The sequence below is a fragment of the Polypterus senegalus genome, chromosome 1 (genome assembly GCF_016835505.1).
Source record: "Polypterus senegalus isolate Bchr_013 chromosome 1, ASM1683550v1, whole genome shotgun sequence".
Lineage (NCBI taxonomy): Eukaryota > Metazoa > Chordata > Cladistia > Polypteriformes > Polypteridae > Polypterus > Polypterus senegalus.
This window is the reverse complement of record NC_053154.1, coordinates 75,664,138-75,736,226: the sequence shown is the minus strand read 5'-3', so window position 1 is coordinate 75,736,226 and position 72,089 is coordinate 75,664,138. Positions and strand designations below refer to the sequence as shown.

The 72,089-nt window shown below is 37.8% G+C and overlaps 1 protein-coding gene and 1 long non-coding RNA gene across 2 annotated transcripts; both read left to right on the top strand.

Annotated features, from left to right (window-relative positions):
• Window positions 1-28,613: 28,613 nt before the first annotated feature.
• Window positions 28,614-69,332, top strand: hapln2 (hyaluronan and proteoglycan link protein 2). The gene is made up of 6 exons (XM_039751036.1): window positions 28,614-28,649; window positions 39,034-39,147; window positions 59,455-59,811; window positions 64,961-65,077; window positions 65,160-65,345; window positions 68,142-69,332. The coding sequence occupies exons 2-6, from the start codon at window positions 39,039-39,041 to the stop codon at window positions 68,423-68,425; spliced, it is 1,053 nt and encodes a 350-aa protein (XP_039606970.1). The 5' UTR covers window positions 28,614-28,649; window positions 39,034-39,038; the 3' UTR covers window positions 68,426-69,332.
• On the top strand, window positions 29,212-33,851 carry LOC120527533. The gene is made up of 2 exons (XR_005633355.1): window positions 29,212-29,627; window positions 33,712-33,851. It is a non-coding gene; the product is annotated as an uncharacterized LOC120527533 (long non-coding RNA).
• Window positions 69,333-72,089: the final 2,757 nt, after the last annotated feature.

The following is a 72,089-nucleotide window of genomic DNA, read 5'->3' as shown; positions in this document are numbered from 1 at the left end:
TATGTAACAATGGCATCAATCTTCATAGTTATGTATTTTCATCTCAAACAATAAATCTACTTCATGTACCAATAAGTTCATTATTATATTTACTTAAGACTGATTCCTGTAATTTATTGTATTTTTAATCTTGTGACTTTGAAATACGTTCTTGTTTGCTGTGTAAAGTGCCTCTTAATGGTGTACTCTGCAAAGGGAACTACTGTATATGACCTGTCACACACTATCTGAGGAGTTTTTTATTGTCTTATTTTCCTTCTGCACAGAAATAAGTTATCAGCCTTAGGTTTCTGTGGACATTGGAAGGTGCTTTGGTTTTGCCCTTTTTCTAGAATAGCATAATCAGGAATTAAATCCTGTGTGAAAGTATCAGGTTAGGGATAGTTTTAGGTATACATTTACTGTCCCGTGGATACATTTGTTTACGGCAAGAAGGGACAAAAATGAAACAAGAAATGAGACCATCATTATAATAAGTACACACACATGGAATTTCTACAGTAAGAATATTGAACTGTAATCAGAACACAGTAATAAGTCAGAATTCAGCAGGGTCTCTACAACCAACAGAATTATAAAGTTATAATTATATGTTACAATTATATGTTTTTAATACAACTCACCCAGAAAGTAATGCTGCAAACTAATCATTTTATTATTAATTTCATCAATATGCTTTACATAGCATGTTGTATTCAAGGCTCAAGTTTCCAAACCAACATATAAAAGCAAATGATAACTGATTTATTAAAAGACTCATAAAAAGTGCTGTTATAATTTAGCCTATTTTAAACAACTGACAACTGAAAGGAAAAGCTTTTTCAGCCACTTCTTACAAACTTGCTCTGTATTGCGATCAAAGGTCACCCAGTCATCCACAATTGCTCCTAGATACAGTATTTATATTTATTCACTGTGGTCTCATATGTTAATATTTTAGAAGAGGAAGGGGGGCGGGGAATATCTAAAATTTACAGTCCAGGAACAAAGAAACATTGAACAAATTCATCACCAACAGGTCCATGACTGTTCTACTTTTTGCGTAAAAGACTCACCGACATATGCAGATATTAAGATATGCCTGTCCTTGTGTGAATTCATTTGTATACAGAATAAACAGAACAGGAGACAGACCGTATGCTGGTGATCCTGTAGATGAAATAAACTTATCAGGAAAACAGCTGGCCCTCCCTGCATTCTGTTATTTTAATAAGTCCAGCCAACAAAGTTAGAGCCCAAACATAATTTACCAATCAGCTTCCCAATTAATATATAAGGTTGAATTGTATTAAGAGCAGATGAAAAGTCAATAAACAGCAATAGTTAACCTATCATGCAGCAGATTCAGAAGAATAGCCCCACTTTAATGCCTCATTGCTTTTTAACCCTGCATTTTGTTTCCCTGGTTGCAGATTTCATGATGTGAGTAGTTAGGACCACTAATATGAAGTCACTCAAGGTTTTTGGATGTGCGCTTTTGGATACTGATATAACATTGGCTTCTGACACAGCTGAGCACCTGTTGTAAATCCAGAGATATCTGAAATATGCCTCACAGTGGAACACAACACAGTGTTGTACTGCACAGGCCTGAAGCAGGCATCCACTTATTCTGAAAGTTTGTTTAATGACCTTTTTGACATCATTTTAATGACAAAACAGCTGACTCTAACCTGAGTCTAGTCTTTTATTGAATAACTAGCAGAATACCCGCGCTTCGCAGCGGAGAAGTAGTGTGTTAAAGAAGGTACGAAAAAGAAAAGGAAAAATTTTTAAAATAACGTAACATAATTGTTAATGTAATTGTTTTGTCACTGTTATGAGTGTCGCTGTGATATATATATATAGCAAAATACCCGCGCTTCGCAGCGATGTCATGTGTTAAAGAAGTTATGAAAAAGAAAAGGAAACATTTTAAATATAATGTAACATGATTGCCAAAGTAATTGTTTTGTGTATTTGGTGGCAGCGTCACAAAGTTATTTTCGTCTAGCTGCATCAGAAAATGTACCACGACGTCTGACATGCCTCCTTTTTACTGTTTTCTCACAGCATGGATTGCTGCTGTCATATATATATACACACACACACACACACACACATACATACATACATACATACATACATACATATATATATATATATATATATATACACATACATATCTTCATATCTACATATCTATATACATATCTACATATACACATATATATATACATACCTATCTACATCATATATACACACACATACATACATACACACACACAAATTATATATATGTATGTATGTATGTATGAGTGTGTGTGTGTGTATATATATATATATATATATATAATGTAGATAGGGGTGTGTGTGTGTATATATATATATATATATACACATACATACATATATATACACATACATATACTTGTGTGTATGTTTGTATGTGTCTATATGTGTGTGTATAGCTTTGGTCACTGAGTGCAAGGGAAAAATAATAAAATATAGTCTATAAGTTATTAAACAGTAAAACATTAACGTTTTAAGAAGTACAGGTACATTGAGCACTACTGGAGTGGTTTCAGGTAAACTACATTTTAAAGACTGTGTAACACAACAGGTAAGTAACTAACAGCAGCTAAAATGTATATGGATCATCTCTCGGTAGTAGATCCCTTTTGAAAGGCGCTACACGACGGCTGTGGTATAGAAATTACATTTTCTATGTGAACATTCAAATTTGTGCCTCTGGTAATGTGCCTTACCGCATTTAAAGAAAATTAGTTTTGTGTCCTCTGCAGTGTTAAGAGAGAAAGGCTTTGGTTTGGCATAAAAGGAAAAAAGGTGTAAAGAAAGGAAAGTTGCCTTTTTCTTTTATATAGTATAGAGAGATGTGTTCGCTGACGCTATGATCGCCTTTTGGGACAGTCGCGGTGGGTCTTGTGTAGACTGGTGAGACGTCCCCGCCATTAATCGGCTGTGATGGCACTGTCAGTCCTGCACTCGTGTGCGTGAATTCATAATCCGAGTTTAGGACCTCATAATCGTATACGTGCAAAAGAAAGTGTGAATCGCCTTAATATTATTTTGCCGTGGTGTAGAAAAGGGGTCCTGTGTTTGCACTTGTCTGGGCTATAGCGCAGGGGGAGGATGAAAAAAATTAAAAGTGCTCACTTTGACTTAAAGCAGAAGCGCAGTCAGCGTCTCAAAGGCCGGCACAGCTATGCGCGCGCCCGCCCGCTGCTCGACTTTCGCTGGGCAGGAGACCACAGTTTTGCAGACACGCTCATGATATCAAAAGTCTCAGCTCTTTGGAGGTCATTCATATATTATATATATAGCAAAATACCCGCCTCACAGCGAGAAGTAGTGTGTTAAAGAAGTAATGAAAAAGAAAAGGAAACATTTTAATAATAACGTAACATGATTGACATTGTCATGAGTGTTGCTGTCATATATATGCCTGCCTAAATAAGTCACCTCGCTTTGCTCTTACTTTATTTACCGTTCATTTAATCATGGCTAATGGCGGAAAAATTATAAAATGGAAGGAGGATGGCTTTACCAAAACAATTATTGATGGTGAATCGATTATTCATAAAGCTTGAATTGGTGATCTGTTTTTCTGTGTTAACCTCATATTTTTCATACTTCTTCTCAAACTAAGGTGGTGCGAGGGTAAAATGAATCGGGATGCACTGATCAATGTAATCGGTGTACCAGGAAATCATGCATTGACAAAAGCTCCCCTTTGCTTGTAATGCAAAGTGTGATTAAATGCATTATTTTTAACGCGTTATGGAGCACATGCATCGAAGCTTCTCAGCTGTGCTTGTGCTAAGAAAAGGAAAGATTTTAAAAATAACGTAACACGATTGTCAATGTAACCTTTTGTAAGTAGTGCCTGGAGGATTCAGTGTGGAGAAACTCTAGAGACAGCGTGTGTATTAACTTGTGGATTTTTCTGTGAGTATTTGGTGGCAGTCTGACGAGTTGCTTCGGAAGACGGCATTAGCTGCAGAGCTCAGCTCAGAGTGAAATGGGATGAATGGGGGGGAGATGATGACGTGACTCCCCACCCGCCTTTAACTGTCAATCCCCACAAACACAGTCTCGGAATTTGCATAAGCACACCCCTTCACCTACAATTTTAACTTAGTTACAAAGTGATCAAAACTCTCGTTTATATCCTGCGTCCTCTCATTAAACTTGTATCCCGCATTACCTGTGGGCATGTGAAACGCCAGCGGTAGCCTGTCTATGAACTTAATTTAAAGTTTAGGTTTACACCTTGCTTTCTTTCCGAGGTAGCAGCACTCATGAATATGGTAGTATATGTCACTCGCTCGCTTCTTATTGTTTCGCTGCCTTCTCAATTATAAAATGCATGTTTTCTTAAGCGCTTTTTGGAGGTCTTACTGGTTTTCTTTGCACTGCGTTGACAGTCAGTTCACGTGATTACGTGGGAGGCGTGATGATGTCACACGAAACCCCCCCACGTCATTGCAGCTCAACTCCATTACAGTTAATGGAGAAAAATACCTTCCAGTTATGACCATTAGGCATAGAATTTCGAAATGAAACCTGCCCAACTTTTGTAAGTAAGCTGTAAGGAATGAGCCTGCCAAATTTCAGCCTTCTACCTACACGGGAAGTTGGAGAATTAGTGATGAGTCAGTGAGTGAGTGAGTGAGTGAGTGAGTGAGTGAGTGAGTGAGTGAGGGCTTTGCCTTTTATTAGTATAGATTTCTGAAGCAAAATCTTGTGTATTGTGGCCACCAGGGGGTGCACCAGCTCCCCAAACACCCAACACAACAGACACAAGGCACAGGTCCAACACAACACTCATTTTTATTTAGATGTGGGAAACGCTTACCTTTCGCTTCCCACCTGCACAGCACAGCATAAGCACAAGCACAGTCAGTAAAGCAGCACTCAGGATTGTGAGTGCGAAAGATACAGGAGTGACACACAGAACTAAGGTGGGATCATTATTGTTGTTTGGAGTTACATTAAAATTAACACAAATCAAAAAGATGAATTAATGTAACATTATGTCTCTTTTTAAGGATGCAGTTTTCTCCTTTAGTGTCTTAAAATCAGTCTTGGGATAATTTTCAATGTTGTAGTTTTTTTTTTTTTCTTTCATTTCATTTTTTAAGTAAGGTGCAGGTAACAGGGGGCAACATTGGGTACAATCTGGCCTTATGTGTTTATCAGAAAGTTTCCTTTTTAATAAAGTAGTAATAATCTGAAGTAGTAATCTGCACCAGATCACAGAACATTATGATACTTTCAAACAGGTATTCCGAACACACTGTATCAGAAATCTTTAACATGGTAGAATGAAAGCCATCAGAAAATACAATTATATGTCTCAATAACAGCACAAAGTAATTTTTAATTAAGAAATTTGTTGAAGTAAGAAACACTGCAGGAATCCAGTTTGATGCCCCATTTTTTTAAGCTATGCAGTGACCTCAACTGGTCAATATTGGAACTTCAACTAGTTTTGCTTTTAATTAAACAGTTTCCTGGTGTGACAGCTTTCAAATGTATTTTTCATGAAAATTTAAACCAACCAGTTGACTTTCACTTAAAATGAGTCTGAAAACAATGTGCTTTTGTTAGAAGATATTAACTAAATACTTGCTGTCTAATTCAGTGTGCCTGTGTATACAACATATGCCAAGAACTTCTTTTAGAAAGCTGAGTTGTTGTGATTGTGAATGTTCAGATTTCCATTGTTCATTAAACCCATCAAGTTGATACCTTAGTAAAAGAGAAGCTGTTAAAATCAAGTGTTTTTTTTTATTTTCTTCGGATTGAAGCTAGAAAAATCATTTTGGTGTCTCTTTGGGGGTTTTAACATCCAGGAAATCTACATCTGAAAGCAGAATTTTAATTAAAACTTCCATTTAAAAGTTAATAATTTTTTACTTTCTTTCCCAACTCCATTTTATACTGACTATGGCCACCACCATTTTGTGATTTTTATATCTGTGGTGCTGCGGTATCACCCATTGCATGGCTGCACTCGGGTCCTAATCTGGATCCTGAGTTGGTTTGTATCAGTGCGTGCTACTAACCTCATGTCCTCCTCTCATGTATCACTCTTTTCCATGGGGATTTTCCCATGATTCAGCTGGGTTGCCCTGTTTGTGAAGTCATCAGTGAGTCCGTGTAAAATGTAACAGTTTTAAGTAACTGAGAGTGGACTGAAACTGGCAAATTCATTCTGTGTACTCTTGTACTCGCTGGTTATTTGAAACAAATCTCTGTTTTTTGACTTTATTTTATTTATTTATTTATTTTGTTTTACGATTTGGCTTTGATGTTTTAACTCTTGCTTTGTCCTTGACTGATTTCTTTCTACGGTTACTCACTCTTTATTTTGATCTCACAGCCCTTTTCTTAGTCAGTACTGCAGCCACAGCTTCAAAAAGACCACATCCAATAAATCCTAGTTGAGATAGGGGAACTATAAAAAAAAATGAAAAACAAAAAAGTCCCTCTTACTTCTACTTGTGGGTTCCTTTACCTGGAGCAAGCAAGCCAATGTGGAAAGAAATAATTAACTTTTTATTATGATGGAATATGAAAACATCTAGCCAGTCCACCCTAAAATATCAGAGTCTATAACAGACATCATCACAGTCACCAACATTTTCATCTGCTGATTTGATGGCCATGGTTTGTTCTTTCAGGTCTTCATGAGTGAAGCTTCTTGTAATTAAATGTGTTCCAAGGATCAATGTTTCAGCCTCTGGATAGAATATACCAATTCCTGTCATACCATGACTCACTAATACAAATGAGAAGTGTTAAAGTCAAACATGTGCAAGCCAAGTTTCATTTTCCTATACAACTCAAGAAGGATTTCTAGCAACTCTACTAATTCCTCTGGTTTATGACTTTCCAAAAGAGCTCTGATTCCAGAAGTTTGTCCAACATTTCTTTAATTTGTCAGTTTCTTTCCCTTTCCTTTCCCAGCAGGCTCTTGTTGAGTATTCCGTCTCAGGGTTCCAAAATACTTACCCTGCATGGAGGAACTTCTGTACCACTTTCATAGTACTGCCGCTGCACTGTAGATGCATAAACTTGTTTAATATTTTTTGCAATTAATGACTTTCTCACGGCCACTGATCAACAGTGTCTGTAGCTGGTAGCTATCCTACTGCCTGTGCCAATTGTGACTAGTGAGGAAAATTGGAGGACAGGCTAGGTTTTGGTATAAATCCAGTTGAGCTAGATAGGTTTATTCAAAGTTTTTGCATGAAGATGTATAGGTCACAATGAAATATTTCAGTTATCTTTTAACAATTGTCCATGACCAGCAGCCATATCATCAGCACTTCAGAATGGGTAATCTACCTAAAGCTAAGTATGTTTGGGCCCCGCCAGTATTCGAATGGGAGACTTTTCTGGAAAAGCTCAGGTTGCTGAAGGATGAAGTATTGGTGTTATATTCAGAGATTACCTGTAGTCATTCCTTTAAACTTACCCTGTTGTCTGTGTGTGGATCCCAATAGCCCAGTCCCACCCTTTGGATGAGATGTAAAACTGAGCTCCTGATTATTTGTAGTCATAAAACATCCATGGGGTATCGTTAAAAAAAAGTAGGGTGTTTCATGATGTCTTGGCTATATAGCCCACCTAATGGCTAATATGTAGTGAGTATACTGGTGCAAGAATTGCTGTCATCCCATCTGTCCAGGTAGATGCTACACATTGGTGAGGGTTGAGGTGGATCCACACTCTCTATGTAAAGCTATTGATCAGTGAAAAAGATGCTATATTAATGTAATTAATTATGATGAAGATTACTATTATTGTTATTATTATTATTATTATGGTTTGATCTTTAGTTTGGCTCCCCTCTTGGAATACTTGGAATAATACGTGGTGTCACCTCTTGGCCAGAGCTTTTCTGACTTTTATGTCCACTTGCCCAAAAATCCCTCCATAATGCTGGCCTCCTTTTATAACCATATTTGAGCAGTAACTGGAACAGTTGGTCCTTTAAGAGTGGCATAGCCCTTCGTAGTATGTCTACTGATCTTAGCTTTAGGATGCTTTGTAAGGAACTAACCAAACATACTCTGAGGTATTTAGAGCTCTTAATTCAGTGATCTTCCCTGTAATTTTGGAGGTTGTTGTAGTAGATGGCAGAAAGAACTGTGACTATAGTTATCATAATTTGTATTATAAACAGAATAATGGAATTAAATAGTAAAGACAAATGACAAAATCAACCCTAAAGGGCAATTGTGCTCAGCAATAGTCTGCATTCGGTTTGGGCAAGAGAGACTTTGTTCTATATACAACAAAACAATATGATCTACCATTTCACCGCCTCATCCGCAAATTATAAAAAGTGGAAAATAATCATTGGAACATCAGTCTAAATCTTAGAAAAGCTGAAAATACATGATAAGGTCACATTTTACATTTTATACATAAATAACCTGCACACACATCCACTCATCAATGTACTTTTTGAGCCTGCTTATTTCATTTAGGTTTGCAGGTGGCCCAATTGTGTAATACGGGAATCAGATAGAGTGCAATTTCGTTGTAAGGAGTATTAAGCCCTTTGCGATATGGAAGTACACCAGACCACAACAGAAGAACACACTTGCACCTGAGGAGAATGTGCAAACTACAAGCAGACAGTGGCTAGGCCAGGAGTCAAACTTGAGCCCCTGCAACTGTGAGCTTGGTTAGGAATAAAGCTAAATGTCTTTTTCCTTGTCAACGGTTTTTCTGTACTAAAGTACAAATCTGATCTATTCTATTTATTCTCTGAGCACTGTCATCTAAATAACACCGTTTAAGTCATTTAATTAATGGAACACTTTCAGCTACATTACATTAGTAAACAGTTCACAGCACCTTTATTATGAGTGTTCTCTTAAATCTGGCAAATAGGACATTACACCACAAAAATATATAAATTCATTCTTCAATGCAGAAATTTTGTAACAGTTATCTGTGACCATTGTCAAACTGTAATGCCTACCTTGGATTAATTTGTTAAAATTCAATTTCATGCAAAGAAGTCTTTCTGGTAATATTCACAATGAAAAGCTGTTTTTAGGACAGACACCTCCATTTGAATACTAATGCGAACCCACATGGGATGTAAAAAAGAAGGGCATTGATGCCGTTGGACAATGGAGAAGGGATAAGGCAGAGGCCGTGCAGTCTGTTTTTGTTACATTTTCCCAGTTTTTTATATGACAAGATTCCATTGCAACAACAATGTCATTGTTAAGCGAGTAAAAAGGAAATAAAACAAATGCTATCTTTCAGTTTACATGTTTTAATGGAAATATTATTAAAACAGTTCAGCTAGTTCACTCAAATTGGGGTATTGTTAGTTTACTTGTGATAAGTCTAGATTGTTTAAGCCAATATAGATAAGACTGCTATAGAAAATGAGATAAGGAGTCTAAGCTATCTTTAAATATTTTAGAAAATGGAATAGGAAATATTAACTTAATTTTATGAAAAACGATTACAAAGTAAATGAGAATATGAGAAACTGAATGAATCAGAACATTTCTGAGATATGTGCTCATCAATGGTAATAATTTATGTTACAGTATGCAGGTATCCATATAATCTATCATGACATCCTCAGACTTGGTTGATTGTTCATGTGAAGCGTTCAGCAGTGTGCAAACTGTTGGCCAGGGGGCTACCAAATTACAAAATAGAGCTTGATCAAACAGTATTTTGAAATGGACGAGAACCTGTTCAGTATTACCTGACAAATTGTTTCTTGGCACAATTTCCTGTACAATTCTTATTTTCATCTTCTTATGACACTGGTATTTGGTTTGTATTTAACAAAGCGGCCAACTGATGACCTGTAAGTTGTTTGTTTCTCAAATTACACACTCTGATGATCTTATCCTCTTATGTAGTTGTGCATCTGAGCTTTCCCCTTAATTTCTCTCTTGTCCTGGTTAAATTCAGTTTGCCCATCTTTTCTCAACACAGTAATAGACACCTTTGTATGAAATCTTCAGTTTCTTTGCAATCTCTTGCATGGAACAGCCATTTGTTCGCCAAAAAAAAAACCAAAAAACAATAGACTGATATGTTTCTTGAGAAATCTCTTTCATTCTGGACATTTTGAACCCAGGATTGAACATTAAGAATGCCAAAACCTTGCAACTCAAATAAAGATATTATTTGCCATTTTGATTACTGGTTTCTGATATTTTAACACAATAGCAAGGTTTTTTTTTTAATAATCTATTAGCATTTAAACATGATTAATTAAGGCTGAGCTAAGAGAGTTTACCATTAGGACAGTGTAGGATTGGCTCCTGAAGATGAGGACTTTACAGTCATACTGTATGTGAATAATACATTATAAAATATTCATTTCAAGCAGAAATAGTTGTTAGCAGCTCTAGTAATGTAATTTAATTGTACCTTGATAAAAAATCAGTTTCCATGAAATATATATTGAAAATTTCTGGATGACTCGAAACATTTTCAATGCTAATGTATATCTTTGCAGTTATACAGAATATCTTTTCATGGATGATAAGCATGTCAAGTTAACCCACTTTTGTGTATTATTTAAATATGCACACATCACACTGTTTAGAACAAAAAGAATATGAATATATGAAAAATAGAATAGGAAATAAGAACACACTTGCTATTAATAATGTATGGCACAATGTAATTTGATTGAATGAATGAATAATTTGTAATAAAGTTGAGATGAAACAACTAAACAATGCTAAGGATCAAAAAACTCTGAATTAGGGGAATATAAGGAATTGTGTTTTTTAATTGTGAAACAGGCTTAAGTGGTTTGGAAAATGAATAGACAGTGAATTAAAATACGCAAATAAGAAAGGAATTGAATGCAAGCTAACAACTAGTGCAGAGCGAACCCCAAAGAGTTTGCTTCAAGTCATTGTGGCTACAAATGTGATCTGAGATGCGAAGGAGCACTGCTTACAATTTTGTCACAGTGCCTTAAACAACAAAAAATGCAGAGGGATTGAATAATGTAAATAAAATACAACAAATGGCTAAAAACTCGCAATAAATAAAATAAATTAAATCATTGTATTAACAGAGTTCTAACCTTAGGGCACACTTTGGCAGCATGGGGTAGGCTCATTTCATTTTTTGAAGTCACAGCTCAGGAATTAATCTTTGCAGATGCTTCACACTGTTTTCTTTCATCAAGAAGAAGTAAATGTCTAGTACATAGTAATAAATATCTCAATATTATTATTATTTCACATGTTTTCATTTTGATTTGAGGAGAGAGAGAGGAAAGCCCCTTTAAGGCTTGTTTTGAGAAGATATCTGGGCACATGGCTAATTATGCATGCAAATTAGCCATGTGGGGCTCTAGCAAATGGCTCACAGGGATAAGTGTGATATATCCTGTGGCCTTACCCATTATGGTGAGCTAATGTGCCTCTCAAATAAAAAAAATAGCATTTTTTTTTAAAAATTGTGCGGGATGGAAATCCAACTAAAGACATCAAGCTTGATTACAACTAGAGACATCATGCTTGATTAAAGCACATCTGCGATGATCTTACACTATGCTAGTGTGATGTCAAGCCTATGGTGTCATACTGCTCTCACAAAGCATCATGGGGAGCTGGGAAAACTGTTCACTTAAGCTGGCCACACAGCGATTTTGTAAGAAAGTATTTGTCAAACAAGGTCGCCAGCAAAACAGCATATTTGCTGTGAAATTCTTTATGGCGAATTTCACTGATTAAAACCACTAATGACGAAGAGTTAAAGATTCATCTATATCACAATACTAAAAAGAGAAAATGTTATATGCTGTAATGAAAAATAATGAAACTAAATTGAAGTAACACATATTGCAGACCTACCACACATTAGATATTAAGGGAATTAGTACAATTAGAATTCATCTTTTTCCTGCTCTCTACTCTTGATTGATTTTCCATCACACATATTACTATAGACCATTTTGTATTAAAAGAAAATATTACATAAAACAAAACTATAAAAACTGAAGTGAGTCTTTAAAAAGTGTGTGCACAAAAATACGTGTTTGGCAGCAGGTTTCTGTTCTGTATGATGATATGAGCTGTAAACAATCAGTAACTGAAATGTCACTGCAAACTCATTGAGGTGCTATCTGGCCAGTGCAGGTTAAGGACAGAGAAACATAACCTTCAGAAAAAAAAAAAATGGAAACAAAACAGGAAATAGGCTTAGTCTTATTCTTTCAGGATTCTGGGTTTCAAGAAAGAATGTAGCCTATTATAAGTTATAATGTCCAGAGAAGTACTTCTTTGCTTTAGTGTTTCTTTGTGCTAAATGGCCGTGAGAGTGTGCTTGAAATGAATATACTGTCATTATATAATAACTGTTGAGACCATAGATGTACAGGCAGAGATTTACAGAAAAGAAGTCAGACATAGCCATGGTCAGAGCATTAGAGGTCAAGAGATTGTTTGTGTAGTTTGAAGAGATATTATGAAATTCAAAGTTGTTAATCAAACCAGAGTCAACCGGAACAGTCTAAATCAAAATATTGGAAAAGTTTTTTTGTTTAGCCGTTTGTTTATTTTACAACAAAGTTGGAACACTGTGTAATGTGCATGGATATATTTTATAACATGCCTACTTTGGTAACTGAGGTTACAAAGCAAAAGCATCATGTGTCGAGCAACCACGTAATACCAGAGCAACCAAAACACACAAACTGAAGTGCCACTGAATATGAAAAACTCAAAATATAATAGTCCATTTAATCAAATTCACAAAATGGTACTGATAAAAATAATAAATAAAGTATAAAACAAAAACAGAATGTTATTTGTACAATCCTGAGAGGACCCCTTTGATAAGACATGAGTACTAAATACACCCATCAAATCTGGATGAGTGTCTAAACTGAAACATATCTAGGGGCATTTTCATCCTTCACCAGAACCTCACTTGCTATAATAGAATCAATTATTTTTTGTATTCAATAATATGGTTCTCTATCAATCATCAAAGGAGGGACGACAGTAATTGGAGAACATTAGGTGTTTTAATAAATTAATTTTAAATGGGAAACGGTGAAAAAAGAGGTGTCTACTTATAGTTAACTGTCCCAATTTATTTAACAACCTTAAAAGGACGACTATACTTAGAGAACCAATTTACAAGGCGGAGTCCTTAAGCAAAAGTCTTTCAAGGAGAGCAACATTTTCTGACCAACCTGGTATCTGGGAGTACTCTTATATTTGTGATCAGTAAATTTCAATAAGGCTTCAGTCTTCATTGGGTTCTTCTGTACTCATTTCACATTTTCTTAAAGTTATTTTAAAGATCTGAGACATTGGATACTGTAAATATTGATGATGAATCATACAATGACACCAGGTCAAATTGTTATAGCTCTTGGTTTGTGAATATTTCTTGAATATCCTGCTGTAGCTTTACAATGAAACTAAAACTCACCAGTATTACACCTACAATACCTTTACAATTCCTGATTTTCTCTTTCTTTTTGAAAATTTGTCTATTGAGGTAGCCAAATGTTAAAATAACTTTTATTCCTGATTTATAACAAAAGCTTAGCCTAAGACAGGAAACACAATAGAGGACTACACTTAGATGCTATAGATTTTACGTAGTCGTGTAATTAGAATATTTCTGTAATGAATTCTACTTTTTGGTCAAATGCAAAATTGAAAACCTCATACAGCCAAAACTTTTATAAAATGTCTGTACTAGACTGCACAACTCATAATACATAGGTAGAGTCGATACTTGATCTTTGCATCAAAATCTGATGCCCTAAAAATAAAATGGAGGACTAATGAAACTCACATTTATAAAACCTAACAAATAAGACAGTTCTCCTAAACCAAAACAGAACCTCAAAAACATGGACAAAACTTACCTTCATATACAGTGAAATAATGAGAATATCATGATGTATTTTGGGACATGTTGAAAAATACAGTATGGTTACCAAACCACTACAAATCTGGAGGAGCATTGGTGAGGTCATATGGCATGCCTAAATACATAGAATGCTCAAATAAGTCATCCTCTCCATTGATGTCTCTGATTGAGTTTTAGAAAAATACATTCTTCTGGCCTATTCTTCTCTTTTCCATTTAGAAAATCCTGTACCTAATTTAAGTTTGTTTCCTTCATATCATCTCTAACAATATCAGAGGTTAAAGTGTAACTGCGCCCACTGTAGCCATGAGAAGAATCTTGAAATGGATCATTCATATAATAATGGACGTGTTGCCCTGTTTTAAATTCAGCCACCTACTGGTTATTTCTGCCTTTCTTTGAGGAGCATCAATTATGGAAAAGAACTCTTTAATAGTTCCTTTTTAAGTTTTTACAAAAAAAGATAACTGATATCAAATACAGGAGTCACCTGTTCTATGGGTATCACTACCAAAAGTAAGATAACAAATGCTATTTTATGTCTGTTGGTTGAAACTTAGCTAGTTTGCAATTCAAAAATAAATTTACTTTGATTAAGGAACCCTCTACAACTCCTTGGGTCCCCTGTTAAATATATCAGGTACAGAATCTGAAGCTTTTTAACCACTATAATAAATGTAGGAGCAGCAGACTAGCATCTCCTCTATCTCTATATTCACTATTGAACAGTGGTGGTTAATTATGAGAAATGCACATGGAGGTTGATGGCTTTGTTTATGACAGGTGCTATGATAGAATTAAGCCTCTTAATCTCATAGTCACTCAGTTTTCCCCAGTCAAAAACTACTCTATATACTCGAGTATGTCAGGTCTTGAAACCCGAAAAATCGATCTTAAAATCAGACCCCAACTTATATGCTCGTTCAAAAATGTTACACTTAATTATTATTTTTTTTTACTTCTTTTTGCTTCCTCCAATCTCACACCAGTTTCTCAGACATATCAAATTTTGTTGCAGCAGCGCAGTTACCAATTTCTTTCGTCACTTCAATGACTTTTAATCTAAAACCATCTTCATATTTTCTTCTGATCGAATGCTCCATCGTAGATAAGGGATGCTCTTATGATTAAGGGTGTGAGGGTGTGAGATACAAAAAACACTAAACAATGCAAACGTCGCTTCAGAATAGTTAGAATATTACCATGAGGTCACGTAGGCACAATACATAGAAAAAAATGCAGTGTGCCCGGTGGTTACTCTCTCAGATGGGCGTAAGCATATCATAATCAATAGTGTGATTTTCCACATTCAACTTATATGACCAACATTATAAAATACCAGAAATTATACGGTAAAATCAAGCCCCGACTTATCCATGGGAGAACTTAAACACGAGTACATACGGTATGTTGAGACTGCCAGGAGCTTTCCATAGAAATTCAGATGGATTGAATTGCAAAGATTTTTGGGGTGTTATTGAAGGAAATTTAGACATAGCCAAAATTAAAATGATAAATGTAATTGGATCATTCATCAAGCTTCAATAAAGTTCCCTAAATTCAAAATTCCTAATCAAACCAAAGTCATAAGCTGAAAATTCTAAAACAAAAGAGTGCTCACTAGGTTGTCACTTTATTATACAACAAAGGTTGGACATGGTTTAATGTGTTCAGCCACCTTTTCTAATATGGCTGCCATGATGTCGCAAGTCAAATAGCACATGCATCACATTGCCTAGCAACCATGCTGCTTCATAACAAACACATGATATGATGGCACCCATGAAAACTAAAAACACAAAATTGCAGTTCCCATTAAAACATTTTTGAAAAATGGCACTGAAATGACATTGACAAAATAAAAATAATAAGCTAAAAATAAAATTACATTATTTGCACAACCCTGTCGACAACCTAATGGATGAGATACAATGCCAATCTCTTTATTGACTAACCAGCCAAGCTAAATGGCCTGAACTTTAATTTGACATTTCTCTATGAAACTTCTTTTGCTACCTTCTATCCATTTTTATCTGTCTTTCATCTATTCTGGTTAAAAATCACAGTGCTGGAACCTGTCTGAGCACTATCAAGGACAAGTGGAAGTTCCAACTAAAACAACTGGGACTTTAAGGCGTAGTGTGTAGGTTGTAAAAAACTGCCTCATACATAGGAAGCAAAGGGTTAAGGTGACGGGAACATTTTCAGAATTAGCTGATTATAAGAATGGTGTACCTATGTCACATTTAAAAGATTTTATGTGTTTGTGTTTGAGTTGTTTAGTGGTTTTGTAAGAGAAAAATTCATTGTGAAGGCTTATTGTCCATGATGATTTGTTTTGTTTACTTTTATTTTTATATTTCATTGCATTCGTTGTTTATGCAGTGCTCCCTGTTGGCTAGGATTGGCTCCAGCCAGACCCCCGTGACCCTGTGTTAAGATATAGCAGGTTGGATAATGGATAGATGGATGGATGGATGAATAATACTGCACCATGTGACTGTGATCATGGCTTTCGTAACATTGCTGGAATCGGGCTATAAATACAGCAGCATTTCAATTGCAAATTATCACTCGGTTGGATAAAGACAACAACTTCTTAGCATAAAGGATCCTTTATGAGAAAGACCTATTTGTCACAGTGGATTCATTGCTATCTACAACATGACAGTATACAGAAACCATTAAGAAGGCTAGCAGGACGATAGGTTACTTATCATGAGGTGTGGCGTGCAAGTCAAAGGAGGTTACTTAAAGAATGTAACGCACTAGCGAGGCCTCACAAGGAGCACTGTGTAGCAACCTTAGAGGAAGGTGGCCAAAAAAAGTGGCTAGTCTAGGACAGAGAGGTATGAGCTAATGAAGGAACAGAACCTTTTCAGTTTAAGCAAATAGAGTTTAAGAGGTAACATGATCAAAGTGTTTAGAACTATGAAGCGGATTACTACAGCGGATACCAGCTGCTACTGTAAAATAAATTCTACATCAAGAACACAGTGACATGGCACCATATTTTCTAAGCGTAGAATGGCCAGACCTCAACACAGTCCATTGCAGAACTATCTTAGGCTGACATCTAAGGTATGTATGCTGTATTGTAAAATCATAATATGAGAATTGCAAGAAAGGCTAAAAGTCAAAGACAAAGAAGGCATTTTAAGTCAACAGAATATTCACAGTCATACACTGATTATTTTATAATGTGCATTTTTTATTTAAAAAATGGTTAACTAAGGGATAATTAACCTCTTCAGAATGCATAGAGAAGAGCATCTGAACTGCACAAGTCATAGGATCTTTAATGTTTAAAGCCTTGACAAGTAAGAAGTAAGTTAAAGAATTAAAATCGATGCCTTATAAACACAGAGAGATTTATTTCTCTCCATGCCTGCAGTATTTTAAAGATGACTGTTTTTAATAGCAGTGTTTGAAGTGAAAAAAGTTCCGTTTTTTGCTCACAACTCCTCTTTAACCCCAATCACCTCTTCTTTTTTATTTTCTTTTATTTTGAAACCTTGAACAAAATCTGCAAAAATCATGTAGGGTGATACAGAATGTAATCAGATTTGTACAGTATAAAATGCATTTTTCAGGTTTTCTTTCATGGGAAAATGTTAAGGCTTTTTTGTGCTTTTGATTCTTTATAAATATTTGTCTTCTTTCTTAGTGAAGGCTGCTGACCAGCTATGTATGTCCATTCACTCCTTTTCATTTCACAGCTTATGTCCTTGGCTCATAAATGGGCAAGCAAATTCGGCACCTTATATCTTATAGTATGCAGCATCCCAGTTCATCATTATGAACTAGTAGCCAGCCATAGCCTAATTTAGAAATAGTCAGACTGCTCCTATGTCATCTTCGTTGAGGTTTTCTAAATTTTCTGTGCCCATACCATAATAAATGGAGAGAGTCCATGATAAGGAGTGTCTAGGGTTTGTGGCAATACTGTTACTTAGCTCTGCTTCTTTCATTCTTTTTAATTTTTTCCATATGCAGAAGCTCACAATACAGTGCTAAATGTGTATTGAACAGTTCTGTAATGCAAACATTTAACCTTTGCCATATTTTAATTGACCCCTCTGAACTTGTCAGGCTATCCAGCTTCTGAAATCTGCCAATCTGTGAATTAACATGGTGTGTAAAGGCTCATTTGTTTGGATTTGACATACAAGAAAAAGGAGTTGCAAATCTTAAAACTGAAAGATGCTTGGTATTTCTGACCATTCCCACTCACTTCACACACTGGTTAATACACATATTTTGTTTTTCCAGGCTTGAGAGGAATTAAAAAATACCAAGTATGAATAACGGAGGAAGACATTGGGTGTTTACTCTGAGGTCAACTCACACATCTGAGCCATCACTTGACATTAGATGTCCTTAACTGCAGAAAAAATAAGCAGTAATTTAATTTATTATAGTCAGCTTTCTTTTTGCGCTGTTATTAGTAACACTTTAACTGTTTCCAACAACAATGGTATCACACAGTACTATACTAATGGGTATCTATAACTCCTTCTTCTTCTTCCTTTTTTTCATCTTTTCCCACTTTGATAAGGGGTCGATGTGCCTGATCAACTTTCTCCACACAGCTTGATCCTGCGCTTCCTCCTCACTCAAGTCCCTTTCATTCAAATCTTCTTTTACTTATCAATCAACCTCTGCTTTGGACTGCAAGCTTTCTCTTCCCCTGTACTTCCATTCCCATCACTCTTTTGCCCACATATTAATTTACTCTCTTCATCACATGTCCATACCACTCCAACCTATTTTCCTGTACTTTCTTAGATATCTCTCCTACTTTTGTTGTACCTCTGATTGTCTCATTTCTTATTCTGTCCTTTTTTGTAACACCACACACCATTCTCAACTTTCTCATTTCTGCCACGTCTGACTTCTTCCTCTGTTTTTCCTTTACTGCCCATGTCTCAAAACCTCACCTTTAACCTTTGCCTTAATTCTTCGATCACATAATACTCCTGATCCCTTCTTCCAATTGTTCTATCCACGCTACCCTCTATGGGTTATCTCTGCATCTAGTTTTCCATCTTGGGCTACCATTAGTCCTAGATATCTAAATATATTCACTCTTTTCAATAGCTCTTGTTGCAACCTAACTTCTGAATCCTGATCTTCATTAAACCTCAAATATTCTGTCTTCTTCTTCCTATTTACCTTCAGTCCTCTATCTTCCACAGCCCTTGTCTATTCTTCCGACTTCCTGTCCGCTTCCTTTTATCTGGTGCTACATAACCATAACCAGATCAAAGATGTAAGAACTTAGAGAAGATCCCTGGTGCAGACCCACTCTAACTGGAATTTTGTCTGTTACCCCAAACAGCTTTTAACCAGGGTCCTCATTCCCTCATGCATATCCTCCCATACTTCTCTGGAACTCCTGTCTCTCTTTCTCTCTCTCTCTCTCTCTCTCATGCACCTCCAAACCTCTTAACATGGAACTGTATCATATGCCTTCTCAAAATCAATAAACACCATATGCAAACCTTTCTGTTTTTCTCAATGCTTCACTATGAGCTGTCTCAATACAAAGACTGCATCAGTTTTTTTCTTCTCCTTGGCATAAAACCAAACTGCTTCTCCCTTATGGTGATCTCTTCCCTAAGCCTTGTCTCTACAACCCTTTCCCAAATATTCATTGTGTGTGTGACATCAGCTTTATTCTTCTATAGTTTCTTCAACCAGAATATCACCATTTTCCTTATAAATGGATACAATCACACAAACAGGAAGTTTTTCTTTACAGAAAGAACCATAGACAAATGGAATAAGCAACCAAGTAGTGTGGTAGACATTAGGTGAGTAGTGAGTGTGTAGTGAATGTGGATGTGTGCATGGGTGTGCCCTATGTTGGAATGGCATTTTATCCCGATTTAGTTCCCAATTTTCAGTTGTGCTGGGTCTGGTTGCAGCTCCTTGCCATCTTGCTTTTTAGTTCATGGTATACTAGCAGTAATGATGTAGGTTCTTGATTCCCACTGTCCAATTTATTTAGTTTTAGGAGGTGATAGTGTCTTCCTGTCAAATGGCTAGTGGGCGTTGGCTCAAAAAAGGATAAGGGTCTTTCACCAGGACAGGATAAGTTGCATTTTAGCCTTTGCTGCAAATTAGTGCACCTTTTTATTTCAGTGATTTTAATTTCACAGGGCATTCTGACCTAGCTTCGGGAGCAGTATATTATTTACTCACAGGTGGTGCAGTGGTAGTGCTGCTGCTTTGCAGTAAGGAGACTGTGGAGGATTGTGGGTTCACTTCCCGGTTCCTCCCTGTGTGGATAGTGCTTTGAGTACTGAGAAAAGCGCTATATAAATGTAATGAATTATTTACAACCTTAGCAAAAATATTTATCCATGATTTCTGATTATGTTAGATTATCAAAAAATAACAATATATGCTAAGGTGTTGCATCGTTGCTCCATGCATGCAGCAGCAGAAACATATCCGGGACAGGCAGGGCAAATGAGGATGTACACAACAAGGGGTAGGTGTAAAATTGTCATAATGCTTTTATTACAAAAAAACAGAAAAAATCAAAACACTTTCCCCAAGTGCAGTTCCCAAATGTCTTCAATAAATAAATACATAAAAATGTGAAACCCATGAGTTTAAAATCCAGCTTTAAAACAAGGAACATAAAATAATACAGTCATTGGGTCCTTAATGTTCAGACAGATTAGCCCTGCACAACTCCATTTCAGTCTCCCAGGCTCACCCTTTGCTCACTCTGACACTAAAGACTTTAACAGTCACAATCTTCATCACCCAATCCTTCATCTTATTTTCCCACGTGGCTGTCGATAGCGAATGTCGTAAACTCCTGCATGGAATAAAATGGTTCCAACAGTCTTGTCCTAGTGCTTCTCGAAGACTGTCAGTGCTCTTCTTGTCGTGTCTTGAGCTCATGCACCGGGAAAACAAGAAACAAAGATTTCTGTTTAGGGCATGCAACGTAGAGGTTGTGTACAATTGAATCCCTGATAACAGCTACATCACCAAGGGGCAATTGAAGGGAGTCAAAGTGGTTGTGGATTTGCCTGAGCCAACGTTGGTGATCTGGCCTTTAGGACCCGCATGCAATGTTGAAACAGCCAGGTTCCATTATCATTGTCATACTGGGAAGGAGCGGGGGAAAAACTCACTTGGCATAGTGAGCAGGCAGTGCGAGGTTGATGTTGCCAGGTGGAGATGAGTTGCATTGATCTCAGCTGCTGAGGAGGCCTCTTTATGCAGGCAAGCTTTCAGATCCCATAATTTATATTTATATGCCATAATATACAGTATCCTACTTAGCTTTAACAAGGCATGTTGCTTTTTTGCTGCTTTTACTCTGTTTCTTACAACAAAAATGAGCTGTGTATATGTGCTCAGAAAGAATTGATTAAGTCCGAATGGGAAAAGAAGACACATTGGACCAATGTGGGTAAAGGGGCAGGGGGCTGGTGCCATGGTAGGCAGCCCTTTTATGCACATTTCTGCATGGCTGTTTGCTATAGGTTTCCATTACCCTTTGATCGAGGTGGTTGCTCTGTTTTCCTTTGAGAACACAACTGACCTCTATGATCACAAATGTGCATTTCAATGAGATCAATTCTTAACTGTCTGAAAGCAAAATATTAAAGACAAACTGGATCCATTTGTTTTAATATACATTTGAAAAAAAGCTGTCATTCTTTTTAGCATTGCACACATAGTGAAGGTTCTGTGACATATTTTGCAGAAATTACATGCACTTAGTGACCATAAAAATGGCACTTTAAAACAAATCTCTTGGAGTACATAGCCAATGAAAGAGAAAATATGACTGTACTGCTCAAGCCAAAGGTCTGATAGTAAGGTCCTGAAGGGCCACAGTGGCTGCGGGTTAGAATTACTTCATTATAAGTCAAATACTGCTGCTGAAATAATTATTGATCACGTCACATTTTTTTATGCTTTGTTTTAGTTAACTTACTTGTTAAAATTTTAAACTCTTAATAATTTATTTTATTCTTAAACAACTGCATATTTTGTTATTAACCTACCAATCAACAATGAGATCCAAATGACAAAGAAACCTGTAATTCACCGTTTAACTTGGCCCTGTTTACCTGTGTGTATTGATCATGTATCTGGTTTAATAAAATCTTTGTAAACAACAGAGACAGAAAAATTGAAAGCCTGTGAATTACTTATCTGCTCTGAGCCACAAATCTTTTTGCTGATATCAATGGAATGGAAAACATGTCAAATATAAGAATAACCTGACATGGCAGAATGAAAGCCATAAAATTAAATACATTCTTTTACAGCAAGAATTGGTTTCTACCTAAGCAACTGGACTGGAATGGCAACTTGCAGACAGTGTGGACCTCCAAGACCAAACTTGAGTTTCCTTGGCCCAAACAGTAAAGGATCAATATAACCATTTCCGTGACAGACGTTAGAGGTTAGAAGCACACACTGATTACAATACATTGCTGCACCCACCACATGACAAACCAACTCAGGATCCCAGATTAGGACCTGAGTGCAGTCATGCGACGGGTGACACCTCAGCACCACATTAGTTCAGATGGAATGGTACCAATGTGAGGTTTTTTATGGTGGCTGGAATGCCAATTCTGCCACCAACCCCCAGGTTTTCCCTGCAGATTGGAGGGCCTACATGCAGAACTGGATGCAGATTAATGTCATACCCAGGACAGAGCAATTGCAGGTTAAGGACCTTGCTCAAGGGCCCAACGAAGTAGAGTCACTTTTGGCATTTACGGGATTCCTTCCGATTGCCAGTGCAAATTCCTAGCCTTAAAGCCACCACTCCATCAGTGACAGAAGGTGGAAATTTATTGTCATACATTGTTAAAATAGTTAATATTTATATACTGCTCAAAAAATTAAAAGAACACTTTTTAATCAGGGTATAGCATCAAGTCAATGAACCTTCTGGGATATTGATCTGCTCAGTTAAGTAGCAGAGGGGGTTGTTAATCAGTTTCAGCTGCTTTAGTGTTAATGAAATTAACAACAGGTGCACTAGAGGGGCAACAATGAGATGACCCCCAAAACAGGAATGGTTTAACAGGTGGAGGCCACTGACATTTTTCCCTCCTCATCTTTTCTGACTGTTTTTTCACTAGTTTTGCATTTGGCTATAGTCAGTGTCACTACTGGTACCATGAGGCGATACCTGGACCCTACAGAGGTTGCACAGGTAGTACAACTTCTCCAGGATCGCACATCAATACCTGCCATTACCAGAGGGTTTGCTGTATCTCCCAGCACAGTCACAAGGGCATGGAGGAGATTCCAGGAGACAGGCAGTTACTCTAGGAGAGCTGGACAGGGCCGTAGAAGGTCCTTAACTCATCAGTAGGGCTGTTATCTGTTCCTTTTGCAAGGAGGAACAGGATGAGCACTGCCAGTGCCCTACAAAATGACCTCCAGCAGGCCACTGGTGTGAATGCCTCTGACCAAACAATCATAAACAGACTTCATGAGGGTGGCCTGAGGACCCAATGTCTTCTAGTAGGCCCTGTGCTTACTGCCCAGCTCCATGGAGCTTGATTGGCATTTCCCATAGAATATCAGAATTGGCAGGTCCACCACTATTGCCCTGTGCTTTTCACAGATGAGAGCAGGTTTACCCTGAGCACATGTGACAGACGTGAAAGGGTCTGGTGAATCCATGGAGAACGTTATGCTGCCTTCAAAATCGTTCAGCATGACCAGTTTGGTGGTGGTCAGTGATGGTCTGGATAGGCATATCCATGGAGAGACGGACAGACCTCTACAGACTAGACAATGACACCTTGATTGCCATTACGTATCGAGATGAAATCCTTGGACCCATTGTCAGACCCTATACTGGTGCAGTGGGTCCTGGGTTCCTCCTGGTGCATGACAATGCCCGGCCTCATGTGGTGAGAGTATGCAGGCAGTTTCTGGAAGATGAAGGAATTGATACCATTGATTGGCCCCCACGCTCACCAAACCTAAATCCAATAGAACACCTCTGGTACATTATGTTTCAGTCCATCTGATGACGCCAGGTTGCACCTCAGACTGTTCAGGAGCTCAGTGATGGCCTGGTCCAGATCTGGGTGGAGATCCCCTGGGACACCATCTGTTGTCTCATTAGGACCATGCCCTGACGTTGTCAGACATGCATGCAAAGACGTGGGGGCCATACAAACTACTGAGTACAATTTTGAGTTGCTATAATGAAATTGTTTCAAAATGGACTAACCTGCTGCATAATTTTTTCACTTTCATTTTCGGGGTGTCTTTGAATTCAGCCCTCTGTACACTGATAATTATCATTTTCATCAAACGATGTGGCATCCTTTCATTCCTAACACAATATCCTGTCCATAGCAGTATAGATATCCAGCATAATTTTTTTCCCATTGAGATCTGATGTGTTTTCAAAGTGTTCCTTTAATTTTTTTGAGCAGTTTATTATTAACTGTATCTTCAAATAATTTTAATTTAATTTATATAGTTTTATATATTGATACAAATCATCTTCTCTTTATAATAGACAGAGAGGCCTAAATCATAATCTGATCTTTCTATTTCCAAATCAAAAAAGCAAAACAACAGACTAAGATCATAATAGAGAATAAAAAGTGACAGTGTAACAAAATAAAACCAAAACCTATCCTGAAATACCTATTATTTTGTGAAAAGCTATAGTAAGTCAAAACACTTCTGCTTAGAATTGTAGTTAAATAACCACAGTTTGCAGAATGGCAACTGTCAACCTAAAATGATGCCACTTTTGAGCTTGGTCTGTGAACACAACTTATTTAGAAAGAATCTATGGAAATGTCTCAGTAATGGCCGTGTGTTGCAAGTCAATCACAAGCAGTTTCCAAGAAAAAATCCTCTGGGCATTATTTGTTCCAATGAAATGGTTAAAGCCTCAGATTCAGTTTGAATAAAGAAACCCAATACACTTCACAGTCAGACATGTAATAGCCATGAAAAAAAGATCACAAGATATCATCAATTACAACAGTAAAGTGAAATGAAGCATACATAGTCAAAGAGCTTGTGTGTCTGTTACTTTGAAAGGTTCTATGGAACTATGGCCAGCTCTTGTGCAAACATTAAATTCTTAGAAGATACTTAAACCTTTTACCCAATGCAGAATCTCAGTCATACCTACTGGTGCTAACTTCATGTTGATTGTACTCATAGTATGTCCACATTAACTACAGTGTCTCCGGTTAACACATTCACAGCTACGAGTGCATAAACATGAAATGTAACCAATTGTACCTCTCAAATGTTGTAGGTTGCCTTTGATAAAAATGTAACCAAATAATAAGTAATAATAACCATTTAATGAATGAAAATCTCAGAAGAATTTCAGATTAATAGGCCAAATATTTATCTTAATAGATTTTTACATTATTTTAATATTATGAGGGGCACTAAAATGCTTTCAACCCATTAGTGCATAGCAGGCTGCAAATACTAATTCCAGGTCTTCATCCAGGAAAATTTCATTAGATTGCCCTTAATCTTCTTATATAATATGCTACCGTGGCTGTCCGTTTGTATGGCCATGATTTTAAATCATCTGTAGCTCGCAAACCATTTGACCTATTGACCTGAAATTTGATACACATATACTACGTGACCTCTACTCTACGCTTTTGGGGTGATTATTTTTATTACTCTTTTTATTTTTATTTCATTTTATTGTAGAATCAACTCTCGGCAGCAGCCAGCAGGACGGCCATGCGGCACATGCGTATGGGCGCTGTTCTCATCCCTACCACCTTGGCCATTACTTACCCTACCTCTCCATATCTCAAATCATTCTTGAGGCAGATTGAACACTTGCAACACAATAACTGACTTACCATATTTACGCGTGTAGCACGCACACATTTTTTCCCGAAAATTAGCATTAGAAAATCAGATGCGTGTCATACATGAGGAAATGTAATTCTGTAATGTTTACTTCTTCTGCTTGGGCTCACTCTCTCTCTCGCTCGCTCTTGTTTTTGAATCTGTTTGGTGTCGTCATTCAGCATGGTAGTAGCAAGCGTTTACGCTCCTTCAAGGCAGGAGAGAAACTAAAAGTGATTTTGAAAGCAGAGAAGATAGGAAATCATGCAGCAGGTTGCAAATACGGTGTTCCAGAGTCATGTGTTCGAGATTGGTGACGGAAGAAAGAAAAACTTTTGTCATGCAACAAAAACAGAAGGTCATTTCGCGGAAAACGTGCCCTAAACGCTTCCTATACAATCACAATGTGCTTCATACACAGGGCAAAACGATTTTCGGATTTTCTTTGTAAAATTAGGGTGCGTGTCTTACACGTGGGCACGTGGTACACAAGTAAAAATGGTAATCAGTTTTAACGCGAAAAGATGCTGACGGAAGAAGAGAAGAAGTGGGCCGCTAGAGTGGAGAAAACAAGATCTGCTCACGAATCTGCTCACGTACATCAACCTTTGAGCGAACGAATGCTAAACATACAGAGAAAGAGTATGAAAACTATAAGTCAAGTGTATTCCCTGCACGTTATCGTGCAGTACGCTGTTACTGGTATAAAGTAACACTAGATATACAGTATGAGTCTTCTCTTGGGTACAATAGACTTAGACTAATTCTTGACTATTGTATCACTGACTGATTTGGATGGACCATCAGAGTTAACATTCTTCCCATCTAGTCGTTTCAAAATAACTTAAACAATTTTTTAAAAATCTATCTTGTTTGTCTAGGATTTCATTGTTTTGCATTTTTCAGGAAGGACAATTTTTTTATGGTTGATAAAAGGCTGACTGCCAGGGATGAGCTGGCTCGTGGCCCTTCCTGTCTCCAGACTGGCATCATGTACCTTATGGCAGTCACTTAATGGAATAACTGGGGGCATATAAAGTGCAGTCAAGGTCAGTGGCTTCTCTAATGCTTTTATAATACTAGGGGGCTTCCCCCCTGCTCACTTTGCTGGCCAACCCCCCGGCCTGAGCTACATTCCAGCCACTTTGTGTCTCTGCCACTCGTGCATGTGGATTTCATATTCACCAAACAATAAATCTTTTAATTGTCAAAGATAGGCCTCTTCATTGGGAAGGAACACTACTTTTCCTTGATGGCAACACAAATTAGACGATTTATAAGTCTCCGACTTAAACTTTGAAGCCCAACAATATCTACATACTTCTGTCATATCACCTATGTCCATATATTCGATCTCTTTTCACTGTTCTGTTATTTCACAGAGTAATAATTTCCGTTTGTTTGCACTAATGTGATCTTTACTATCATTTTTTTGAGATTTTTGAATTTTACTACTTTCATAATCTTTAACCGGGTGGCACAGTGGGTATCGCTGCTGCCTCGCAGTTAGGAGACCCAGTTGGGAGACCCGGGTTCACTTCCCTGGTCCTCCCTGCGTGGAGTTTGTATGTTCTCCCTGTGTCTGTGTGGGTTTCCTCCAATTTCCTCCCACAGTTCAAGGACATGCAGGTTAGGTGCATTGGCGATTCTACATTGTCCCTAGTGTGTTGGTATATGTGTGTGCGTGCCCTGTGGTGGGCTGGCACCCTGTCCAGGGTTTGTTTCCTGTCTTGCGCCCTGTGTTGGCTGGGATTGGCTCCAGCAGACCCCTGTGACCCTGTAGTTAGGATATAGTGGGTTGGATTATGAATGGATAATCTTTAACCTGCTCTGCATGTGTATTGCGCCAACTTTTTTGAACCTCTTTATGATGTTCTACTTTGTCTTCTACTCTTTGTCTTTTATTTCCGGCCCCGGGTGTGGTTAAATCTTTTGGCTCAAAGTCTTGTCTCGCGGGACGTGAAATTATCTCTCTGAAAAAGTCTTGTCTCATCCCAGGATTTTTTTTATATAATAGAGAGATGGCCCACTGCCTACTCCTCCCCTAGGTTTGTTTGAGTTTAGTGCACTTTGATCTTTTGCCTGTTTTATAAATGTTGCCTTTTGTCTTCTTCTTTTAAAAATATTATCATTTTCTGGGTATTACATCCTGCCTAGATTTCAGATTACATTGTTGTGGTAATATGTCTGCATGTCCACCCCTGCTTTTCTCTCCCACGTATGCTGTGCGTAGCACTATGTTGCACAGCATCCTGACAGCCACTCTTGTTTGTGGCAGACCTGGTGTCTGAGGGCCATGCTGTACCTGACACCATCCTCAGGTAAGCACCAGCTCAAAGCTCCTGAGAGAATGGGCTTAACCAGTCATGTGTGGGATGTCAGTCTGCTACAGAGCACATTGACACATACACACATAGTCTAAACTACACTTGGCTTTTTTAGTTCCCTTATTTGACACTTAGTCAGTAGGACATAACCTAACAACTCTCCTTTCCAGGTAGGCTGGGCGTGCAGTGGGTGTCAAAAAGAAGGGGGTCAATACAATACAATACACAGGACAAATCACAAGTAATCCTCAATATAATATAATAGTAAAATAAAAATATTACAAATACAGAGCAGAATTTAACAGTAGATGATATCACATAATATGATTTGGATTTGTTTAGAGTCCTGGAGACCTCAGCCATCAAGCTGCCTCCCCCTATTGGCCTTTCCGCTGCTGGGCCAGCCAATCTGATGAAAGGACCCATCTGCTCGACGATTCCTGCAATCCTCAATCAAAAATAACTTTATGTTAGGCAGGCAAAACAACTTGGCAGGTGGGCCGTGGCAGCAAGTGCCACATTTGAGTGCCGAGAAGAGAAACAGAATAGGTAAGTGTTAGTAACAAATTATAACTATTATGTTACTTATGTTTTAGTGCTAATGACTAACAACAGAGATGCAGTCTGTACAGTTAATCAGCAGCTCTAGTCAGGATAATGAGTACAATGAGCACAATGAACTAAAGCAAAGGTTAAAAAAATGTAGTTGTAAAACAAGTAAGATCATTGCCAGACTACATAATGTGAGCATTACTTCTAATGATATTTTTATTTTGAGACAAAATAATAAATAAATTGTCAAATCAGCACAAAATATTATTTTTCTCACATATCCATTTACATTTACATTTACATTTCATGTAAACAAGACTTTTCAATGGCCAGATGTAACTAACGGGGCATGTACTATCTTAAACAGCTCTTCAGCATCATTCTCTGTGTATTTGGTCAATAAGAGTTTGTTCATTACACTAGGAGATTCTCAAATTATATTATTATCACATCAGGCACATAGTGAATAAAGCTCTTCTGTTTAGGCGTACTGAGCTGGTGTGCTAAATGGGAATCCTTCAAGCTGTGACCAAGTTTATACTCAGTCCAGCAGGTGCGACACCCTGGTGAATTGCTTCCTTCCTCTGTTGGCTTTGTGATGCTAGGCTTTTTGATTGTTTTTTTTTTTTTTGTATCCCTCCATACTGAGCTGTAGCCGAGTGGCATCAACAGCTAAACAATGGGGACTTGTGATTTTCTAATTAACATCTGGAAAATGGCAAAGAAAAAGCTGTTTACGATTTCGGAGGCCAGCACACTGCAGGGACAAACAGGCAGATTAGATAGCTTTGGCGAGCAGAACACACAGAGCGCCACAGAGAGAAACAGAGGGAACAGGAGATAAAAAGGAGCAAAAAAGAGAGAAAAGGATTGAGAACATCCGTCATGGTCATAAGGAGACTTTAATTAACTGCTTAATTTACACAATTATTCCTGCTGCAGATTACAGTGACTTACGTATCCTTACTTTTTAAGGTAAGAATTTATATTATTAAAACATTTCATCACCTAGAATATGTCCTTGATTTTATTTCTAAGCTTTTATTGTACTTTTTAAAAATGTATTTGTTTCATAAACAATGCATTGTATAGTAAAATACTGTCATCTTAAATAAGTGAATTTATTTGCTTCTTCAGGTGACATGCTGCAGAATTCTAGTTCCATTATAAAACTGTCCATTTCAGAGTTGAACATCAGTTATCAAACCTACATAAGTTTACAGTTATTTATGGCTTTTTTGCTTTAAATTATAAAATTATTGAAACAAAATTATTAAATACTGATCTTCATTATCATTACAATTAAATATTGAAATTTAAACCTCAGTATTAAAGACAGTTAATAGTAGCCTTCTGAGATGGGCTCAGCGTCAGATAGGAATTTATTAGCTTTAATGTTTTTGACATCATATCTCTCTCTCCTAACTCTGTGCTTAAAGAACCCCATAGGTTTTCATAATGTATGCCTCTTACTATGTTTATTTTATGCTCTGTTCTGTTTCATGTTGGCTTAATCAACTTTATAGCCTGCAAGTAAATAAATAGGTAGTAAATTTTAGTAAAATACAGTATGTTGAGATATTCTGGAAGAAACCAATTCATCCAAATCAACTGCAAGCATGTCCCCCTACCATATTGAAAGACCCTATCAAAATCAAAATTATCTCTGGAGTATTGCATTTAATAATAATAATAATAATAATTAATGCTTTTTATATAGTGTCTTTCCCCTTCTCAAGGCTCTTCATAGAGTCTCATGAAGAAACAGCAGGTATATGTAACATTTGGTACTGATGTTTCCTGAATAGACCATTAAAACAGATACGGTAGATAAAGGATATACAACGGCATTAAATAGAATAAAAGACAATAAACCAAAGTAAATTATGAAATTCAATTCTTAAAGAGAGTCTAGCAAATAACATAATTTGTAATATAACACACACACACACAAATTATACTGAGCATCTGGACAGAGAGGAAGACTGAAAGAGGAGGCAGAATGTCAGGTTGTAAGTTAAATGCCTTCCCAAACAGATGAGTTATAAGTTGTTTTTTAAAAAGAATGAATTGCATCAGCTGATTTAATTAATTTAAGGAGATCATTCCAAGGCCCTGTCACCTATAGAGTGCAGGTTAGTAGGGCATTTATGAAAAACTAAATAGAATTGATGAAATAAAATATTATCTCCACTTTTGTTACTCACTAGGAAATTTAATCGTTTATAAGTGTGTCTTGCAGAAGCCTTTATCTTTTGAATTTTGCCAAGCAGTCAACCATGTTGTCTTGTATATGTGGAAGAAAATAAGCCACGCTTTTTTAAATTAACAAAAAGGCTGTCTTTAATAGCATTAATACTGATCCAGAACTTCACCATTAAAGTTCTGAATACCAGTTAAAGAAGTCTCCAGTTTTTTATGGCTTGGAAATCTTCCTCCTACTCTTGCCATTCCATCAATCAATGTCAGCCTGCTTAGATCATAGCGACAAGAGTTAGGTCATGTCTGGTGACCCACAGGTAGCAAACATTTATCAGTTTTATTGCTTACAGAGATCATTAATTCTCTTATCAGTAATTACCTGACCCTTGAACTTCAAAATATAGTGTTTAACTATAAAGATACAGATTTAGTTACAACTTAAAGAAAATAACTAGTATAAAACCATTTAATATACACGAAACCCAGTTCATTAGTTATTGTTAAACAACATGTATTTTCCTAGTGATAGATTTAAAGTTTACAGAGCAGAATACAAACCCTAAATAGATATATACAATTTAAGCATTTATTCTTCGACATATATAACATTATTGTTAAGTCTGTTGTCATGTGTACACAATACAATCAGAATCTTACTTGCATGTCTCCATCAAACTAGTGACAGCATTATAATACAAAAAACAAGCTATGAATACAGCACCATACATTAAAGGAAAACTTTGGACGTAATACGCATGAAATGCATGTCAGATATGCTCATGCATTTCTTGGTATGAGCGGCTGTTCAGTAAGTTTCCAACTGAAAATTATTTAATTGACAACAACTTTGATGATGTAAAATGCATTCATTACTTTTCTTTTGCCAGCGGGCATACCACATGCACTTCAGAACAGGTCATCCACCTGAAGCTGAGCATTTTTGGGCCCGGCCGGTATTGGATGGGAGACCAACCAGGAAAAGCTTGAGTTGCTTCTGGAAGTGGTGTTGCCGAGGCCAGTAGGGGGTGCTTAAACTTTGGTCTGAATGTGGATCCCAATGCCCCAGTGCAGTGATGGGGACACTGTGCTGTAAAAATGGTTGTGCCCATCGGATGACACATTAAAATAAGGTCCTGTGGTCATCCCTGGGCATCCTTCAAAAAGAGTAGGATGTATTCCGATGTCCTGGGTAAATTGCCAACCATTCCTTGGTTCTGGTCACCTAATTATCCTTTGTCTCTAATTGGCTAAGTATCTCTTACCCCTTCACCACCTAATAGCTAATGTGTGCTGAGCATACTAACACAAAATGGCTGCCGTTGCAGGTGGTGGATCGAGGGTCATCCAGGTGGATGCTGTACGTTAGTGGTGGTTGAAGTGGCTCCCACCTCACTATGAAAAGCACTTTGAGAAGTGAGAACAAATACTATATAAATGTAAATAATTATTATTATTATTGTTATTATTGAGCCATTTGATCCATTACAGGGTCTCACTTCTAGACAGGACGCCTGTCTTTCTTATGACACAATGACACTCAGCACTGAAACAGTTTAGAGACAAAACTTATTCTTGTATAAAGATTTCTGCAGCTTAGGCAGAATCACCAGAAAAAAAAAACACCATCTTCACCCTAACAGGTGATACCAGTCACAATGGCGGCATACATTATTTCTTTACAGCCATTATGCATTACATTACACTGAGTAGACTGTGTATATATTCTTGCACTATGTCTGTGTGCTCCTCATGTTTTATATCGCCACTGCAGTAAGTTAATTTTGCCTTAAAGATCAGAAACTTCCTGTGATTTGGCACAATTTTTAAATAAATAATCAGGTCCCGGAGTGCAGGCTCTGAATGGGAGAGGGTGTGTGCGCATGCCGGCACCACTCCAGGGTTGATTGGGGTGCTTGGCTGATTGCACATTCATGTGCAAATGTGAGCAAGTCAGTCAGGTGCCTCATTCACACCTCTGAGTAGACAGAGGACAAAACCTGCATCCAATCAGACAATATAAAAGGAGCCTGTATGATAGAAAGAGAGGAAAAAAAGAGAGAATGGAGATTACAAAAGGTGTTAGAGGCAGGACTGGTGAGGAGCTGATGTGGTAAAGAGCGGTGGCAGGTGGTCTGGAGTATGCCCCAAAGAAGCAAGCGGTAGGCCAGTGCTTAAGTGTGGGGTTTGTCACAGAGTCCTACAGGTGCCAACAGACTGGCAGTAACACCCCGAACCCAGGATAAGTGGATGACTGCACAAATTGGTGGGTGTCTCTTCATGCTGCAAGGTCCAGATGGGATACGCTGAGGATATGCCAGATTTTAGAGAGGGACAGTGGAGCTCATATTTATGTTAATGGACTGACAGGTTCCTTAATCTTGTTTTGTAGAATATATTTAAGGAATATTTTAACTTCCACTTGCCACTTTGCTTTTATGGATTATTTATATATTAATGTGCACTGCACTATTTGCACTTTGGATTTTGTTTTAATAAAAGCACTTGGCCGTTTTGCACCAACCCTTTGCTAACCATGTGTGTCCTCATTTGTCCGGCTCTCCTTGGTTCATGACTATCGATGGCGTCGTGTTCAAGAGGCTTCCGGAAGCAATCAGGATGTATGAATTGGCCCCATACCATCACAGTTATATCTGTTTAAGGAGAATGTGCAAGCTTCATATAATCTGAGATCAGTGAAGTATCTGAACTTACAATCCCTAAAGCTGTGAGGCAGAGTATCCACCATGCTTCCATGAACTGTAGGCAATTTTGTGGTGGATTCATTTTCTCATGGCTCTAAGGAACTCGGTACACTCCATCTCTTCACTGATTCTTTACATCCACTTTTCCATTACAGGGTTGCAGGAAGTTGGGAGTTCAGGAATAGGTGCAAAACTGCATTGAACCCAGCATATTACAAGGTTCACTCATCCACATCTGTGCTGCCTCACATTGGACCAGTTGTCACCTGTCAGAAATATTCTGTCATATGTAATGTATGTATTTTTAATGCAAAAGGTGTCAGGAATGCACCCATACTTTTTTTGTCTGTTCATTGTTTGGAATGCATTATTCATTTTTATTAACATTTGTTTTTACTTTTATTGTTATTCTGAAGAGGTAAAATTATTGCTATTTTTTGCATTTTTTTGTGTCGAACCATTTTCTGTATTTCTTAACATAGCCATTTTCTTTGTCACTACGATGCTGTGTGGTTGCCAGGTACATAATGTACATGTCATGCGTCACATCATATTACCATAGCCATGATACATAAAACTTCTAGTACAAAAAAATAAATGAATAAACCAACAACTTAGGAAAAACTTCTGTTTATGAGTACGTAGCTTTGTCCCAAAAATTTGGTGAACAATCAAATAACTGAGGTGTTACACCTGAATCTCATGTCAAAGTCAATACTTTTGTTTTGACTTTTAAAAAAGTCCACTTTTGATCTCTTTCATTCAAAATCTAAATCTTCCCAGTAAGATACACAAACATCCCATTGGAACTTTATGGATTAATTGGATTGCTAAAACTAACCAGTGATATTGGTGGGAATTGAACTTGTGTTTCTAGAACCGTAAAGCAATGGAGCTAACCATTCTATTGCCATGCCTTGCTGGATTAAAATAAAGGTAGTGTTGATAAAAAGTGTAGCAATTTACAGTTAATTAATTAACCTTTCAAGCTCTAAAGACCCATTTGATGTAGGTTTATCATTAAGCTTAAAAAATTAATAATTCACAGAACAATTGTAGGACATTTTTTCGCCCTCTATCAGTTCACAAGATGATAAGAATGACAACAATTTTATTAAATGAAATGGAACAATCTGTGCTACAGTCTTCATGTAACTATAGGACAGTCACAAATATGACTCAGTAAGAGGTTATTCATAACCAAATGTGCAGAAGGGCCCCCTTTGATGTTTGCTGAGGAATAGTATAAAGTATTAAATATGTATAACTTAAATGGTTGAGTGCATGTTCATGAGTCAGACTCTACTTGCAATTCATAAAAAAGCATTGGAAAAATAAATGAGCAACTAGACATTTAGACTTGCAAATTAGATCAATGTTTAAAAGGTGATTCTGCTATTATTTATTTATTTATTTATTTATTTATTTATGTTATTCACAGTTTCTAAGTTCATATTTTTAATTTAGGAGAAAACATATTTTTTTATCGTTTTCTTATAAAGTTTAATCTACCAGATTGTTTGAAACACCCATTAGGCAGCCACGGGGTGAACAAATGTAGATGCTTTTAGTCTGTTGCTGTATCTGTTGTTCATAAAAGATAAAAACCTCAATATCTGGGCAGTGCGTATTGGAGACTGAAAAAGAAGTCAGCTGATGTACACATTGAACTGATACCAAATAAATCTATAAGAGTTTTATGTAGAGGTGGTGCATTGCTACAAATACTTGGAGTCTACATCAATGACAGAATGGACTGGTCTCAGAACAGATGATCTATATAAGAAAGGGCAGAGCAGACTTTTTTTCTTTCAGGGACTGTGTTCGTGAGCATGGGAAAGGTGCTATATAAATAAAATGTATTATTATTATTATTATTCTTTTAATGTGGGAAGTGACATTCTTCACATCTTCCTCAACTCCATGATGGCCAGTGCAAATTTTTGTGATGTGGTGTGCTGAGCTAGTAATATCACTTCAAGGGAGGCCAACCAAATCAGCAAGCTAATTAAAAAGGCGGGCTCAGTTTTAGGACACACTCTGGACCGCCCGGAGGTCGTAGCAAAGGATAGAATTAATACAAAACTGTGTGCCATTATGAACAATGCTGTACATTATCTCTTTGACACATTAACACTGAGGACTTTCAGCCAACGAATTATTACAGCAAAAGGGTATCAAGAAACGGCATAACTAGCTTGTTGGAGGTCCCTGTGCAGCGCCCTGAGGTGGGCCACTCCTGTCTAGCATATCTGTTAGTAATTTATTCACAACTGGATCCTAGGGGCCGGCTGGGCAGTGGCACCTGTGACCGCATCACCAGCAGATCACACACTGGTAACAAACAAAGCAGCTCTTTAAAATTTGTAATAACTTTTTAAATTGCTTTTTTACAGAAACTTTAAGTTAAATAAAATAAATTGTGGGAATTGAATGTGGGAGGTGTGGGTAATAGTATTAGTACATAAATATATGTAAAATGTGGACCCGCTTACTTTTCCAAGACAACTTTGTGAAAGAAGATGATTAAAATGTAATGTAAGCTAGAAAGTAGAAACTGTTCTGTGCTAAAAAAATGAAGCAATTTCAATTTGTAACAAATTAAAACGACAGCACTGGCTGACAGGATACTACTACACAATCGACCAGTTTTACAAGTTCTCATAGTAGTGACACTAATGAACAGTAAGCCATACTAAGGTACACAATAAAACAGATTACAGATATGTTAAACTGTTAAAGCTTACAAAAATTGAACTGACTGGCAAGTCACAAATCATATTACTTATAATATCACTAGTACCTTAAAATACTCATTTGCATGCATTCTGTTGGGCAAAAGTCCCAACAATGTTTAACACGTCAAGTTGTCTGATACGCTCGTTTTCAATTGAGATTACAGCCAAGCAAATAAGTCTGTCTTGCGACATGGTGCTTCTGAGGTAATTTTTGATATGTTTTAACTTGGAGAACGATCATTCACACGCAGCAACAGTCACTGGTAAAGTCAGCAGTAACATATAAGCTGAGCAAACATCACTGAAAGTAGACGACAGTATACAGTGATCTATCAGCAACAGTTAAGATACTTCAAAAACAGTCAACTTGGTTGACAGGATGGATTGAAAACATGCACGAAATGACAACAATTGAGTGTAAATGCCAGTGAAATGTCAGTGCTATAGTACTCACCGAGAAGATCGGCAGCAGCAGGCAATTCATTGCTATCCATCGAGGTCAGAGTTGACTAAGTTATAAAAAATTTGTAAAAAATGTATACGGCCCAGAGTGCCCCCATAAGCTCGTAGGTCCTTGTGCTTTGCATTTTCCATTGCTATCAAAAATTGTTACATGTTTCTTACTTTTAAGTCATTCTGGTGTGTGTTTAGACCATATTCTATCTATCTATCTATCTATCTATCTATCTATCTATCTATCTATCTATCTATCTATCTATCGATGAGGTTTTGCAATTGTGTACTTTTGCTTAGATAATTTCTAAATCCAGCATGGGACAAACTCAAAAAATGATTGACTGTTGAAAACTCAGTGTATCCTCATTGACTACTAAAGAATAGCTAGTTATTTTTCTTAACAAAGAAACGTACAGTGTGTCAGGGATGCCGGGGCAACGACCCAGCCGGGACGCCGTGAGGGACCGGAAGAGGGTCAGAGCCCACCCTGGATCACGTGGGGGCCACCTTCCTGGTTGCTCTGGGGGCCTCGGGTACAGGGCATGGAAGCTCCACCCTGTAGGGGCCCGTGGTCACCGCCAGGAGGCGCCCCAATGCCTTGGGGACCTGTTACCCCAGCACTTCCGCCACACCAGGAAGTGCTGGGGGGAAGACTTAGGACGGCACCCGGAGAGCTGCCGGGAGGACAGCCGGCATTTCCGCCACGCTGGGGCGTGGCCAGAGGAGGAATGCCGGGAACACCTGGGGCTCATCCGGGGACTGTTTAAAAGGGGCCGTCTCCATTCATTCAGAGCTGGAGTCGGGTGGAGGCAGGAAAAGGCAAGAGAGGAGAGTGGAGGCGGCCCGAAGAAAGGCATATTGTGGCCAAGATTTGGACTTTGGGGTTTGTGCACATGAGACTGGGTCTGAGTGACCAAATACTTGTATATATTATTGGATAATAAACGTGTGGAGGTTTGAGAACAACATGTCCGCCTGTCTGTGTCCGGGTCGGCTCCACAAGTGATATTGTGCTTAACAAAAGGAGGTATAGCCTCATTTTAAATTAAATGAAATTATTTAATCGTTTAATCTATTAATTGATTACATAACTATGTCTACTTTTTTCATCATTATCTACAGTAGTGATAAAATTGAACTGTGCATAAAAGCCAATTTCTATCTAAAATTGACAAGATCATCACCTAAAACATAGTTACTGCAAAAACAGAGAAATAAGCAGTTTGTGAGAACATCAAAATATTAAAAAAACTTTGAAGAGTACAGGCTATTCAGCCCAAAAAGGCTTGCCAGTCCTATCCACTTAATTCCTCCAAAACAGCGTCAAGTTGAGATTTGAAAGTGCATAAGGTCCTACCACACTACTTGGTAATTTATTCCATGTGTCTGTGATTCTCTGTGTAAAGAAAAACTTCCTAATGGTCAGGGTCTGTTTGTGGCGGCTCACGCAGGGGGCCAATGCAAACTCACTGAGGAAGAAATTAAGTGAACATCATCTGTGATTGGTCAAAACATTGGCAAATAGGGGAACTACATTTTGTATGATTAGTCAAGATTTTACTTTATTCCCATAAGAATGCAATTTTCTCTTTCCAAAAAGCCACTGAAAGATTGCCTTCATTTGCAGTGTATAGCACATCACTTCTTAGAGTAAACCCAATTTTAGGCATTGTGCATACAAAATGACTCAAGGATGTATGAAAATGATTTAAAATCTACTGCAATGGAACAAATATTATGCAGTATGTTTGCACTACTATTCTGTACTCAGTGGCAAGTGTAATACCTGATGTGTATGTTATACTGTTGAACTATTCTTCTACAAGGGCTTTTATTTCCTTCCACTGTCCAAATTCTTTTTGCTTAGACTGCCCAGTGAGTGTGTGTGTGTGTGTGTGTTTGTATGAAACTTGTGATACACTGTTATTCCATTCTGGCTCTTCCAAGACCCCTAAATGATTGGTGCAAGTAAAATAATAAGTGGATGAAAATAAAGAGGACTTGTATTAGAAGACCTATGCCACAGCAAAACAAATCTTAGTCTGAGATTCTTCTACACAAATAAGGAATGATATTCAAACAGGAACTCTTGTTCATGTCATTGAATCATGTTTTGTTTTTTCAGTAGACACTATGCTGTATATGGACCATGGCCGTGAAATTGTGGCAGTCAGAGTTCAATAAACCCCTTGATTCAAACTGGTACAATAATGTGCTATAAAAGAACAGAATGATACACATGTACAGCAGTGGAGGAGTAAATAGTTCCATTATTCTTTACAGGAAAAATGAAGGACACAGGATGTCTCACAACACATATTCTCTCCATGTTTTTCCTGTTTGTATCCTGTTTTTCATGGAATTCGGCCATTTATAACAACAATCAACGACCACAAGGTTAGTCTATCTGATTATCTCCACACCTAATGCGTCTAGTCTCAAACTGTTTTGGTAAAAGGTTATGTATATTGCTCAGATGGCCTAGGATCTAAAATCACTCCTAGAAGAATCCCAGTCCACCTACTGTAACTCAGTGGGAAAGGAATATTATATATTATCTAAAATTTGAAAAAACAAATCTTCTTTATAAGGATGTGTTTGAAATCATTAAAATAATTTTAAAGTAAGCATGCTAGACCTTCTTATTTTGCTGTTCTATAAGCTAAGAAGCCCTATAAATGGGTTTCTCTTGTGGTACAGCTCTTTGAGTCAGGTGGTGCAAAGTGCTGTGTTTTGTTTTATGGATTGTGTTTGAAACATGTTATGGTACTTGCCATTCTTTCTAATTTTCTACAAAAAATATAGCAATTACTATTGATGTATTTGGTGGCCTATACAGAAAAAATATTTAACAAAATTATTGTTACTTGAGGGATTTGAACTTTATATTTCTGATGTACCAAACATCATTAGCCGTCCTTTATTACTTTAAGCTGTCATCTGGCAGCTGTGATTTCCCATTTCATATCCCTTCTCGTTGAAGAGTGAGTTAATTGAAGAGTCTACATTTCAGCCATTCAGTGCCTTGAATATGTCTTAGTTCAGAAAGATATTGTTTTCATAAGAGTTTTTTATGCACAGGAAAAGAAGCAGAACGTTGCCTTTTTCTTGATATCTGTAGGGTGAGTGAATAATCAAAATCAAAATTACTCAACTATACAAACAACTTAGATATTCTTAGTGTTTGGGAACAGCAATAAAACATCCTGAGGCTATCATGATTCAACTCTGTTTGACTTTTTGTTGGGATCAACCATACTGAACCATTCTACCATGATCAAGTTGTAGTATTAGTGCTTTATTGCCACCGACCTGACACAGACCGACACCAGAGGCACGTATAAAACAAACAAAAACTTTTATTTTCTTCACCTGTGGGGTACATTTTCCCCGTCAACCCCACAGACACAACACAGTCCCAACACAAATAAAGTACCCAAATCACCACATTCTTTTCCTCCACTCCTCTCAGAGCAATTTTGTCCACCTCCTTCTGACTCTGGCGCCTTGAGTAGTGGCTGCAGGCTCCTCTTATAGCCCACCTAGAAGTGCTGTAGTTGCTCGTTGACCCGCTTCTGGCTGCACTTCTGGGTGTGGCTGTGCTTCCGCCCAGATGGGCTCATTAAGCCATGCAGCTCTATGCAGCTCCCCTTGGTGGAGGCCACAGAGCCCAACGAAGATGAGCTCGGGTGTTCCACAAAAGTGGCCCCAACGCAACCCAAGGGAGCTGCCACCAACTGTTCGTAGCGTGCATCCCATGGCTGCTCCCCCAGATCCAGTGTTGAAAGGGCGTCCCCGCCAGGCATGGGCCCTGTTCGTCGGCCACAAATTAAACTGAACCATTGCTTAGTAGTATACAGTAGCTGCTACTGTCACAGATTTTATACATCTGTATCTACATGTAACCTAGGTAGATTTTGAAAAATGCAGAATATAAATTGTTAATAAAGCTAACTCAATTATACAAAATAAGACCAAGAGAGGGATATTAAACATAAACAACAGCACAGGGGCATAAAGCCTAGCTTGTAGGTAGGTAGGCTAGTTACTGGAATGGGATTGGGGGAATAAAAAGGAAGAGAAGAAAGAAGAAGGGACAACCACGATGGGAAAGTAAAAAGGAAGAAAGCTTTAGCTGAACGCTGAAGCAAAAGGGACTGCAAGGAGAAGCTAAACTTTAGCAGAATGCTAAATAAATGGGAAGTTTTAGCAAAACGCTAAGTATAATGCTGAAAAGACACAGATAGGGAAAGCCTCAGCAAAACGCCGAAGCGACTTGAAACCTGATAGCAAAGTACATTCTCAGAGAGAGGGTGACTCAGAAACACGGCAGAACATGAAGAGACCTAAGCGAGGAGAAGAAACAACATGTGGATGTGAAGGAATGCCTTGGTGAGCCGACGACACAGGAGACAGGAGGACACAAGTAAAACTCTGGCAAATCGCAGGCGTGTTGGTGTTTTCCTGATGGGGTGAGATGAGAAGTCAATAGGAGATAAACGTGGTGTAAGGGAGAAGTTGCTTCAGGAAAGTTTCTGTATATTAACTGGTTTGAGTTAAACCAATTCAAGTGAAGAGGCCAGTTCTGCTTTTGTTTGTTTGGCCACCACGCACTCAAACTACGGTTTGTGGCCCCCAACAGAGAGTGAAAAATTATCCATGAATGGGAGAATTAATAGGGGGCGAGCTCACCAGTAGTAATTGGGTAGACAGTATATATATTGTAAATTGTTCCTTTTGTTACTGGGTTTTATTATATGCTGTATATATATATATTTTATTTGGGTATCTGTCACTGTTCTTTTGAGCATTTAAGTAAAGTTTTTTTGTTTTGGTAAACTTGGAGTAAATTGTGTATTTTTATGGTGTAATAGGTTAAGTGGTCCAAGAATATAAGGAGGGGAAGGTAAACGTTACAGATATTTTTAAATGTGAATTTGAATGTGAATGGTAACACCATATTAAAGAACTCATGACTCTGCTCATTGATTAAAAGGAAGATGTGGGGATACATACAGTATACCTTATACATTCTGACACCCTTCCTGTGGCCCATCAGCAAAATATCCTAGTCACATTGAGACTGCTGGACGAAAAGAGAAATCCTAACATCTTAGCTCAGGCATTATTCCATCACTGTGATGTGTAGTGGTGTAGGACATGATATCCAGTTTCAAAAATGTTTATATATGTTCCTAAAAATTTTAGACTCAAAATTACTACCCTGTCATAATGGTTTTCACTCTGAACTGCATAACATTACATATACTGTTCATCAGTCACAGCCTTTGCAATGCGAGATCCATAAGCATCTGGCCACAATAAGAAATAACCCATAGCAATTAAGATGAAACCTTTTCTTTCCTTTGGCACATATGGAGGACCAAATGCATCAATTTCCAACCTCTCTTTTGGTACACCAACATCATGCTCTTGTCTGCAGTTGAGGCTTACTAGGTAAGCATCACATCCATAGCACCAGCTCTTGCATTCTGCTTACAATACATTCCATAATCCAATATACAGAAATGCTTTGTAACCCTGAAATTTCTTGCTGTGGGCAATTCTTTTGTTGGTTTTAGGATAAAAGGCTTATATAAGGTGCTAAGTGTTGTTACCCAATTCACTCTTCAGCTGATGTTTTTGCACCTCTGGCACACTATCCCCTCCCCAACGTCCATGTTGTCCCCCTGAGAGTCAAGATTTTTATTTATTCATAACAATGGGCAACGTCTTCCCATATAGGTTGTTGTCATTCAAATTTGTCAGGGGTATATTTAAAATTTTAATGGGCCCAGTCCAAAAAAATAATTTAGCCCCTGCTCATGTGATATTACATTAAAATTCAACAGAAAGTGACCACCATCAATGAGATAAGTCAAGCATGTAAGCTCGTAATGATGCACGTTAGGGATCTGTGGCAGTGAGGAGATTTATAGTTTAGTAACAGTGCATTCCAGCCACAGGTTGGATGGGGTGTAGGTGCATGTGGCAGCATAGCAGAGTGGCCCTGGAGTTTTGATGGGGAAATTGGTTGGTCTCAGATCAGCCAGTTTCCTCATTAGTGCTCTAGGCCTCTACACACACTGGGTTTTAAAGGAGTCTGAATAAGATATAGAGAGGAGAAAGAAGAGGACAAAAAAGGAAATAGAGTCTGAAGTTTGAAAGGAAAGGAAAGATGAGGAAATATAGTCTGAAGTTTGAAAGGAAAGGAAAGGAAAGAAAAGGAAATAGAGTCTGAAGTTTGAAAGTTGTCACCATTGCTCAAGTCACTTTTTTGTCCATGGGTCATGTCTTTGAGTATTTCATACACCTGGAACACATCTCTCCATTATCTTTCACCACTGGCCAATCACATTTTTAAACAATGCACTGCTGATGGCTTATGAGTGGTGTTTAGAAGAAGGATTTGAAAGAGACTGTGAAGAAAGTAATTCACCAGATGGACCAGCTTGCGCAATGACTCAGTGGGAAATCTACAATTATATTAGTGATTTGTTAACTTCACAACAATGCTTTAAACAGTTAGTGTCATTTTCTGACTTGAGTTTTTACTCATTATAAACTGTGGCAAGAGTTTGGGGGCAGTACCCAGCCAGAACACCTCGAGAGGGCAGCTTCTCTGGTTGGTATGGGGTCCACGGGAGCAGAGCATGGAAGCTCAACCATATAGGGGCCCGTGGTCACCGCTGGGGGTTGCCCAGATGCCTGAAAAGACCTGGACGTTAGCACTTCCACCACACCCGGAGGTGCTGGCGGAAGGATTACCAGGGACACCCGGAGTGCTTCCAGGTGCTCAGCCGGCACTTCCGCCACACTAGGAAGTACCGGCAGAAGTTCATCAGGAGGCACCTGGAGAATGTGCGGGCGAACATAAAATTGGCCGCCTCCCTCCATTTGTCGGCAGTAGTTGGGTGGAAGTGGACGGAGTCCGGAGGAGAGGAGTGGAGGCGGTGAAGAGAGGCATTGTGAAAGGCCTGGACTAAAGGGTGCTTGGTGTAGGGGCACTAGGTTGTGAATAAACGTGTGTGTGGTTTGAAACCATCTGTGTCTGCCTGTCTGTGTCCAGGCTGTTTACCACAAAACTAATATAATAGTGTTTTTAATATGAACAAATGAATGATTTAGACTAGATAAATGTATTGGTTTACAGAGACAAAAAAGGGAGAGTGAATGATTTTTAGAACGGCAAAGGCAAGGAACAAGATTGAGAATGATTTTAGTCAGATAAACCAGATGAAAGATGAGCAAGGTGTGGTGTTAAATAAGCATGATAGGATCAAGAATAGATGGGAGAGTTACTATGAAAAGCTGTTGAATGAAGAAAATCCAAGGATAGTATTTGGGGATGGAGTCCCAAATGAAGGGCTATGCAGAAAATCTATGAACAGGAGAGAATACCAGAGGAGTGGAGGAACAGTGATTGTACACATTTATTAGGAGAAGGATGATATTCAAGATTATAGAAACTATAGTGGGATAAAGTTGATGTCACATGCAGTGAAAATTTAGGAAAGGGTCATAGAGAGAAGGCTCAGATATAAGACTACCGCAGTAGAAAAACAGTTTGGTTTTATGCTAGGGAGAGGAACTATTGATGTAGCCTTTGCATTGAAATCGCTTATAGAATACTATTAAAAAATACAAAGGCTTGCATATGGTGGTTATGGATTTGGAGAAGGCTTATGATAGAGCAGCACGTCAAGAGGTCTGGAGGTGCGTGAGAGAGAAAGGAGTACCAGAGAAGTATGTGAGGCTTGTTCAGGATATGTCTGAGGGACTAAGGACTCGGGTTAAAAGCAGCATTGGGGTAAAAGACAAGATACCACTTAGAGTAAGTCTGCAACAGGGATCTTCTTTAAGTAGATTGATTTGGTTAGGGATGTGTTGAGTCATGGAATAAAAGAACAATCCCCCTGTGTATGATTTTGCTGATGTCATTGTGTAGCACCAGAAAATGAAAGTGGAGAGGAAGTTGGAAGAAGGGAGAAGGGCTTTGGAAGATAAAGGTGAAGATTAATAGTAATGTTATTAAGGTAGTGGTAAGGCCAACAGTGATGCATGAAGCTGTAGAAAAGGGAGTGCAAGAGAAGAAGTTAGATGTGACGGAAATTAGAATGTTAGACGTGTGGAGTTACATAGAAGGAGAGAATGAGAAATGAGACCATCAGAGGTATAATAAAAGAAGGGGAGATATCTAAGAAAATATAGGAAAGTAAGTTGAAGTCGTATGGGCAAGTGATGAAGAAAGGCAGTGAATATGTGGGCAGAAGAGTGATGGGAATTGAAGTACAGGGAAAGAGAAAGGGAAGGAAGCCAAAGCTGAGGTGGATGGATAAAGTAAAAGAAGTTCCAAAGGAAAAAAGTTTGACTGTGGAGCACATGCTGGACCGAGCTTTTTGAAGAAGGTTGATCAAGTACATCAACCCCACAAAGAAGTAGGAAAAGATGAAGAGGATAAAGAAGATAGAAGGGGTTTCACTTTAATCAACACAAAATACCCAGCAATTCACAGCTCACACTGACAGTAATTCTAAGCAATTATTCTGAATATCTTTGCAAGGCAGATCACCAGTAGGTTCTTCCTCTTTCACAAGAATTTTGATTGAGAGGTACTGTTCACTTAGATCCTTACACTCCAGAACCACTTTCAGCTGCTTTCAGTACAGATTTTTCTGTATGTGTTTTTTTCTCAACAAGCTCTTTTTTAATGTTTTGTTGTATTTTGTAGTGTGTTGATTAATTTTCAGCTGTCACACATCTGTCACGCTAGATTACACACTCCTCTAAATACTGCAATTCACTGTAGAGTTTTCTTTATTTTTTCTTCTTTCTCCCAATATTTGTTTTGCGGAGCATGTCAGCCAGCTTCTTCTCTTCACTACAATTGCAGGTCTCTGGACCCACCTGGAGTAACTTCCTCCAGCGCCCCCTAAAGCCCTCCTGCAGACAATGGTTTGACTAGGTGTTCTCCTCACCACAGCAGGCTTAGGAGCAGTAATGAACAGTTATGGCTTATTCTTCTCCTCGTCCCAAATGAGACATATGGCGTTATTTCAGTGCCACTATTCTGAGCGCACGTAAAAAAATATTGCAAGTGCAAGTGTTGCATTTTGAGGAGAAATTTATTTTGAGCGTACAAAAGCTGAATTTGAGTGAACAAAATTCATTGCTGCGTGCAAAAAATGTATTTCAGTGTTTGCGCTTATCCATATACACACACACAATAGCACCCCCTCTCGCTCAGTTTTTTCATTTGCGCTTGCTCGCAATGTGTTGCGCTCACAACATTCTCTGCTGCAAGCGCTCAACTCTCTGTACACCGTTATAAGTGTGCCACAAAACCAACCAATCACAGACTTGGTTTCAAAAATTCTGATTGGCTCTTACGGTCTCCAATCAGCTCGCTAGCTGCTGCATTCCGGAAACAGTCCGAAATGTAGCTAAATCCAGCTAAACTCAATTAAACCCCAATTTGCGGATAATATCTTTAATTATTTTATTTTAAAATATATTATTTGTTAAGACTATCCCTCTATCTGCAAGAAGCGAGGCTGAGTGGACAGTGTTTCCGGTGTCCGGAATGCAGCAGCTAGCGAGCTGATTGGAGACCGTAAGAGCCAATCAGAATTTTTGAAACCAAGTCTGTGATTGGTTGGTTTTGTGGCACACTTATAACGGTGTATAGAGAGTTGAGCGCTCGCAGCAGAGAATGTTGTGAGCAAGCAACACATTGCGAGCAAGCGCAAATGAAAAACTGAGCGAGAGGGGGTGCTATTGTGTGTGTGTATATGGATAAGTGCAAACACTGAAATACATTTTTTGCACGCAGCAATGAATTTTGTTCACTCAAATTCAGCTTTTGTACGCTCAAAATAAATTTCTCTTCAAAATGCAACACTTGCACTTGCAATCTTTTTTTACGTGCGCTCAATATTTATTTACGTGTGCTCAGAATAGTGGCACTGAAATAACGCCATAGAGACACATTCTCTTCATAATGTAATTGTGGAGTTCAATGGTATACATAATAAGGAACATGCCCTGTACAGTGCTGAGACATGAAGAATATGCTGGAGCTGTCCATTCAGCGAGGCAGGGAATGCCCAGGCAAACTATCTGTAAAGTGGGTTGATTGTAAAATCAGCTGAAAGGTGTGGCCAGTGAAAAGTCCTTAGAGAGAACACAAATGTTAATAAAGGAGCCTTGTGAAAAACAACATTACAGTCCCTGTGGGCCCCCAGCCCCATGGCCCCGAATGCAACTGCTCTGCCGAGATTGCCTAATGTTACGCCACTGATCATTCTATTTAAGCAGGGCTGTAAGGCTCTTGCCTGTCTTTTTAAACTGTGCAGATAGCTCAAAATTTCACCCAGCTTCCTCCCTCCCTGGTACATTATCTAGTATCTGAAAACAGCAGTCTGAATGTTTTGAGCTCAGATGGCTGTCCACAGAAAAATTGATGGAAATGTTCAACATCTCTCTATTCTACTTGGATTATGACTATAAAATGCAAGGATCTTCTCTTTATTTTTCCATCACATGGTACAGCATGCCACCTAGTCCACAATCACTGGCATCTTTGTCCAGTGTAAATGTATGGCCAGAGGAAGATACTGAATCTTGGCAATAGAAGCTGTACAAAGGACTGGCTTCTAGGACTGAAATATTTCCTCAAAAGAAGAGATCCACGTGAATCTTTGCTTAGTCTCAGTTAATTTATGCAAAAGTCTAGCTATTGTAACACACCCCTTCACAAATTGCCTATAATAAAATCCAAAACTCCACTGAATTCCTAAATAGACAGGGAAGGGAAAGGAAAGCTAATGTGGCTCAAAAAAGACAAGTTAGAAAATGTACACATGACTTAACATTCAGTTGCATTGCAGGGCTGTGCCAGCACTGCGGCCCTCAACGGACCGAGTTCAGTAGGTAGGTTCTAGAACCTTCTCAGTGCATTTCAGAATTATGGGGGTCAAACGTTGTCTAACCAGTATTGCGCAAAAGACATAAAACAGGCGTGGACAGGACTCTAGTCCATCACAAAGACACTCACACACACAAAAACACATTCACACATCTGAACACATACACACACACACACACACACACACAAACATTTTGGAATTACTATTAATATAACCTTGACTAAAAAAAAACGTTTGTAATGAATTCCTTCTGTGTTCTGAGTTCAGTTATGGCAAATGTTAGGGAATCACAGAAGTGAAAGGAAAACTTTATTGCAGCAAGTGACCATTATAGATATCAGGTGAATGTGGCACTCTGATGGTAAATTATAGGGTGACCAGATTTTTAAAGTTCTAAACCAGTACACTTGTTAGCATGTTTGGCCACACATAAACCCTTCCTCCAAAAAAAAAAAAAATTTTCACAAATGACACATATGATTACACACAGTGTTTGATGTGGAAACAAATAAACGTCTGCTTCTTTGTCGTCTTCACAATGCTGTTGAAATTTAACACAAGTTCTCAATCAAGCTTTCCCTACCAGAGTGTTGGAAGATTTAGAGATTCATATATTCTATTTCTAAATATATTCTAAGGATATTTTGGCAAAGCAGTGTTTTATTACATGGGCAGCCTATTAAAATCAGGATATTTTCATATTCTTCAGTTATTAACACATAGCCTGAAACTAGAACTGTACATGCCACCTCGATTTCTGGTCTCCTTAGTAAATTATAGTGACAGTGTAATAATGAGTCATAATAATCTGCAGATAATGGTGTGAAGTCCTGAGACTTTGTGGGATCCCCTCAAGGTTACTGGATATCATGGCCGGCCTGTAAACTGGTACAGTGAACCTCTGTGTTTTTCCCAGTTGATTCTGGGGTTCATCAGGGGTGTGTTCTTGCCCCTATTCTGTTCAGTGCTTGCATTGACTGGGAGTTGGGCAAGGTCGTGGGGTCCAGTTGCTGTGGGGCATCTGTTGGAGAAGAAAGATTCACTGATCTTGACTTTGCAGATGATGCTGTGATCTTTGCGGAGTCAATGGAGGCTGTAATCGGGACTCTCAAGAGACTGAGCGAGGAGTCTGAGTGTCTGGGCTTGATCCAGGCCTTCAGTGACCTCTTAGGCACAGCCATCAGCAATGTATTTGTCTGTGGAGAGAGTGTCAACCTTGTTGAGAGTTTTACTTACCTTGGCAGTGACATTCATGTTTCTAGTTCCTATGAAGTCAGTAGACAAATTAGGAGAGCAAGGGGGGAATGAGGTCGCTGGAAAAGGGTGTGTGATGCCCCTACTATGTATGCAAAAGGATGAAGGACCAAGTGTTTAGAGTCCTGGTGCTCCCTGTCTTGCTATATGGTTGCGAGACATGGATGTTATCCATTGACCTGAGACAAAGACTGGACTCCTTTTGTACTGTGTCTCTTTAGAGAATTCTTGGGTACCGCTGGTTTGACTTTGTGTCGAGTCAGCGGTTGTTCATGGAGTCCCAAATGAGGCATATTACCTACATTGTGAGGGAGTATCAGTTATGGCACTACGGCCATGTGGCATGATTCCCCGAGGGTGATCCGGCTTGATGAGGACATGAGTGGCAGAAAACCAGGCCAAAGGGATGCCCACGTAACACCTAGCTGCAGCAGATAAAGGGTCATTTCCAGAGGGTGGGACTGGGCAGTGTGTATGCCTGGGAGGTTGCCAACCATGATCCCGAGCGGGTGGTGGGTGATGCAACGCGCTGCACCAGTGTATGCTCCCCAACCTGACCTAACCTGATAATGGTGCTGTGAGCTTGGTTTAGTGTAAGGTGAATAGTACTGACTGAATGTTTACTTGCTCTGTATACAATGGCTTACACACAAGTGGGTACTTAATTCATATCTAGATAACCCTATGTTTTTCTTGTTTGCATTTTATACATTTACGGTTAGTAAGATCATTTACATCACCTGTTACAACTTAAAATATCAGGAGTAGGGAGGTGCATGCAGAGGTTCCTGTGAGCTGGACTTAACGATAGAGGGTTGCAGTCTTAAGAGTGCTTAGTCAGCCAGTGACACTAACTTCCTAACTCATGCTTTAAGTCTGCTGGTGTTTCATTAACTTGAATTGGGGATCTGTTTGCCATCAGTAGTGACTATCGAGGGTGAAAAAGGGGAAAACCTACAAAACATACAAGCTGGTGTAACCCCTGTTAAGGTAAAATTAAAAACAGTAAACTCATTTGTAGCTGAAGTCACACAGAATGTTTCTCCGTTCTAAGATAAATGTGTTTGCAAATTTGTCAAATGTTTTTAATGGAAAATTTTGAAATTTTAAAACTGTGTGCAGCATGATATGTTAAAAATTTCTTTGAAAAAGAAGTGACACCCATTTCAACAAAATTGGTCCACAGTTGATTCAGGTGGACACATAGATGGACAGACAGGTAGACAGACAAACAAACCACTCTATCGCAAATGGTGCTTCACAAATTTTATGCAAATACACCTAAAAATGGTAAGGACCAGAGATTGAATGGATGAGACAAAGAATACTCTCTGTCACTTTGCTCTCCACATGTTGTTCATTTTCCCCTGGCTGGATCACGCCCGGAGATCTTGTTCTATTCATTTGAATGCTCCTTCTGTTTAGATGCTTTCTCCATTTTTGGGTAATAATTTTGCTATGATTCTGTGTACTTTGAAAGTTCTTAGACACCTGTTTCATGTTGTATTAATATTGTTTTTAATTATAATTAAAAATAACTATGTTGTTTCTGTTGCTATTTTATTTATTTATTTATTTTATGGGCACCACCATATCACAACATGGTATTATTAACATAATCAATACAATGATATAAAAAGTGGTGCATCAGTCATCGTCTGAGTTTGTGGGTATCCTTACAAAACAATCTTGCGTTTGCGTGTTTTCTGGCTTTTGGGTTCAGATTCTCTGGTTTCTGACTGTTTGCATTGTCTCTTTAGTACAATTCTACAACATTTTGATAGCTTTGAATGATAGGAAAGATCTCTGATTTCAAGTTTGGCTTTGGTTTATGTTTCCTATCCCGGTCATCCACATTTTTCAATCTGCCTTTCTTAGTGCAAGGCATAACACCTTTCATCTGGTACATCTCTTCCAACATAGACAATTTCTGTATTTGTTTAGTGTTATTTTGTTAATTACTGCCACGTGATCTACCTTGCTCCTTTTGTTACATTTTTTTTCATATTTGTTGTTTCAAAAATACATCTATCCTAATTATACTGTGTTGGTTATATCCTTAGATTGTTCTTTAATTTCAATGTTATAGGCATGATGTAGCTTTTATGTTGTTATTCATGTTCACAGAACAGCATATATCCAATACAAGCTACTAAACCAATATACTGTATACAGAGCAGAATAACACTAGAAATTTGAGAAACTAGAGATTATTCAGTCCATCAAGCTTGTTTATTTATCTTATTGCTAAATTGGCCCAATATCTCATCCAGGTACTTCTTAAAGGTTGTCAAGGTTTTGCTTCAACTATATGTCTCAGTTGTTTATTTCAGATTCCCACAACCCTCGAGTAAAGAAGTGTTTCCTAGCTTCAGTCCTAAATGCATTTCTGTTTAATTTTCATTGGTATCCTTGAGTATGTGATTCACCATTAAGTTGAAAGAATGGTGCTGGATCAACTTAAATCAATGCCTTTTCAAATTTTCATAGACCTGGATTTGGTCCCCACGTAATCTCCTCTGCTTGAGACTAAACAGATGTAATTCTTTGACTTTGTTAGAGTAGGATATGTCTTTAAATCATGAATTGTACTTGCTTTCTCTCCTCTGCACAGCCTCAGGTGCTGCTATGTCTTTCTATGTAGTATGTTACCACAACTATCAATTATTTAATGGCTCTCATAGGCTCTCCATAGGTCTGTGTCAAAATATTCACTAGTAGAACACTGAGCAGAATAAGAAGGTGAGTGTTTTGATTATAGTAGACAAGGCAAAAAGCCAACCTACCCAGTAGAGATGGGCAAAAAAACCTTGATACGAGGTATATGTGCATTTATGTAGGTAAATATAGGGCTTTGTACTTCGTTGTTACTGTATTATTGCTATAAATATGTATTAGCCAGTATTCATGAAGAGTATTTCAAAGGATTATACTAAAATTGATCAATTTTTGAGGTAGATTATACAGTACATATGATGTTTTTTTTTATCCCTCTGTGTTATTTCTTTGCGAAATGTTTCAATAGTGTAGTTGTATAGATCATGTTCAAAAGCAGACAGAACCTACATAATGGCCTTCAGATTTCCTAACAAGCTTTTAATAATCAAAATCACTTACTTTGGCATAAAAGTGTCACTAATTACTTACAGTATATCAAACAACAATCAACATTTAGTGTTGTAAATTTTACAAGATAACCACTATTATAATTCCTAAACAAACTATATACATAAAAGAACACTTCACAAATTCAGTGTCCTGAGTCTCTACATGTCTTTACTGGCAATAAATACTCCATTATAATGTGATGCATTTAATAGATACAGAGAAAAATGATTCTCATCATATCCAATCAGAGGATGAATTGATTGTGTATATCCCATCCTTAACTCCACACCTGTGGAATCCATTCAGCATGTTCAGAGGTAATATAAAGTTCTTCTTCCGAGCAGTGTGCTTCCTCAGGCTAGTAAAACAGTAGGTGAGCTCAGTGTGACTGTCACCTCCGCTCTTGATCAGGAGCACTTCCATCTCTTTCCCTCCATATTCAACCAGTCCCCTTTCTGCAGGTAAAGTAGCATTTAAAATAAAAAAATATATATGCTGCTAGCTGCTCTCTGTTGACATTAATTAGACTCAATATGAAATATGACTGCGTAGGAATGAAGAGCTTATTAAACTGTAGAAACCTAAATATAAGGAATTCGTCCAAACAACAAGGTCAAATCAGTAGACTGCAAATGGAATACCTTTTTTAGCTTCACCGAAATGTAATTTAAATAATAGTTGTCTCTACAGTTTAAAGGCCATGAATTCAACTCTGAAAATACACTTGCCACATTCTGCGGTTCCATTAGTTAATTTTGCATCTTTAAATAGATACAAATATGTGGCTAGACAAGAATTTTTTCATTTTAAAACTATTTACTCCAACAGAAATTAAAAGTGCCACCCTCTTATTGCTTTCATTTTGTGTTTAGGTCCTTGAAGCTGCTGTCTTAGCTCATGTGATTCCCCTCTGCTCTGCAGGCATTCTAAAACCCTGAATAGGATCATTTTTAAAAGTGCCATACAGCGTCAACTGCAATTCTCTTTGTGATTTCCGCCCTACTTCTGAGATCAACAAGGCCTCCAAAGCAAACTATTGTTAACTGAACTATTAGCTTTCCTTCAAAAGAATGTTGTCTAAAATGTCACGAAACATTTTATGAAAAGACTAAGATCTCTTTGTATTCTACAGGATATGTCACTTTGGAGTACTCTTTTAGCTCTTATGTCTTGATGCATGAAATGATATAGTGAAACAAGCTCTAAAAATGCACTTAAAATTAAAAAAATAATAATAAATCATTTTCTTCTTCTCTAATATTAGAAGCCTGCAGACCATTTTAAACATAAACACATAAATTCTAACTGTTTCTCTGTTAAAAATATTCAGTCACTTCTAATTTGCATGTGAAATCAGTAGAGTAGTCAAATTTTCTGAATTTTGCAGCCCCAAATTAGATGTCCTGACTTATATGTCAAACGTTTGTACCATACTGTAGATATTATTGATTTCTCATTTTATTGATATATATAGACATTGCACAGCACAAGGTATTGTACATGTAGTGTAGCGACAAATCAGATGCCTTGTGATTTTGAATCTCTCACCTCTGTCAACAAACAAGTTGGCCAGATAGTTAGCTATAGCCATACATGCACCCTGAGAAAGACATCAATTAGCAGCAATTGAAAATTACAACCCTCAGACAAAGAGTGCCTCTAGCTACAGAAAACATTGCAGTTCTCCATCCATCCATTATCCAACCCACTATATCCTAACTACAGGGTCACGGGGGTCCACTGGAGCCAATACCAGCCAACACAGGGCGCAAGGCAGGAAACAAACCCCGGGCAGGGTGCCAGCACATTACAGTTCTGCTTTTGCAAATTATGAAGGATTTACAGCATTGGTGATACTGTTAGTAGCATTGGTGACTGGCTTTGATGTAACATTTTAGAATATGTAGTTACTGGTTAGATAGATAGATAGATAGATAGATAGATAGATAGATAGATAGATAGATAGATAGATAGATAGATAGATAGATAGATAGATAGATACTTTATGTTTTAATTAATTCTCATTGTTGGTGTAAAATGTTGGTTTGAGTGGCTGGTTTGTTTGTTGTTTGTAGGAGTAAGGATTAAATTGGCATGCATTCTAGTATGGGCATTGTAGAAGAAATATTGAAAAAGGAGAAAAGTAAATACACTGTACAGGCAAGCATCAGAACGACCAACAGCGTTGTTGCCAGATTAAAGGAATTATGGCTAAATTTGCACTGTAGTGTTGTCTCAGATGCCCATTTTAACAGTTAGCAGCCACTGTATCCTAACACTGGAGGCCAGGGCCCTGCCAAGGCATCTGACAGATGTACTTTGTGTAACAGTCAGGTATTCTATGGGGTTAGATTTGACCTGAATGTGCTACCCAGCAGAATAAGGAATTATGCTGGAAGTCATCCAGAGTCCAGGCTATCTTCAGTTAGGTGAGTGTGGAGTCGAGGGAGTAGCAGAGGGAAAGGCTTGTCTGGCACGGAGAAGGACGAGAAGTTGGAGGACGAAAAGAAGGAGACCAAAGGAGAGATTGGAAGGAGTAATCCAATAATATGCTAGTTTATGTAAGTGGGCAGAAATACTTTGAAGAGTGTTAGAAAGGCCCATAGTTTTTTGTTATTTTGTTGTGTTTCTTTACACATAAACTCTTTTAACATTTGTTTGTATACTCTGAATGGATAGTAAATGCCCTTAATATCATCCTTTGCACCCTCTTTATGTTAGTGGTGGAAAACCAACAGATAAGAAAGGACTGGGACCAGGATATTACACATGTACTGACTCCCAAGAGACAATGGAGGATAAGTGAGTTAATAAAGCAAACAGATGTCAAAGCCAGAGATTTAAAAACACTAACGTCAAAACCAAAAGTAACATCAAAAACGAAGTCAGGGACAAGAACAAAAAGTCGATAACAAGGAATATAGAAACACAGCTTTTTAAGAAATACTAAAGCAGGTATTCTATCTTCAGACTTAGATAGCTTGGAACTATAATCGGTGATCTTGGTACAATTGCTGGGGTGTCACAAGAATGTACTCTTCAAGGGAATTCTCAGAGCTTTGTCATAGAAATGACTGATGCATTCCCTTTCAAAGATCCAAGAGGACACTGGGAAAAAGATCTCTCAATTAATATATCAGAAAAGGAGTGGAAAATAGCAATGCAGAGAATTCACTCGAGCTGCATATGCACAAAGCATACAATTATTCAACTCAAATTATATACCGAGCACATTTGTCTCGTTTAAAACTGTCCAAAATCCAATCTGCAATCAAGTCCCAGCCTCACTGGGTCACATGTTTTGGGCCTGCACCAAATTAACATCATTTTGGACCAAACTTTTTAATCACCTGTCAGACAGCCTGGCTCTCACAATCCCTCCTAACCCATTAACAGCTGTGTTTGGGGTTCTCCCAGATGGGTTTAAAGTGGAGAAAGACAAACAAATTGTGATTGCATTCACTACACTTTTGGCACGCAGACTGATTCTGATAAACTGGAAGAACCCAAACTTTCCTCTTTTAAGTCAGTGGGAAACCGATGTGTTATACTATTTGAAATTGGAAAAAATCAAATACTCAGTTAGAGGATCCGTACAGACTTTTTTCAAAACATGTCAGGATCTAATCAGTAATGTATTAAAATAAGCTCTTAAAGCACAGAGGAAGCAAATATTTCTGTATTTCTTTGTCTTCTGCATTCATCTCTATTGACTTATCAAACTTATTAATTTAGGTATGTCTACAAGCCTTAAATTTTACGCCGTTTGAATAGCTCTCTCTCTCAGGGGTGGGGGTCAATGTGTTCTTAATTTTACTTTTTGTATGGAATGATTGCAATAAAATTAATAAAATTTCAAAAAAAAACAAAAAATGAAAGAAATTACTGATGCCAAACGCACAAAGTGGTGGTGCCCATGGCAAAATCCAATGGTATATCAGCAAGATACAAATAAATCATTAACTTTGAAACTATGTGTGCAATACCAGCATTAATGTCATCCAAAATGGATCCAAAACCAGGCAAGAATAAGAATAAAAAATGATCGTGCATAGCCAATCATAAAATCTTTGTTCCAAGCAGATGGAAATAGCATGTCCTGAAGGACTGCTTTACAGCTTGTAGGCTGAGGAAATAAAGGCACCACAATAGGGGCAAGACAAAGTTTTGTCGAGGTAAATGGACAGAGCTCAAAAACAAAGTAGATTAATGAATACTATGAATACTAAAGCTCAAAATGCGAATAACATAAAATCCATTTACATAACCAAATCCCTGGCTTCTTAGGAAGTTTTTTCACTAGCCCAACACACACAAGACCCCCCACAACATCCAGAAACTGGGACACTGTGTGTACCACACGACCCTCAGTTACAAGTAGGATGCAATGACATGTCACATGACTACCAATGAGAGCAATGATCGTATACAATATGGCCTGGCCATGAAAAAACACACAAACACAAAATGTCAATGCAAAAACATAAAAATAATCACAATGATAATTATTAACTAAATACAAAATTAAAGGAAAATGACAAAATAAACACAAAAACAATTTGCATGCACTAAAACTCCAAAAATTAAAACACTTGTGTTGTCTTTTTTGGTACAGAAATTGCTCAAGAGTACCCGCTGTTGATCACAACATCTATCATTATAAGCCACCCTCCATGCCCATTATGGTATGACCAGGGTTGCTCTTCTGTTTATTTATTTATTTCATTATTTGTGTTTTATGTTATTGAATATGTTTCTGTTCTTTTATGTATTGTACTATGTTCTAATTACAAATGGCTTATTAACTTATCATTTTTTATTGTCTTTTTATGCAAAATTTGTTAGTTATTTTCTTAGTCCTTCGTATGCCATACCCAAGGAGGAGGAACCCCTTATTTGTACCCTCAGCCAGCACTGGTGAGGTATTAACTTCTGCTTGTGCTGCCAGGGTCATTTTGAGTTTCTTGTGAAGATATTATTATCGTGGCTTGTAAATTGATTCTTCTTTTTAGAATTCTTGCTCTTTTAGCTTTTTTGAGTTGTCTTTTTGAGGCAATCTTTTACTTTTTGATGTTTTTGCTCAAAAAACTTTATTAGAAAGATAACATGTTTTGCTTTTTACCTGGGACAAGTGTTTTGAATTTCAAACCTTCATTGAGATTTATGGGCAAATATCACAACATCCCAAACACCCTTTTAAAAGAGCTATATTAGCTCTGGAAGAATCTGATAGGAAGTTGATTAAAAAGTATACTCACTCAAGTATATAAACTACTTTTGAGTACTGATCAGTTGTTAGTTTTGGACCCTGGGTTAAAAGAACTGAGTAATGAAATCCAGGTATAATTTGCCTTCAGAAATGTTATTTTAATGCCTTACAGGTGGGTCCTGATTTTTATTGTTCCAGCATGATGAATCGCTAAAACTGTTACAGGAACACTCCAATCAAAAATGATATTTTTTAAATGTTATTTAGCGATTGACAAGAAAAACGTAATAACCTCATGAAAAATGGAGATAACAATGCATACATTTTTGATAAAATAATGCTAAATAAATACCTCTAGAAAATTAAAGTAGTCTACAAACAGAAAGCCCCTTCACACTGGATCGCGCTTTTGAATTGATGACCTGCCTTTCCCCTCATTCATTGGTCAACTCTTGTCTTTAATTCAAAAGCATGAACCCTGTGTAAAGAGGCTTTCTGTTTATGGATTACTTTCATTTTCCTTATTTAACAATAGTTTAGCAAAAACATCATGTGTTTTGCATGGTGTGAACATACAACTGGATGACTTGACATGTAAATTATGCAAAATGAGTAACAAGTGATTTTTTTCATGGGCATTATTGATATTGTTTGCTGTTGTCCAGTGCTGGTCACCATAGGTACATCATGATCTTTCAGAAACATCGTTATCTTGATTCAACACAAAAAACATGAAATTAAAATTTTCTCTTGGCCATAACTACAAACTAAATGGGGTAAGTAACATATTAAAAAATGTAATTTTTGGAGGGAGTCCTCCTTTAAGTGCATTTTCGCATTAAAATAAAATTACTGTATTGAATTGATTAAAAATTTAGCAGATTGACATTTTTTGAAAAATTCTAAATTATTGTAAATAGCCTTAAATCTGAGCTGTCTGTTGATAAGCAGTGGTATTCGTCCTGTGTGCAATAAACTAGTCCTAAATAAAACAAGTGAAATGTTCATCCTATTAAATTAAATATAATTTCTTTTAAAAACCTTTCAAAGCAATACACATCATATACTCAAATTAAGAAGATCAAAGCTTTCTCATAAATCCATTTCAAGTGTAACCATCCACTAACCTTCACTAACGCTCTGTTTGTTTTATCAGAATTAAAGCTGTATTTATGTAATTCGTTTCTCGGTCGAGTTATGGTTCTAAAGTACTGATTTAATCCTTAGCACTTAGGGTATAATTTGTAACTCAGTTTTTAAATGTGCTTGAAATGTTGTCATTAAGTTCATTAGGACTGAATACATTTTTCAAATAGTTCATTTAAATTTGGAGTGGAATATACAGTATCTGAAACACATGATCATTGGCCTTTCTGTTATTGTTTAAATTGCATTGTCATGTTTGAATATACTCTCTATATATAAAATCCTAAGCCTAAAAGTGCAATGATTTTATGTGACGTTTATATGTCATTTTTTTGTCACGGTTTAAATCTGGCTTATTTTAAAACCTACATATATATGTTTGGTATCATTCCTTTCAGAATTTATCGAATTGTAATATGATGTTGTTAGATTTTCAGATTCTTATTATAAACTAAAAACATCAAGAACTCATGTCCCACAAGATGAGGCTTTGTGCCAAGACATTTAACCACGTCTGAGGCCGGAAATAAAAGACAAAGAGTAGATGACAAAGACGGCTTCTGTACATGCTTTTAAATGTTTGAAGCACCGAGTGAGATGCAGATCATGTGGCACTGCAGCAGCAGCAAACCAGCAGTTGATCGAGCAAAGAGGATGTAAAGAAAAAAACTGTATTTGTTTCCCTTTGTATCACCGTTTAAAAGGGGGTTTAGGAGGAGCGACCACGTCTCCTTAGGGTCTCCTTCAGCCCCCCTCTTCACAACAGAAGCAGCAGAGATGCGAATTGGCTGGCATGTAGCGCAGGCCAGGGGGTTGGCGAGCAAAGCGAGCAGGGAGTAGTAACACCTTAGTAGTATCAACTTAATAAGTTGCATGTTTCAAGATTTATAAGCTGCTCTTTTAAATAACTGATCATAAAATAAGTTTCATGTTGATATTGGCCTGTGGTCTTCCAAACCCTAAGAAAGAAATGAAATGCACTTGAACACTTTGGTTTGGCTGCTTTATGTTTTAGTAAATGACATCTTGCTGAAGTTCTGTAACCTTTTTCTTTTACAGTGCGACCTAAAGGCTTGCATTACCTGGTCAGGCCAGTGCAGACTGAGTTTTTCACTCGCCGAGGGGGTAATGTTACCCTGCCCTGCCTCCTGCGGGTCAAACCCAACAATTATAAAGTGAAGTGGACAAAGCTAGAGGAAGATAAGCTTGGTGTGGAGAACCTCATACTGATTACCAATGGCGTGCAGCAGCGAGGTTATGGACCTTTGGCAGTACGTTCCAGCTTGCGCAGGGTGAACCCAATGGAGTCCTCTCTCCACATCACTGATGTTTCCTTGGATGATGATGGGAGTTATCGTTGTGAGCTCATAAATGGCCTTGAGGATGAAAGCATTACTCTGACTCTACATCTTGAAGGTGATGAGAGGGAAAGGAAGGAGTTGGTTTGGAGTCTAGAATGTCTTTTATGAAAATCTTCAAATTGGCATGTTGTCTTTAGTTATCTTGCAATATTTTTTATGCCAGGTGATACTGGCTGGCCAACTCTTAAAAAATGGGTGCATACTATTAGAAGATGGTGGTCTTTTAGTGTTGTAATCATCTGCACTGTAATTGGCCAGATTTAAACATTTTGCTTACAAGAATACAATATGTACTAGAATCCAAAACACAGTACTCAGATAACATTTAGTGTCTATATATTCCCTCAGATAAAACTTCAGAAGAACTGAAACCTGGCAGAAAAATGTACACAAAATGTATAAAGTTACATGAAAAATTACAGACTTGTATAGTATTGTACAAGCTCCCGAAATTAGCTGATGGGATGGCCGGGGCTACTTCCACATACTGTAGAGCCTTTGACTGTGGTTCACATCTTGTTGCAGTCATCGTCAGCCCAGACTTTCTCCATGTCTGTGTGTTTTTTCACAATGTCCTCTGGTAATTAGTACTTTTAAACTGGCCAAGTGATGTGTGTGCGAGTGTGCAATCAATAGGCTGTCGCACTCACACATACTGTAGACAGACAGACAGACTCCAGCTCACACCTTCTTATACTGGATGATGCAGTTTTGCAATGGATGAATCGGTGAATGTTTATAAGATTGGTTTCTCAAAATGCTTTCTTTCATAGCAATCCATGCTGTCTCTAGCCCTCTCTGTATCACCATCAAAGTCCAACCAAAGTGAAAAAATGAGGGCACAAGAGGAATAAAAATTCATCATAGAGTGATGCCTTCTTGCACCCTAAGCAAAAGAGATCAGATCCCCATTGAAAGAATGCCATGAATAAATCAAGCAGAAGTTTTAAATTTTCACTGAAGGTAATATTGGAATTTAAAATTTCACAAGTCCATGAAGTGGTGTAAGGAATGGGAAAGCAAAAACCTTAAAACTTACCAAAAATATCCACTTTGAAGCAGCAACGATTCTGACTTCAAAAACTTGCCTTCCACGTTTCTGCGGTTTATTAATGGCCACAAAAGTAAATTGGAAGTGATACATTTCATCACACATTCTTGGCACTATTTTTCTTGAGGTGAGGTTATATTCCTGTCCACTTATCTGATCACAGTGACAGTCATGGTTGAAGATTTCATATAAATATAGAAGTAAACGGCACAAAACCACGCTGAAGCTGTTTACCACAATATTTCCTTTCCATTAAGATGATTAGAAAATACATAAACATGTGTTGTGAAACTAAAATGAGAAAAAAATTTCCTCTTATGGTAATTCCAGTACTTGTAGTTACCTTGCCAATTATCTGGAATTTCTACATAGCGGCAGGCTGCATACATTCCTCGCCAACTTGACCATTTTGACTCTTCAAATTGATCTCTTTATTCTCTCATCTTGAATTTGTTGGAGATGATCATTGGGATACTCTGGCTTATACTGATACTTATAATGATCTTAAGGGTATCAAAGAAGGCAATGAGACAGTGAGGCACCACCAAATGGGACAATAACCAAACTCAAACTCATAGAAAGGGGTCTTATACTGGCAGATAGGAGAACATCAGCTGACTATCCAAAGCACATACCAGAGTCATAGTGAATGAAATGGGTAAGGGTCACAGCCCCAAAGTCATCTTGAAAGTACACTTTAGTTTTGCTAGTAGAGGTGGCACAAGACAGAACAAAACAAAGATGGGGTCAGGGACAGACTAGATGGTCAGAATAGCAGACAAAATTCAAAAGTACCAGACTACCGTATTCAGAAACAAAACGTAAAGTGAAAAAAGGGCAAGCTAAAAGAGTCATTTTGCAAAAAGTGTTTGTTTTGCTTACCTATCAAATCCAAAATACAGATAAAGTCCTTTCCGTGCTGCCCTTTCAAATGGGGAGTGTATGGTGAGATCACATGGCACTGCATGTCTCTTGATCACAAGACTAGCAACTGACAGTGTTAGAACAAAGAACATGGATGCAGCCATGCAAAACTAACACAAAGCTGGGGAACACACTAGAAAAATTAATAAGAAGACAGCACCATACTAATATCACCCTCATAATGATACAATATCAATTGGCTGCACATAAACTTTAAAGCCACAAAAAGTGGAAATGTGGGAAACAGGGATCTAAAATGTCAGATTATGAAAGTTTGTTTCTACAATAATACTGAATGTATATATATCTTCATAGCATGATATACTGCATTGTTTATTTCTCTAACTCCTGAGAAAACTCTTTCCCTAAGCTTCACAAAATGAGCTACAGGAATTCACAACTCTGGGAGTGAAATGTTGACATGAAGGAAGACAGGCAATGAGGTGAAGACACAGCTGGAATCTAAAGGCAAACCTACAAGCAAGACGCCCATTCAGAAACCAGGCCTCCCAAATGCTTCAATTTGATTTATGTTATTTGTTGTCAAACGTTGAGCCGTACATTTCCAAAGAGAATTCCATCTCCACTAACCTTACATCAGTCATGGTTTAATCAAAAAATGCTAAACTTCAAGAGGGACATGGACCTTAATTGCTGTTGCAAAGCAACATATTTGGAGTGACATACACATTTAAGTTAGACAGGTCCTGAAGCGTGTGCTCTTCATTGCTTTTGCCTTGTTGTTTTGTTTTTGATATTCACAGTAATAATCTACCATATTGTTTTTTCTGCTTCCTAGCCATGCATTTTTTCTATATTAAACCAGAGTGGCTTTTCTCTTATTTTCTTGGATCCCACTTCTACATTCAACCATGACTTGCTGCTGAGCTTGCATTTTCTAGTTCTCCTGCATCATGGAGTCATGGAATTCTTCAAAATAAATGTTCCAAAGTCACCCTCTAAAGAGTTTATTGTATATATATATTTATTTATTTAGTAAATCTATATATAAAAATGTTTAAAATTGGTTATATGCTGTATTAAAATTCAGAGGGTTATATGCAGTGAACTCAGTTTTCATTGACTTGGAGATAACAAAGCCAGGTTAGCTTGTTCCAGTGAGTAGTTTGTAAGCCACAGAAGAACAACTGGACAATATGAAGATGAAATTGTGATGATTGTTAACCTTGATTAAAAACACTATGGAACCTCAGACAGATTTGACAGCAGCCATGGGGGAACAATGGACTGCTTTCTCTATGTAGAACTAAGAAGATCTTGATCTGAAGGAACAAGTCATTTCACATGGCAAACCTAAGAGTATACAAACAGCAATGCACATGCATTAGTCTTCAGTTTAATAGTATTTCCTGGGTATTTTCAAATCTTATCTATGTGGAGTGTGCACTCATATTTGTGTCTAATTCATCGGGGATCTCAGCAGTACACAGCCCTGCAGAATCTGTAATTCTTTGCAAATAGAATGAAGCATTTTTAAAGTCATTGGGGAATAGATCTCAACACAGAGTGAGCTAAATTGTGGTCGTACAGTATATAGAGTAACTGTTTCTTCATCTGTGATGAGAGATGTAAGATATTACTATCATGAACTTTAAACTCCTACCAATTATATTAGAAGCCTCTTCGTGTAATGAATATTTATAAAGGGTATACATTTTAGAAGATTTGTTGTATGTTCAATCCACAGTTATAAGACGCTATAAGGATTTACCACAGGCAATTTTGTGTTTTCAATTAAGGTAAAGTTATTTAAAATAGCAGCTGTAAATGACCCCGTCATCCCTCCATCTAATTCAGGGTTGAGGTTGCCACAGTGTGTTTTAACAGCACGGATGAACATTTTGGGACTATCAGAACAATTTTTCATGGGTGGTTCTCTCTGTGAGTCATGATGTCAGGCCACAAAATGAGTAAAACAGACAGAGACTTGACGTGAGTGGCCCACACTGCATCCTCAGTGCTCTTCTATTTTCTGACTCGCAGTCTGCCCCTCACGATTAGCCTAACTGCCTGACCAAAGCAAAGAAGAGGGAAGCACAAGATACAGGTGAGAGGGGAGATGGAGAACGTTTCTTCAAAAAACTTAAAGGGGCAGGGGCTAGAAAACAAAGAGAAAAAGAATTTTAGTCACTTCAACAAGGAATAACTATGTACAAAATTTTTCAATTTGAAAGCAACAGACTGCAGGGTCAGGGTGTAGAAGTGATCACCTCAGTATGCTGTTTACTTATGACTACTAATGATTCCCTACATGCAAAGACAGTTCATTAAACACTCAAACTAGAAGTGATGTTAAACAATTTATTACACACAACCTCAGTGCAGGAGGGTGAGTTTAAATGTTAAGAATATGGAGTCAACATCCACCATTAAATATGACATAGTATGACATGCTGTAGACTTCACTTTGATTTTATGTCCTCTACAGTATGCAGCCAAAAATCTAAACAGGTTCATGCTTTATCTTTCAAGGATGTCATCTTTCAAACCAGGTTGAGTGGAGTTATCATGAGCTAGGAAGGAGGGCATGGAAGTTTAATTGGGCTTAAGGAGAAACTTTGTCCTTGTGTTGGGACTTCACACATTTTCTCTTTGCCAACACTCAATTTAGTGCAGCAGAGTTTGTATGAGGCAGGAGGACAAAGCAGCCATAGGAGTACCACAGACCGTTCAGGGGGATAGCACATCATCTATACAGCCTGTTGTCTTATGTCACTCAGTATCCTGCACTACTCTGCTTACAAATCAAGAGGGAATGCTATGTGTATCTGCATCCAACTGATTGTGGGAGGCCAATCTGTATGAATGTCCAGGGCTAATTTTAAATTCCTGATCCTGCTGTCAGACAGTCCATCCCTGTCTGACAGAATGAGGCGCAATGTAAGAACCAACTCTATATGGGGCACCAGGACCACACAACCCACCCACACTTGCTTATATGATGCCAGTTTAGCATTGTCAATGACTCTAACATGTATGTCTTGGGTGTACAGGAAGAAAACGGAAGTAGTCTGAGAAAAACCCACATAGCCAATTCTGGACTGAGGTTTTTGAGCTTCTGAGGCATCAGTGCTACTCTCTGAATTATTGTGCCTTCACAGAACACTAAGCACTCCAGTCAAACTATTAGGATTATTCCTCTTGAGGGAACTTTACTCCCATTTAAAAACTATGAAAAGAACTGACTCCATGTTTCTTCTTGTACTAGGAGTTGTATTTCCTCTCCAAAACGTCAATGGCCGCTACAAATACAAGTATTATGAAGCAGAAAAGGCTTGTGAGGATCAAGACGCTAGACTGGCTACATTTTCACAGCTTTATAAAGGTGAGTAAAATGTGTTAGTTACCCTGCACACAATCTGTGGAAACTGATTAAAATTTTAAAGTGTCTGTTTTTCTCTTGGTAGCATGGTTAAATGGCCTAGACTGGTGCAACGCCGGTTGGCTCAAGGACGGCACTGTTCACTACCCAATCATCCACTCCAGAGAGCAGTGTGGTGGGAAAGAACTTCTTCCAGGAATCCGCAGTTACGGGCAACGGGATAAAATCAACGACCAATTTGATGCATTCTGCTTTACATCGACGATTAAAGGTTTCACAGTGTGTAAAAACACAAATAATTCCTTTTGAAAATGCTCCTTGATAAAATTAAATGAATAAATAAAATATTGCAAGACTAGATTAGAACATAGCTATTCAAGGAAATGTAATGTTTATGATCAATGTCCATTTGCACAGCTTAACACAAATGTCTTTTAGCAAATAAAACAAAAATATTTTTTTGTGAATTCTCTATGTAATAAACTTAATAAGTTATAGCGTAATGAAAATTGCATAATTAGATCTCGACCACCCTATAAATTACCATGTTGGCTCTAGCTTGTAGTAATGATAGTTATTGATTTATTCATTAATACTTTTCCTGGATGCCCTTATTCTTATACTGGACTATGGGTGCTATAATATTTAAACTGATAGTTCATTTATATTTTATTTCCATTGTAAGGCAACATGCCTCAGTTTTATATTTAGATAAACAAAGGCGGCAAAGTACACATGTTCATCTGTCCACCCAAATATCTGAACCCCGTAACAGAATTATGATACTGTAGCTGGCATCAATCCCAGCAGCACAATGTGCCAGGTGGAAACATAGAGTGAGTGTTTTATAACATTCAGCTGTAATGGATTGTAATAAAAGAGACAGAGAGTCACTTCTGTACAGTTTAAACGGAACCAGATATGGCTTGTCTACTTTGAGACTTGGCTGGCTTCTTGATTTCACAGAGCATTTCAAAAAGGCTTTACATTTACCTTAATTACATCAAAAATAAGAAATGTTTAAATTGTCTACTTAACCACACAGAGATTAGTAAGGACAATACTGTTATGTTACTAGGTTTTTTGGCTGTTTTTATTCTCTTCCCTTAGTTTCTATCTTTTTTTTTCTCTATACTAGGGGGATCTGCCCCCTACTCGCTTTGCTCACCAACCCCTGTGCGGGTGCTACGCACTAGCCACGTCAGGGCTTTGCCACTTGCGTATGGGGAAGCGGAGGTATAATTTAAACAGATTGTTATTTTCATGGGAATTGTTACATATGCATAATAGACCTAACTATTTTACATTACAGCAAGTAATTAAGCATAGTAAAAAAATAGCAAAACGTAATTAATTAAAAGAAAATTATGTTTCATGTTGCGTTAGAGGTATTTGTTGCGTTATATGTTTTCGTTCTGTTTGGCTTTGAAATTAACATGCAAATACTTGTTAAACTTACACTTTTACTGTAAAACTTCATTAAAAACAATATTTAGAATTAACTTTCCGTCAATATCGCTTTGAATTTTGATTCTGTGTTTGGAGTTACAATGTGAAAACGCAACGTATAACTGCTTGTGAGTGAATATCATTTCTTTCTCTCTAAAAAATAAACCGACTTTTTCGAATGTTTGTCTCTGTGATTTGTTAGTTGTCATAGCAAAACATATTCTAACGGGTATGAGTGACATATCAAGATCTCCTTAGGTGTCTAATGTTTTTCCGCGGAGGATGTACTATATTACCTTTCTTGTCACCTGTTAAAATTTTATATGTCAGAATTGTTTGACCAATTTTGAATACAACTAATCTTGTCCTATTGCATAGCCCATCACTCAGAGATAAATTACGCAATAACATTACGATACATCCTTCTTTCAATAGTAATTCGGATGGTGTTAACAGTTGTAGATATTCTACAGGATATTGTAAGTTGATGTTTTCATCTTTCACACAATCACCACCAACTGTTTCAGCATAGTCTATTGATACACATTTAACCAATTTGCCATTTAACCGATCAACAATTTTTGCGTTAATTCGTTTGACTTCATCGTGTCTCTGTGCTACGATTTCCCGTGTGCTCATTTCTTCTGTTGATAACCCGTCAGGATGAAATTCTTCATTAAGATTTGGACATAATAAATGAACTGACATAATGCACTTCAATTATTAACGCTGACATCTATGCTGATTAGATTTCAATCTGTCTTAGATGTGTAGCACAGTTAGTGTATAATAAAGCTGAACCAACTTAAAATTCAAACTACAAAATGTTTTATCATTGTGTTGTGATCATAGAGAGAAATGCAAAAATCGTGCATCACTCAAAAACAGCTATGTCTGCTTTCACAACATTTTGCTTTGGAGTTTCAAGAATTTCATTGTGGAATCATAATGGGTCGGACAACCACATAAAGGCCACCCAGCTGAGTAGATGTTCATAAATTTGTAAAGTTTCAAAAGTGGCATCATGAGTAGTGGTTCAGTTGAGAGAACAACACAAAAAAATGATAGTTTTACCCAGCTTATATGTCATATGAACGATTCAAACATTCAACAAGTCATTGCATTTATTAATATGGGATTAAACATCTGTTTCCAAATCAGAAAATAACAAGAGATAGCATTCATAGATCAAGCCTAGAAGGGAGTTGCTACAATTATGGAACCCAGTCATACACACAAAGAACACATTCTTGATTCATGAGAGCAGAGAAATTGATAGCTACCAGAGCAGATGTGTACAGTTAGGTCCATAAATATTTGGACAGAAACAACTTTTTTCTAATTTTGGTTCTGTACATTACCACAATGAATTTTAAATGAAACAACTCAGAAGCAGTTGAAGTGCAGACTTTCAGCTTTAATTCAGTGGGGTGAACAAAAAGATTGCATAAAAATGTGAGGGAACTAAAGCATTTTTTTTAACACAATCCCTTCATCCCTGCTCTGTTTGCCTAACTCTTCTTTAAAGCTCATCAGTCGAAAGCATCTATTGTCATGAACGTACGCAGAAAGTCATAATTTGAATAAACCAACGTCATTGTTATTTTTTTCCTTACAGGTCAAGTTTACTTCACCAAGGGTCGCAAGACTTTCAGAGATGCTGTGCAGTCCTGCCAGAGTCAAGGTGCTGAAATTGCTACGGTAGGCCAGCTATATGCAGCTTGGCATTTCTCTCGATTGGACCGCTGTGATGGTGGTTGGCTCGCTGATGGCAGCGTTCGCTTCCCTATCACCACCCCCCGGGCTCGTTGTGGTGGACTACTTGAACCTGGGGTGCGTAGTTTTGGATACCCAAAAAAGGCTTTGCGTTCCTATGGGGTCTACTGTTACCACATCAAGTAAATCAGAATAGTAAGCGACAGCAGGGAAAAGACAGAAAAGAGTGCCTCATGTTTCTTGGCGAACACAAACTCCGGTTTTGGTTTCATTTCTTGCCAGTAATGCCTGTTGCTCCACAGAGTTAATAGGTCCCAAGTATATCTGACGTTTGCCATTATGTATTTTGGGAAGAGTTTTTCCACTATTTATTTTTACTTAAATCAGTAAGTTGCTATTCAAGAAAAACTCTTTTTGTTCTACTTTTTTTGAATATGAATCTGGAAAAGCTCCTACAGCTCCTTTTGCGCAAAGCATCCTATTCACTGTAAGTCCTATTTCCATTTCTCAGAAGATGTCTATTACACCAACTGTCACTGCCCTTAGAGAAAAATGAGCATGGCTGATCTCACTTTCCGTGTGTTTCTTTTGCAAGTGTGAGTATCGCATCTGAACAGTGAACAGGGTCAGCAGTGCACAGAGAAATATATAAAGCAGCTGAAGATCCGTTACCAGTCTTAATCATATCACATTCATGCAGCAGTCTGATCTGCCCAGAGAGCAAAGGAAGAGGCCATGCTGAGCACAAGAAAAGTCAAACAGAGCTTTAATAACAAAAAACATTTTATTTTTGATTTTATGAAGTGCTGCTATTAAAACCAAAGCCTGTAGGGTTTGTTTTTAATTAGTTTGCTCAACAATTAATGCACCATTTGACTAGCATGGTTTTTGTGACTTGTCAATGTTGTACCTTCTTCAGAGTTATTATCACTGTGTCCTGCTTATTAACTGATATGTATTTGTGTTCTTTCCTTAGCCACATTATTAACTTTATTATTACTTGACTCCATCCTTCAGTGTAATATTCCATTTTTGAAAAATGATTGCTACCTGTTCTGCCTTTCTGAAAATAAAAGTGCTTCTGAACAGAAAAGTTAATCAGTCATTTCTTAATAATCAATCAGTGTTTATACATGCACACACAAAACTGGGATAAGATGAGTAAACCGGTTAGGGCAGAAGCCTTTGTTTCGTGGAAACCTCCATTTACATGTACATGTCCAATTATGGAATTCTCCATATGCTCTAACGTCATTAAACTGTGCAAAAAAAGAGTTCAACGTCATCAGCGGCTGGCGGGTATCTGAAAACAAGCATTGAGCCTGTGATCATTTTCTTGTGTTTTATAAATAGGTTTTGTTCTTCATTTGTTCTGAAGTCAATAACATTCATCCTCTTTTTACATCCTTGACCTGAGCCACCGATGGTTCACATTATGAACACTGGCCGCTGTGTCACCCAGTCTCACTGATTCAACATATCAATGGCAAATAGCTCTGCAAAAACTAAACCAACAACTTATTGTTATGTTTCTGTTACTGAATGCCATGCAGCACACTCTTTTCTACTTGGCTGTATGAAAGAATCCTTAAAGGGAATGGTGTATCGAGACTTTTTCTTCTTGCCTTACACCCAGAGCCAATGGAATAGTAATAAAAATAAGTAAAATAAGTATTACATTAGCTAACTTGTTACTTTAAAAAAGTAATCAGACTACTTAGTGCACGTTATTTTTTACGCATTACCCTACTGCTATGAAGTGGTGCTGAGTTTAGCACTGTATGTTCAGTTCATCAATATAAATTTAATGATTTCTATAATATCAATATAGATTATGTCATCCAGGAGAAGGAATAATATGATTGATCAAACATTAGTAATGTATTGATCTTGTGGCTGCTGAAAGTGCAATGAAAGGCAACCAGAGTGCAATGGACATGAGCAGACCATGATATCCTTACCCGTAACCCAGTTAAGGGTTTCCACTTCCAAATAACTGGGTTACTCACAGAGACATGTAAGTCTGTTAACCAGGTTTCTCAGAGACCAATAACCTGATTATTATAATCAGAATAAGGGTTTAAGTAGCATTTTAGAAACCAGAGTATTAAAGTGCATGTAAATGAACCAAATATGTGCAGGGAGATCATGTAATAAATGTCACAGCTCAGTGGTCGGTTCTATTAGAATTATTTAGAATGGAGAACTCATAACGTTTGTTGAGTACATTGGACAATCTTCATCATCGACTTTGACCTAAAAAACTAAAATTCTGAAATGTAATTTTCAAGTAGAATGAATCCTTGTCATGGTCAATGGGGAAAATAATACTACTGCAACGTCATTGAAATCTGTTAATTATTGTAGCAATGGCCATTGTGTCTCCAAAGTCTTAAAAATCTTTAATTGTATCCTCACCCTACTCCTCAGCCAAGATTTATTTAAGTATTTCAACATTTTCTCTGAGACCTAATTTATTTTAATCCAAAGGTTGTCATTCCTGCTCTTTAACCTCCTTGACATTAACCCCGAGCATGACTCGAACTCAGAATTCTATGTAAATACGGTTAAACCCGAGTCACACTTGGAGTGACACCTTTACAGTGTTAAGCCTGAATAACTCTCAGGACAGTATTCTACTGCCATCTAGTAGATCAAACAACATCATGCTAAAAATCATGAATGCCTTGGGGACGTATCTTACATCTGCTTAGTTATAGAACAAGAGATCTACTTAATGGATTTAGATCGGGGGTTTTTCTAGAATTTGCTTGAACATTCTGGTTGATTTTGTGACTTCTCTCATTGTGCTAAGAATCATAGTTCGCTTGATATTTTTGTGCTAATATGAGAGAGAAGCTGTGGGCTGAGGGGATGGTGAAGCATGACGTCAGGAGTAGGGAGCTAGGCAGGGCCCTCCTCGCTGTCCTGTTTCACTTCTCCGCAGGTGAAGCCGAGTGGGGGGGAAGCAGCTAGTCGGTTATAATTCCAAGTAAAGCAGAGATAGTAAAGAGAAATGTTAATGCCAGTTGTAAAGGGAGCGTGTGAGGCAGCAGTGCTAACCTCTGTGCTACCATGCCCAGCTGGCCAACAGAAATCTACCTAAATGTGCCCATTAACACATTTTCATCATGACTCTAATCTATGGAAACCATAACCTGCAAGAAAAAAAGCATCTATGCCTGTCAGTCTGTCAGAGTTACAATGTCCAAATCGACAAACTTTGGAAGCAGTAGCCAATATTTCCAGTAGTGTACATCTGTCCAAATAGTTCTTGAGGAAGTGTGGGTATAATGGCGTGTAGAATGGAAAGACCACTGGGGTCTAAAAAGTCTGTGATATGTTAATGCATTGGATTTCGAAAAAGATTTTTGGTACTCACCTTCAGTACACATCCATCCATTATTAAATCCAGTTAATCCAATTGCTGGGTTTTGGTGGACCAGAGTCTATTCTGAAAGTACTGGATGCAAAGAACTAACCATAAGTGTTCATTATCTTTACTACAAGGGCAATTCAAAAAGTAAAAGCAATTTGAAAATTACGTAGTACTGCAAAGGATAGACGCTGGCACAATACAACACGTTCGCATTGGCTTATGGGTAGTTTGCAGGGCTCTGCCATTAGTCTAGCTGAAGTAACGGTCAAAAGAACATACTGTAGGTGTTCACCTGAAGGATTGCACCATTGTTGAACAACATACCGTAGTGCAGAGGGGGAGTGAAGCTGCATAATTTTCAAATTGTCTTTACTTTTAGATTTACTATTGCAGTTTAATTTGTTTCCCTTGTGAAATGAATATACTACTTAATGAGGAAGTAACAAAAATATGTGATCAGAGAGGTGTATG

Excerpts from the sequence above, each read along its gene's own strand:
- hapln2 (XM_039751036.1), top strand. The coding sequence starts at position 39,039 with ATGAAGGACACAGGATGTCTCACAACACATATTCTCTCCATGTTTTTC. Across the intron at positions 39,148-59,454 it reads CAACAATCAACGACCACAAG|TGCGACCTAAAGGCTTGCAT; the intron begins GTTAGTCTATCT and ends TTTCTTTTACAG. Across the intron at positions 65,078-65,159 it reads ATTTTCACAGCTTTATAAAG|CATGGTTAAATGGCCTAGAC; the intron begins GTGAGTAAAATG and ends TTCTCTTGGTAG.